At 51.5% G+C, this 53,711-nt stretch overlaps 1 protein-coding gene and 2 long non-coding RNA genes across 3 annotated transcripts; all 3 read right to left on the reverse strand.

The window, feature by feature from the left end:
* Positions 1-9,272: 9,272 nt before the first annotated feature.
* Positions 9,273-35,599, reverse strand: LOC129008875 (uncharacterized). The gene is made up of 3 exons (XR_008492592.1): positions 35,540-35,599; positions 10,246-10,381; positions 9,273-9,417 (listed from the first exon to the last, which is right to left on the reverse strand). It is a non-coding gene; the product is annotated as an uncharacterized LOC129008875 (long non-coding RNA).
* LOC129008874 (large ribosomal subunit protein uL10-like) lies at positions 18,448-19,704 on the reverse strand. Its single transcript, XM_054441330.2, has one exon. It carries the CDS (start codon positions 19,431-19,433, stop codon positions 18,525-18,527), a length of 909 nt encoding a protein of 302 aa, XP_054297305.1. The 5' UTR covers positions 19,434-19,704; the 3' UTR covers positions 18,448-18,524.
* A 7,528-nt stretch (positions 35,600-43,127) lies between the features above and the next one.
* Positions 43,128-48,821, reverse strand: LOC129007804 (uncharacterized). Its single transcript, XR_008492394.1, has 3 exons — positions 48,573-48,821; positions 48,050-48,133; positions 43,128-45,163 (listed from the first exon to the last, which is right to left on the reverse strand). It is a non-coding gene; the product is annotated as an uncharacterized LOC129007804 (long non-coding RNA).
* Between the last annotated feature and the right edge of the window lie 4,890 nt (positions 48,822-53,711).

The following is a 53,711-nucleotide window of genomic DNA, read 5'->3' on the forward strand; positions in this document are numbered from 1 at the left end:
GCACCCTCACCTCCCCGCGCCCCCGCACCCTCACCTCCCCGCACCCCCTGCACCCTCACCTCCCCGCGCCCCCGCACCCTCACCTCCCCGCACCCCCTGCACCCTCATCTCCCCGCGCCCCCTGCACCCTCACCACCCCGCACACCCCGCACCCTCACCACCCCGCACACCCCGCACCCTCACCTCCCCACGCACCCCGCATCCTCACCTCCCCGCGCACCCCGCACCCTCACCTCCCCGCGCACCCCGCACCCTCACCTCCCCGCGCCCCCTGCACCCTCACCACCCCGCACCCCCCTGCATTCTCACCATCCCTCACTCCCTGCACCCTCACCACCCCGCGCCCCTGCACCCTCACCACCCTGCACCCCCTGCACCCTCACCTCCCCGCACCCCCTGCACCCTCACCACCCCGCACCCCCTGCACCCTCACCTCCCTGCACCCCCTGCACCCTTACCACCCCACACCCCCTGCACCTTCACCTCCATTTCTGACTGTCCCCAGTGACTTCCTATTCTTCTCTTCATTAGAAACTCAGTCCTGAAGTTCCTGGGTCTTGAAGATGCCTCTAGAAAATCAGCTTCTAGACCAGGCGCGGTGGCTCACACGTGTAATCCCAGCACTTTGGGAGGCCGGGGGTGGGGGAGCAGATCACCTGAAGTCAGGAGTTCAAGACCAGCCTGGCCAACATGGTGAAACTCCGTCTCTACAAAAATACAAAAATTAGCCAGGCATGGTAGTGTGCACCTGTAATCCCAGCTACTCAGGAGGCTGAGGTGGAAGAATCGCTTGAATCTGGGAGGCGGAGGTTGCAGTGAGCTGACCAAGATCATGCCACTGCACTCCAGCCTGGGCAACAGAGCGAGACTCTGTCTCAAATAAAAAGAAAAGAAAATCAGCTTCCACCTGGGTGTGGAGTTGGGCAGGGGAGAAGGGGCCACTGGGGCAGGGAAGAGACAGATGTTGGATTTTAGAGGATCCAGTAAAGGATGCTACTCTTCTCCATCCAAGTTTGAAAGCGACTGAGAGAGACACACAACAGTCAGACAGAGAGAGACGAAAATATTTTCCTGTGACTTAAGAGCAATGGCCAAGTTGGCTTCCTGCTATCCTACCCTTGAACTTGACATTCACCCACTGAAAATGTCCAGTCCCTGGCTCAGTGGGGATACCAGAGGCTGCTAACTGCCAGGCAGCAACAGACCAATAAAGGCTTCCAAAAGAGATGGCGCACTGGGCTGGGCATGCCCAGGAGCTCCTCCCAAGCTTGGCCATCAGGTAAGTCACTTCTCTGCAGGGGAGAAGGGGGGAGTGAACACATGGCGTTGCTGTAATTCAATGGACACTTCCCCATGGAAGCACCATGATGTCGAGGAGGGAGGGGAGGAAGGAAGGGCAGTGCTCAGAGGGGAGGAAAGCTGTGACCCGAGATGCCATTGCCTGGTTAATGTTCTTGGCAAGTCCTGGATGGGGCAGGAGCTGGAAGAGGAAGCTGAGGCCACAGGAAACCGTCAGAGCCCGGGACTATGCCAAGAACTTCTCTACTTTAAAATAACTTTTGGCTGGGTGTGATAGCTCATGCGTGTAACCCCAACACTTTGGGAGGCTGAGGCAGGCAGACTGCTTAAGGTCAGGAGTTTGAGACCAGCCTGACCGACATGGTGAAACCCCGTCTCTACTAAAAATGCAAAAATTAGCTGGGTGTGGTGGCATGCACCTGTAGTCCCAGCTACTCGGGAGGCTGAGGCGGGAGAATGGCTTGAACCCAGGAGGTGGAGGTTGCAGTGAGCCGAGATTGCGCCATTGAACTCCAGCCTGGGTGACAGAGCGAGACTCCATCTCGAAAAATGGTAAAATAAAATAACTTTTATTATCAGCAAAGCTGTGTAGGGGTGGAAAGGTGTGCTAACTTTCCTCATTCATCATAAAGGTCATGGCTGACACTCCTATAATAAAAGACTGGTTAACAAGAGGAAAGCATAACAAATTTATTTTTATAAGACACAGGAGCCTTCAGAATGAAGACCCAAAGATCCAGGGAAACCTATCTATTTTTATGCTTAGATTCTATGCAAAGCAGACAGCCATGTAGAAAGGTGATCGGACAAAAGGGCATGATTCATGGGAATAGACTGAGCAGGGACACCCAGCAAGGCCTGTCTATTGAGATGCTTCTTGGCCTCTCTGTACGGCACTTCTTCCTGCAGGTATGGGGCAGGACCCTTTCTGGAATAGGGGTCTTTAGGGGAGAAGGGAGAGAGTGACCCATTGTAGGTTTTATGGCTTGCTTTAGGGGAGAGGGGTTCTAGTTTCTATGACTGGGGAAAAAGAATTCTGGTGTCTAAGGATTCCTCTGGGGGCAAAAGAGTGGCAGGAGACAGGAGGATGGGAGAATGTCAGAGAGAGACTTGGCTTTTGAGACCTTCCAGTTTCCTTTAGTTCAAAGTACTCAGCCTGCCATAGCGCCATACTTTGGAGTACCGTTTTCTGAGCCCCAACAGCTGTGCACGTACATTGGAGAAAGTGGGAAGTTGCAGATGAGCAAAAACAAAGAAAACAAAACCACTCTATTCCTACCACCTAGGGAGTATCCTCATTGTCTATCCTCCCATATCTCTTTTTTTTTTTTGAGACAGTCTCACTCTGTCACCCAGGCTGGAGTGCAGTGGTGAGATCTCAGCTCTCTGCAGGCTCCACCTCCCAGGTGCAAGTGAGTCTACTGCCTCAGCCTTTGGAGTCACTGGGATTACAGGCGCCCGCCACCACACCCAGCTAATTTTTGTATTTTTAGTAGAGATGCGGTTTCACCATGTTGGCCAGGCTGGTCTCGAACTCCTGACCTGAGGTGATCTGCCCGCCTCAGCCACCCAAAGTGCAGGGATTACAGGCATGAGCCACCGTGCCCGGCCTCCATATCTCTTTTTAAGATTTTTTGTGTGTGTGCGTGAGACAGAGTCTTCTCTGTCACCCAGGCTGGAGTACAGTGGTGTGATCCTGGCTCACTGAAACCTCCACCTCCCAGGTTCAAGCAATTCTCCTGCCTCAGCCTCCCAAGTAGCTGGGATTACAGGCGCACGCCACCACGCCCAGCTAATTTTTGTATTTTTTTAATAGAGATGGGGTTTCACCATGTTGACCAGGCTGGTCTCCATCTCTTGACCTCAAGTGATCCGCCCGCCTCAGCCTCCCAAAGTGCTGGGATTATAGGCATGAGCCACCACACCCGGCCCCGAATCTCTTTTTATGCCTATGTAATTTTTTATTATTTTTTTTTAGAGGCAGGGTCTCACTATGTTGCCCAGGCTGGTCTCAACTCCTGGGCTCAAGTGATCTGCTTGCCTCAGCTTCCCAAAGTGTTGGGATTACGGGCATGAGCCTCAGCGCCCAGCTCTGCATATGTAATTTTTTTGTGTTTTGTTTGTTTTTCTGAGACAGAGTCTCGCTCTGTTGCCCAGGCTAGAGTGCAGTGGTGCAATCTTGGCTCAGTGAAACCTCCACTTCCCAGGTTCCAGTGATTCTCCTGCCTCAGCCTCCCTAGTAGCTGGGACTACAGGCCCTTGCCACCATGCCCGGCTAATTTTTGTATTTTAGCAGAGACGGGATTTTACCGTGTTACAGGCTGGTCTTGAACTCCTGACCTCAAGAGATCCACTTGCCTCAGCCTCCCAGAGTGCTGGGATTACAGGCAAGAGCCACTGTGCCTAGCCATATGTAATTTTTAAAATCAAAATGAGATCATACTGTCCTTGTCAGTTATCTCAGCCTCTCTCTGTCAATACATCTCCATCTTATCTAATGCTCAGCCAACATTCAAATTCTCTCATTGCTCCTAAAATGTCCTTTATGCTGGCACCTGAAAAAGGGAGTGCAGTCAAGGACCCTGCAAAGCCTGTGGTTGGATGCCCTTAAGTCTCTTTTAGTCTGGTATGTCCTTTTTTGTGACAATGACATGTCATAAAACTGGACTTGTTGTTTGCAAAATGCCCCACCTTCAGGGTTTATTGTGTTGTTTTTCTCGTTTCGTTTCTTCCTTAGTCTCCTGTATTTCTGGTAAACTGGAAATTATTGGACCCAAGTTAGGCATTTTGGGCAAAAAGACATCATGGGTGATGGTGGTATGCCACGCAGCATGACAGCAGAAGCACCTTCACATCATGAGTGATACTGAGCTAGGGGGATGGTTTCCTGAAGGACTGGATTGGAGGCCTTCCTGGCTAGGAGGCCCCTGCAAGCTCCTTGCTTTTATTTTACTGACATGGAAACGGAGGACCCGAGAGCAGCCTCCTGGAGCACAAGCCTTTGCAGTTTATAGAGGGTCTTCTTGAACCTGCAGGGACTTCTCCACAGGCCCAAGATGCAGTTTTGATTTCTTTCTTCCTTTCTTTTCTTTTTTTTGTTTTGAGATGGAGTTTCGCTCTTGTTGCCCAGGCTGGAGTGCAATGGCACCATCTCGGCTCACCGCAACCTCCACCTCCCAGGTTCAAGCGATTCTCCTGCCTCAGCCTCCCGAGTAGCTGGGATTATAAGCATACACCACCACACCCGGCTAATTTTGTATTTTTAGTAGAGACAGGGTTTCTCCATGTTGGTCAGGCTGGTCTCAAACACACAACCTCAGGTGATCCGCCCACCTCAGCCTCCCAAAGTGTTGGGATTATAGGCGTGAGCCACTGCACCTGGCCGAGGAGTTTTGATTTCTATATTAAGGAAACTGACACTCCAAGGGGTGAAGTGACCAGAGCTGGGACATGCTTTCTGTTTCCCCTGTGCCAGGCCCCAGGGCTCTGCCTGACCTTCTGCATCAGGAGAGGCCTAGTGTACCTGGCTCTTGGGTTATCAGGGCGTGCTCTGGCTCCAGGGAAGCCCAGCACCTGTCCTTGCCTTTCAGAGGGACGGGCCTTCGCTCTGGGCTGGGGGGCGGGGAGGGGACACAGCTGTCTGGGCCCCCGAATCTGCTGACTCAGCAGGTCTCAGGTTTCCCTCTGAGAGGGAGGCAGCCTTTTTGCAGGCAGCAGAGGACATAGTGGGAGGCTCTGGGGCTCTGAAGGTGGCCCCAGCTTTGTCTGTCCTGCTGCTCCCTGGTTCTGCTTCCGGACTCGTGAGTAAACTGAGTCTCAGAGAGCCTGGAAAGCAACTGGCCCTGGACACACAGCCAGATATGGCAGAGCTGGTTGTGCCTAAGCCGTATGGCTTGACTTCACATCGCAACCCAGGGCAGCTTCCATTGTGCCCTAGCCCTGCAAACCAACCTAGGGGAGGTCCCCTCTGGCCAACCAGTCCCCAGCCCAGTTAGAAGCCAGATGAAGTAGGGCTGGGCGCAGTGGCTCACGCCTGTAATCCCAGCACTTTGGGAGGCCGAGGCGGGCAGATCACCTGAGGTCGGGAGTTCGAGACCAGTCTGACCAACATGGAGAAACCCCATCTACTAAAAATACAAAAAAAATTTAGCCGGGCAAGGTAGTGCATGCCTGTAATCTCAGCTACTCGGGAGGCTGAGGCAGGAGAATCGCTTGAATCCAGGAGGCGGAGGTTGCGGTGAGCCAAGATCGCACCATTGCACTCCAGCCTGGGCAACAAGAGCGAAACTCAGTCTTAAAAAAAAAAAAGAAAAAAAAGAAACCAGGTGAAGTAAAGAGGGCACCGGGTGAACTCCAATCACAACCTAGCCTGCCTTCCACCTAGCCAGGCCTGTTCACACAGGCACTCACTGACATTCATTGCTGCCCAATGTGGGCCAAGCTCCCACTAAATGTTGGGGATATACAGATAACTAAATACGGGGGATATACAGCCGGGCGCAGTGGCTCATATCTAATCCCAGGACGTTGGGAGGCTGAGGTGGGCGGATCACGAGGTCAGGAATTCGAGACCAACCTGACCAACATGGTGAAACCCCATCTCTACTAAAGATACAAAAAAGTAGGCGGGCATGGTGGCGTGTGCCATAATCCCAGCTACTCGGGAGGCTGAGGCAGGAGAATTGCTTGAACCAGGCAAGCGGGGGTTGCAGTGAGTTGAGATCACGCCACTGCACTCCAGCCTGGGCAACAGAGTGAGACTCTGTCTCAAAAGAATAAAAAATAAAAATAAAAAGATTTAGAATCAGAATTGTTTTCATACTTGGCTCAGTGACTCACATGTTTTGTGACCTTGGACAAGTCATTTGACCTCTCTTAATCTCAGTTCCATTATCCAAAAATAGTGATAAAACTTGCTGGTTGGTTTGTTGAGAGAGGTAAATACATGTAGAGTACCTAATAACAGAAGCTCTTGCTTATATGATGCTTACTATTTGCCAGGCACTGTTCTGTGCATTGCACAAAGATTTATTTAATCTTTACAACAGAGGTAAGTACTATTATTATCATTCTCATTTTACAGATTAGGATCCTGAGGCCTGGAGAAGTTAAGCAACCTGTCCAAGTTCACACAGCACGTAAGTGGTGCAGCTGGGCTTCAAATTCGGCAGGCAGTCTGGTTTCAAAAGAAAGTAATGTTTGTGGGCCCAGGTATGGTGGCTCATGCATCTAATCTCAGTGCTTTGGGAGGCTGAGGCAGGAGGATCACTTGAGGGCTGAAATTTGAGACCAGCCTGGGCAACACAGCAACACCTTGTCTCTACAAAAAATTTAAAAATTAGCTAGGCTCGGTGGCACACACCTGTAATCCCAGCTAATCAGGGGGCTGAGGTGGGAGGATCCCTTGAGCCCAGGAGCCCAAGGCTGCAATGAGCTATGATCACACCCCTGCCCTCCAGCCTGGGAGACAGAGTGATGAGACCCTGTCTCAATTTTCTTTTTTTTTAAAAAAAGAACAATGCTTGTATGTCCAGGCACCGAGGCTCACCCTTGTAATCCCAGCACCTTGGGAGGCCGAGGCAGGTGGATTACTTGAAGTCGGGAGTTCGAGACCACCCTGTCCAACATGGCAAAACTTCATCTCTACTAAAAATATAAAAATTAGCCAGGGCCGTGTGAGGTGGCTCACGCCTGTAATTCTAGCACTTTGGGAGGTCAAGGCAGGTGGATCACCTGAGGTCAGGATTTCAAGACCATCCTGGCCAACCTGGTGAAACTTTGTCTCCACTAAAAATACAAAAATTAGACAGGCGTAGTGGCAGGCGCTGGTAATCCCAGCTACTTGGGAGGCTGAGGCAGGAGAATCGCTTGAACCCGGGAGGCGGAGGTTGCAGTGAGCCAAGATTGTGCCATTACACTCCAGCCTGGGCGAGAGAGTAAGACTGTATCTCAAAAAAAAAAAAAAAAAAAAAAGAAAAAAGAAAAATGCTTGTAATTACTGTGCTTAGACTATGGCCTGGCCATAGCACTTGTATAGGCTAGACGCTAACATCGGGTCCCAAAAGGGAAATGTTCTCTATCTACTCGCTCTCCTCCATTGTGCTAGGCCCCTTAAGTTCTCTGAGGTCAAAGGGCTGATAGGTCTGTGCACAGCACAGTTTGAGAAGGTATATTAGGTAACTAATGCTGTGATAATGCTGTACAGCACCCCAAAGCTCAGTGGCTTAAATCAGCAAGCATCTATTCGCAGGCCCACAGGCCTGCAACTTGGTCGGACTTGGCTGTGTGGCTCTGCTGCAGATGGCAGGTCCAGCTCAGCCCAGCTGCATGTCTCACCCTGGGGCCCAATAATAGTCAAGGATCTCCAGAGAAACAGAACCGATAGTGTGTATGTGTATACAGATGAGGAGATTTATTATGAAAATTGGCTCACGTGATGATAGAGGCCAAGAAGTCCCACGATCTGCTGTCTGCAAGCTGAGAACCAGGAAAGCTAGTCATATATATAATTCAGTCTGAATCTGAAGGCCCAAGAACCAGGAGCACGTGGATGTCCCAGCTCAGGAAGAGAGAGACTTCTCCCCTCCTCTGCCTTTCTGTCGTATTCAGGCACTTAATGGGACTGGGTGCTGCCCACCCCTTTTGGCGAGAACAACCTTCTTTTATTTATTTATTTATTTTTTGAAATGGAGTCTCGCTCTGTCATCCAGGCTGGAATGCAGTGGCGCAATCTTGGCTCACTGCAACCTTTGCCTCCCAGGTTCAAGCGATTCTCCTGCATCAGCCACCCGAGTGGCTGGGATTACAGGCACGCACCACAATGCCCTGCTAATTTTTGTATTTTTAGTAGAGATGGGGTTTCACCATATTGGCCAGCCTAGTCTCCAACTCCTGACCTCAAGTGATCCACCTGCCTCAACCTCCCATAGTGCTGGGATCACAGATGTGAGCCACCATGCCTGGCCTAAGAGCAACCTTCTTTACTCAGTCCATTGATTAAAACGCTATTATTTTCCAGAAACACTCTCACAGATACACCCAGAAATAATACGAGCTATCTGGATACCCTTAGCCCAGTTAAGCTGGTCCATAAAATTAACCATCACAGGCCTGGACTGAAGGGGCAGCAGCAGCCATCTGGGAGGTATTTATTCTTCCAGTGGCTACAGCAAAAGCACAAGGAACCAGGAAACCTAGTTTCAGCTTCTGTTCACGTCTGAACAGCAAGTCCTGGCAAGTCACATGATTCAAGCTCAAAGTCTAGAAGAAGAGAGTACACTCCACCCACCAGGGGCCATGGTTGATGGGTAAAATGCTAAACATTGCTACAAGGTAATGAAGAATTGGGATCAAGAACTCAAACTTTCACAGAAGGGAAGGGCCCAGGGCTGGGCAACCCAGCCTGTGGCCAGATATCACGGTGGGAACTCTCCAGAAGCCAAGAGTGGCCCTGAGCTCCTTCCAGTTTTGGAAACTCCTGGGTTTTTTTTTTTTTTTTTTTTTTTTTGGAATCTCACTCTGTTGCCCAGGTTGGAGTGCGATGGCACAATCTCTGCTCACCGCAACCTCCTCCTCCCAGGTTCAAGGGATTCTCCTGCCTCAGCTTCCCGAGTAGCTGGGACTACAGGCGCGCACCACCACGCCCGGCTAATTTTTGTATTTTTAGTAGAGACGGGGTTTCACTGTGTTAGCCAGGATGGTCTCGATCTCCTGACGTCGTGATCCACCCGCCTCGGCCTCCCAAAGTGCTGGGATTACAAGCGTGAGCCACGGCGCTTGGCCGCCCCTGGTTTTTTAAAAAAATCAAGACATGCTAATACGGCTTATGATGATTGTGGCATATTTTAGATGTTTACATTTAACAAATTAATGCTTTTAGCACACACACAAATTGCCAAGCAATATAATTACGCTATTCACAAGAAAATTATAGGATTTATTAGAATTATTAATTGTCGGTACACTTCGGGCAGTGTGCCGCAGGTGTGAAGCTTCCCAATGAATGTTGTCATCAGTTGTCATCAGTCGGGCCAGGTTCCCTGTCACTGAGCAGGTGACCTCCTTTGGAGACGATGCCCAAGGTCTAACCCTGAGGCACTCACTGCGCATTAGAAATACCTGGGAAGGGCCAGGAGCGGTGGTTTGGCTCATAGTCCCAGCACTTTGGGGGGCCGAGACGGGCAGATCACCTGAGGTCAGGAGTTTGAGACCAGCCCGGCTAACATGGTGAAACCCCGTCTCTACTAAAAATACAAAAATTAGCCAGGCGTGGTGGCAGGCACCTGTAATTCCAGCTACTCAGGAGGTAGAGGCATGATAATCGCTTGAACCAAGGAGGTGGAGGTTGCAGTGGACTGAGATCACGCCACTGCACTCCAGCCTGGGCGATAGAGCAAGACTGTGTCTCAAAAAAAAAAAAAAAAAAGAGAAATACTTGGGAAGTTTTTAAAAATGCTGAGGCCTGGGCTTCACCCACAAAGTTTCTGATTTGATAGGGCCAGGGTGGTGCCTAGGCATCAATATTTTTTCAAAAACTTCCTGTGAATTCTGATGAGCAGTTAGGGTTAAGAATTAATGGAGTCCAGGCATGGTGGCTCACGCCTGTAATCCCAGCACTTTGGGAGGCCCAGGCAGGCAGATCACAAGGTCAGAAGATCGAGACCATCCTGGCTAACACGGTAAAACCTCGTCTCTACTAAAAACACAAAAAATTACCCAGGGGTGGTGGCATGTGCCTGTAGTCCCAGCTACTAGGGAGGCTGAGGCAGGAGAATCGCTTGAACCCGGGAGGCGGAGGTTGCAGTGAGCCGAGATCGCACCACCGCACTCCAGCCTGGGTGACAGAGCGAGACTCCGTCTAAAATAAAAAAAAGAATTATTGGATTATGGGATGGGCAGGTCTAAGCCAATTTGGGCTAATGAGATGAGATGTAAAGGGAGGCTTACTTGGGGCTTTTGGGAAGGCATCTTCTTCATTCTGGAAAGCAAGCCCTGGGAAGCTGAGTCTCTCTCCCGCTGGACGGAAATAGGAAGCATTCTGTCCGGCTGCTCCTGGGGGCCATCTTGCAGCCATGAGGGAAGCCTGTGTGAAAAAGAAAGTCAGAGAAACAGTCAGAGCTTTGATCCCACCATACCTGAGGCTTAACTAACCGGCAGTTGTGTGAGCCAATAGAATCTCCTCTTGCTTAAGCCAGTTTGGGTCTTGTTTCTGTTGCTTGCTCCTGCACGTGTCTAATCACGAAAGCACTTGTGAGGATTGAGTGAGACGTTGTGTATGGAGTGCTCCGCATAGGGCCTGGCACTTGTGAGTGCTCCATAAATGTTAGCTGCCACTTGTCACCCCCACAGAGGGAGTGCACAGAGCAAAGGGAGTGCCCTGGCACAGGTAGTCCGAGGCATGCTGCGTTGCAGAACCTAGACCCATGGCTTAGGTTCTTGGTACATTTATTTTTTTAGCGGGTACTTGATAAATTTCTGCCCAATGGGATGGATGCTTCATGCTTTCATTTCCCTTTGCTCAGTGCACTGATCTCTGCCAGATGCAAAGAGGAAGTAATCTGATGATCTGATTATAATAATATGGTCCCTTGTACCAGCAATGGTGAAGCTTAAACCACAGGGGCAGATTTGTGTAAGAGGCTTACCACCCAAAGGGTGAAACAACCAGGCAGGCGGGGGAGCAGTTAATTAAACGAAGGCTTACTAAGTGCCTACTTTGTGCTGGACATTGTATTAAGGCAGCTGAGGAAGCTCCAGGGTCTTTGCCCCCAGTAGAAAGCTTGAGGAGTCTTTGAGGAGGGGAGAAGCACCCTGTCCCTTACCCTGTCATCTTCTATATACCTCGGCTAATATAATGGAGGTCAATGCCCCCAGAGAAGGTCCGAGGCTTCACCCCTGAGCTGAAGCACTGAACAGACAGACTGACAGACGTAGCCGAGGTGTTGCAGGAACACACAGAGCTCACTGCTGTCCACCAAACCTTCTCCTCTTCCAAGGCCTCCCCATGCCTCTGTGATGTGGGGAACAGGGAAGGAACGCTACTCTTCCACGTGCAGTGCTTTTTAAAAGAATGATGATTTTTGCACCAAGCAATATAGTCCCATGGTCCAAACATCAAAACAGGATAAAAAAGCAGGGACTGGGCCAGGCGTGGTGTCTCATGCCTGTTATCCCAGCACTTTGGGAGGCCAAGGCGGGTGGGTCACGCGGTCAGGAGATCGAGACCATCCTGGCTAACATGGTGAAACCCCGTATCTACTAAAATACAAAAAAAAAAAAAAAAAAAATTAGCAAGGCATTGTGGCACATGCCTGTAGTCCCAGCTACTCTGGAGGCTGAGGCAGGGGAATTGCTTGAACCCAGGAGGCAGAGGTTGCAGTGAGCTGAGGCCGAGATCGCGCCAGTTCACTCCAGCCTGGTGACAGAGTGAGACTCCGTCTCAAAAAAAAAAAAAAAAATGCAGAGACTGAGAAGTCTTGTTTCCATCCCATCCTGTTCGCTTGTCTCCCGTCTCTAAGATGACCCCTTTTTCCGTTCCTTGGATGTCCCTCTCTCAGAGCTGCTGCTGCTGCTGCGGTCTGCTCTGCACTAGTTGTTAAATATTTTGATTATCACCCTGCCTTCCCGCGTCTCTGAGACAAAGAACAAGGAGATGCAAAAATAGATTTTTTCCTTGCCTCCTGCCATGGGCTGGATGTTTGTGTCTCCTCTGTCCCCCACATGCCTATGTTCCTACCCCCCAAATTCCTATGGTGTAATCTCCACCCTCAATGTGATGGTATTGGGAGGAGGGGACTCTGGGAGGTAAGTGGGTCCTGAGAGTGTAGCTCTCATGAATGGGATCAGTGTCCTTATAAAAGGGACCCCAGAGAGCTCTCTGGTCCTCTTCCTGCCATGTGAGGACACAGTGGCAAGTTGGCAGTCTGCAACCCAGAAGGGGCCCTCACCAGACCCAACCATGCTGGCACCTGGTCTTGAACTTCCAGCTTCCAGAACTTTGAGAACTACATTTCTATAGTTTCCAAGCCACCCAGTTGATAGTATTCTGTTATAACATCTAAAACTGATTAAGATAACGCCTTTCTTTCTCACACAGAAGTAGTAACATTATAAACACTCTGTTCTGTATCTGGCCTTTTTAATTAAACTATCCCGGGGTCCTTCCCTCTCAGTATAAGAAGCTCGTTTGTTCTTTTTTGTTATTGTTGTTGAATAGTATTCCTTCCATACTTTGTTTAATCAGACCCTGGTAAAATGCACACTTATATTGTTTCCAATCTTTTTTTTTTTTGAGACAAGTTCTCGCTCTGACACCCACGCAGGCTAGAGCAGTGGCACAATCATGGCTTGCTGCAACCTCGACCTCCCAGGCTCAAGCAATCCTCCTACCTCAGCCTCCCGAGTAGCTGGGACAACAGGCTTGCACCACCATGGCTGGCTAATTTCTTTTTGTTTTTCATAGAGACGGGGTCTCACTGTGTTTCCCAGGTTGGTCTCGAACTCCTGGGCTCAAGCAATCATTCTGCCTCAGCCTCCCAATGAGCCTGCACCCGGCTCCAATCTTTTTTTTTTTTTTTTTTGAGACGGTGTTTCACTCTTGTTGCCCAGGCTGCAGTGCAGTGGCACGATCTCGGCTCACTGCAATCTCCGCCTCCCAGGTTCAAGTGATTCTCCTGCCTCAGCCTCCCGAGTAGCTGGGATTACAGGGGCACACCACCAGGCCCAGCTAATTTTTGTATATTTAGTAGAGACGGGGTTTTACCATGTTGGCCAGGCTGGTCTCGAACTCCTCACTTTAGGTGATCCACCCGACTCAACCTCCCCAAGTGCTGGGATTACAGGTGTGAGCCGCTGTGCCCGGCCTCCAATCTTTTGCTATTAGAAGCCACGCTGCCGTGAATAACCTGGTACATCATCCTTGCCAGGCTCTACCTATAAGAATAAAATGTAGACTCAGGACTGCTGACTCAGAGGGCAAATACATTTACAACTTTGATAAATATTGCAGAATTGCCCTCCGTAGGGAATATAACACATTGAATCCCCACCGGCAACATACGAAGGTTTATTTTTTTTTAAGGGAATCAAATAAAATACTTTTCTTATTGAAAACAAAAACACAGTCCTCATGGAGGACTGGGAAATACAATCACAGAGCAGAAAGTAAAAATTACTCAGAATCAGAATGTGCGGAGACCTCCCGGATTTGCAATCTGGCATATTTCCCTCAAGTCTTGATTCATGCCCTGCATACTGTTCCAGAACCCGATTTATTCACTCCACCAATATTTTGTGAGCAGCGTTGTCTCATGTCAGTAAATATTTTTTATTATACCTTCAGAGGCAGGACAGAACAGAGATATTAATTAAGCAAATGGACCCTGGTTCAAATCTCGGCTCTATTGCTGTCTATCTGTGCAATGTTGGGCAAATTATATAAGTATTCCCAGCTTCGACTTCCTCTTTGTGAAATGAGGATCATAAAAGCACTTACCTGTAGAATTATTGTGAGAGTTGAATGCATCAGAACTCATGAAATGCGCAAACAGGGCTTGGCACAGTAAACACTATAAATAATCCCAGCACTTTTGGAGGCCCAGGCAGGTGGATCACCTGCGGTCAGGAGTTTGAGATCAGCCTGGCCAACGTGGTGAAACCCCATCTGTACTAAAAATACAAAAATTTGCCAGGTGTGGTGGTGGGCGCCTCTAATCTCATCTACTCTGGAGGCTGAGGCAGGAGAATCACTTGAACCCGAGAGGCAGATATTGCAGTGAGCCAAGATCGCGCCATTGCACTCCAGCCTGGGCAACAAGAGCAAAACTCCATATAAACACACACACACACACACACACACACACACACACGATAAATGTTAGTCGATGCTGCATCATTTTTGACTGCCTGGTAGTCCCTTGGATGGACACGCCATAGTTTGTTGGATGAATTCCTTGTTGTTAGACATTTAGGTTATTTCTGTGTTTTCGGCAATACTTCGATGATGCAGCTTGGTGGATATAACTTTATCCAGATCTCTGGTTTACCTTTGCTGAGGGAGGTGAGGGGACAAGTGTGGCCCGTCCCTCATGGCTGCTCAGGGTCTACCTTGATGTGCTCCTTTGGAACTCCCTGGAGTTGGTTTCCACATCCCTTCTCCTCTGGATTTTCCTTCCTGCAGGCTCAAGAGGCAGGGTCTGGGCTTTCTGATGCCTCTCTCAGCCCTACTACCTGTGTTAACTCGGTCGCTTCTCTTGTCTAAGAAAATGCCAGAGTCTTAAAGCCATCTATCTACCAATGAATAGATTTTAAACATGTGGTCCAGCCATACGATGGAATATTATTCGGTAGTAAACAGGAATGAAGTCCTGATGCATACTATGACATGGATGAAGTTTGACAATATCATGCCAAGTGGAAGAATACAAAAGAGCAAAAATGAAACACAAAAAGGCCAGATATTGTATGATTCCATTTATATGAAATGCCCACAATAGGCGAATCCGGAGAGATAGAAAGTAGGTTAGGGTTGCCAAGGGCTAGGGGGAAGGGAAATGGGAAGCTCATCACTACAGGGTTGCTTTTTTATTTCTCTTTTTACTTCTTCTTCTTTTTTTTTTTTTTTTTGTTTGAGATGGAATCTCACTCTGTCACCCAGGCTAGAGTGCAGTGGCGCGATCTCGGCTCACTGCAACCTCCATCTCCCGGGTTCAAGAGATTCTCCTGCCTCAGCCTCCTGAGTAGCTGGGATTACAGGTGCATGCCACCAGGCCTGGCTAATTGTTTTGTATTTTTAGTAGAGATGGGGTTTCTCCATGTTAGCCAGGATGGTCTCAATCTCCTGACCTTGTGATCCACCTGCCTCAGTCTCCCAAAGTGCTGAGATAACAGGCGTGAGCCACCGCGCCCGGCCACTACAGGGTTTCTTTATGGGGGGATGGAATGTTCTGGAATCTGATGGTAATGGTTGTACAACCTTGTGAATATGCTAACCCCCCACTGAATTATTTACTTCCAAGGAGTCAATTTTATCTAATAAAAGGCAACTGAGTAGACCTAGCACTGGGGGGACATGAGGAGCCACCACTGGTTTGTCACCTAGCAGAATAAAGTTTAATCTCTGTACCATGGCCTGCGAGTCCCTTTGCAAACCTTGCTGCTCATTAGAACCACCTGGGAAGCTTAAAAAAATCCCAGTGTCCAGGATGCACCCAGACCAAGTAAACTTAATGAATCCAATGGGCATCCAGGGCTGGGAACTAGCCCCCACATGGTCTTAAAACAACAACAACAAAACAAATAAAACTAAACTAAATATCTGACCTGAATGGGGAGGACCCCACGGCCCAGAGAGATGAGAGCATTTGCTTAGTAAGTCATGGGCTGCCCCACTGTTACTGGAAAGGGATCCTGATCCAGACCCCAAGAGAGGCTTTTTGGGCCTCACGCAAGAAAGGATTCGGGGTGAGTCCATACAGTAAAGTAAAGGCAAGTTTATTAAGAAAGTAAACGAATAAAGAATGGTTACTCCATAGGCAGAGCGGTCCTGAGGGCTGCTGGTTGGCTATTTTTTTGGGTTATTTCTTGCTTATATGCTAAACAAGGGGTGAGTTATTCATGAGTTTTCCCAGAAAGGGGTGGGCAATTCCTGGAACTGAGGGTTCCTCCCACTTTTAGACCATATCGGGTAACTTCCTAATGTTGCCATGGCATTTGTAAACTGTGATGGCGCTGGTGGGAGCATCTTTTAGTATGCTAATGCATTATAATTAGCATATAGTGAGCAGTGAGGATGACCAGAGGTCACTTTCGTCGCCATCTTGGTTTTGGTGGGATTTAGCTGGTTTCTTTACTGCCTCTTGTTTTATCAGCAAGGTCTTTGTGACCTGTACTGTGTGCTGACCTAGCTCATCCTGTGACTAAGAATGCCTCACCTCCTGGGAATGAAGCCCAGTGGGTCTCAGCCTCATTTTACCCAGCCTCTATTCAAGATGGAGTTGCTCTGGTTCAAACACTTCTGACACTGCTAGGCAGACTCATTGCTTTGTGCACCAAAGCTTGGGCTCTGGAGCCATGTGGGCCTGGGTTCAAATTCCGAATCTACCACTTTAGCCTAATCGCCTAAACCTCTCTGGGCATCAGCTTCCTCATCCAGGCTAATAGTACCTGCTCCTCAGGGATCAGATGAGGTACTACATGCAAAGGGCTTCTCCTAGTGTCTGGCACATCCTGAGCCTTGTTTTAAGCATTTTATTAGCAATTTCTACTGCTTGGAGGGGAGCAAGGGAGCATGACTCTGACCCAATTTACCTGCCCCCACCGCCTTTTTGAGAGAGGGCCTCACTCTGTCACCCGGGCTGGAGTTCAGTGAAGGGATCCTAGCTCACTGTAGCCTCAGAACTCCTGAGCTCAGGCAATTCTCCCGCCTCAGCCTCCTACAGGTGGGTGCCACCACACCCAGCTAATTTTTTAATTTTAATTTTTTGTAGAGATGGGGGTCTCACTATGTTGCCCAGGCTGGTCTTGAACTCCTGGGATCAATCTGTCCTCCTACCTTGACCTCCCAAAGTGCTGGGATTGCAGGTATAAGCCACTGCACTTGGCTTCAATTTACCTGTCCTTTTATACGTTTAATAATCATAAGAATTTTTGAGCTCTTGACTATTCCAGGTACTTTACAGGGTACCACTCCCATAAGGCCAATATGGGGAGCAAGGCATGGGAAAATGGGTGTCTTGCTCTAGGTCCCCTGATTGAACCCTGAGTTCTCTTCTATATGGATGTATACAGCAGTGGGAGGTAGGAATAGGGTGGCCCAGCCTCTGTAACTCTCCCGGTGGTAGATTCTCTGGGATGGGAATCACCTCCTTTCTTTGTCCATAACACCGAGCATAAATCCTGGCACCTTAAAAGGAGCTCAAGCAGCTGGGTGTGGTGGCTCACGCCTGTAATCCAGCACTTTGGGAGGCCGAGGCGGGTGGATCACTTGAGGCCAAGAGTTTGAGACCAGCCTGGCCAGCATGGCAAAAACCTGTCTCTACTAAAAATACAAAAATTAGCCGGGCATGGAGGCGCACATCTGTAATCCCAGCTACTCAGGAGGCTGAGGCAGGAGAATCGCTTGAACTCTGGAGGCGGAGGTTGCGGTGAGCTGAGATTGTGCCACTGCACTCCAGCCTGGGTGAGAGTGAGATCCTGTCTCAAAAAATAAAAATAAAATAAAAAGGAGCTCAAGCAATGTTTGCAGAGCTCTCCCAGGGCTGTAGAGCAGCCCCACTGCTGGCGAGAGGTCACACGCTGAGAGCTGCAGTCCTCCGTGTGGCCACGAGGGGTCTCCACGCTCCACCGAATGGCTGGAGGGTCTCTCCTAAGGCTACGCGCCAGGCCATGGCTAACTCGGAGCCCCTGGACACTGGGCACGAGGGTGACAGGGTGGGACGCCAGGCCCTGGCCTCCCAGGGTGCCATCCTTCCTCCCTCCTGTCTTCCCCTGGGGTCAGGTTAGAGATCACCATGAGGTCCTGCCTCAGGCTGTTACGGCCTGTCAGGGGCTGGGGGCCTGCTTTACGCGGGCTGAATGCCTACTGTGTGTTCTTTCTGCCTGCTCTGAGGCTGTCGTGGCCTGTCAGAGGCAGGGGCTTCACGCTGGTTGAACACATACTGTGTACTCCTTCTGCCTGCTCTGAGGCTGTTGTGGCCTCTAAGAGGCTGGGGGTGTGCTTCACGCTGGTTGAACACCTACTATGTGCTCTTTCTGCCTGCTCCTTTTTTTTTGAGAAGGAGTCTGGCTCAGTCACCCAGGCTGGAGTGCAGTGGCACGATCTCGGCTCACTGCAAGCTCTGCCTCCTGGGTTCACACCATTCTTCTGCCTCAGCCTCCCGAGCAGCTGGGACTACAGGTGCCCGCCACCACACCTAGCTAATTTTTGTATTTTTAGTAGAGACAGGGGTTTCACAGTGCTAGCCAGGATGGTCTCGATCTCCTGACCTCGTGATCCGCCCGCCTCGGCCTCCCAAAGTGCTGGGATTACAGGCGTGAGCTACTGCGCCCGGCGCCTGCTCCTTTTCTTTAAACCCCACTGTCACAACCGTGGAAGCAGATGTTGTTTTATTTTCTTTTTCTTTTCTTTCTTTCTTCCTTTCTTTTTTTTTTTTTTTTAAAAGAAGTAAGCCTTTATTTCCTTGTTTTGCAAATAAAACTGGCTAAGTTGGTTGCTTTTTGGTGATTAGTCAAAGAGACCAAATCCCATATCCTCGTCTGACTCCTCGCTCCGACTCCTTCTTGGCTTCAACCTTAGCTAGGGCTGCAGCCACAAAGGCAGATGGATCAGCCAAGAAGGCCTTGACCTTTTCAGCAAGCAGGAAGGTGTCATCAGTCTCCACAGACAAGGCCAGGACTCCTTTGTACCCGTTGATGATAGAATGGGGCACTGATGCAACAGTTGGGTAGTGGATCTGCAGACAGACACTGGCAACACTGTGGACACCTTCCAGGAATCGAGAATACAGAGTTTCCTCTGTGATGTCAAGCACTTCAGGGTTGTAGATGCTGCCATTGTCGAACACCTGCTGGATGACCAGCCCAGAGGAGAAGGGGGAGATGTTGAGCATGGTCAGCAGCGTGGCTTCGCTGGCTCCCACTTTGTCTCCCGTCTTGATCAGCTGCACATCACTCAGGATTTCAATGGCGCCCCTGGAGATTTTAGTGGTGATACCTAAAGCCTGGAAAAAGGAGGTCTTCTCGGGCCCCAGACCAGTATTCTGGGCTGGCACAGTGACTTCACATGCAGTAATGGCACCAGCACAGGTGGCAGCTGGCACCTTATTGGCCAGCAGCATGTCCCTGATCTCAGTGAGGTCCTCCTTGGTGAACACAAAGCCCACGTTCCCCCGGATACGAGGCAGCAGTTTCTCCAGAGCTGGGCTGTTTTCCAGGTGCCCTCGGATGGCGTTGCGCATCATGGTGTTCTTGCCCATCAGCACCACGGCCTTCCCGCAGAGGGACATGTGGATCTGCTGCAACTGCTTGGAGCCCACATTGTCTGCTCCCACAATGAAACATTTCAGATAATCATCCAATAGTTGGATGATCTTAAGGAAGTAGTTGGGTTTCCAGGTCACCCTGTCTTCCCTGGGCATCACGGCGTTGCATCAGGGATTGCCACACAGGTTTAAAGACGATGTCACTTCCACGAGGACGCCTGGCAAGAGGCAGGCATTGTTTTCTACACTGCCTGAAGAGTGAAGAGATGTGAGGTTGGTGGGGTTGGGAATCCAACTCAATTCTGCCTCGTTTCAAAGCCTGTGTTCCTTTGGTGTGTCTCTACCTCTCCTGGCACCCCCAGGGCATCTCAGGCCTGGCTTCTGGGCAAGCCGACTGGGCCTGAACTTCACATACCCAGTTGCTCACACAATCACACCCACACACACTGACACACACATGGGCCCCACACCCCATCCACACCTGGAACCTCAGAGCTCAGCAGGGATTTGATACTCAGTCCTTCAAACCAGCTTCTCATCGAGGGGGTGGGTGGGGAGGAGTTATAAGAGCAATTGCTGTAATCCAATCGTCTCAGCTTTTCTTGTTTTCTTCTCTCTGAATACACTTTGCATTAAGGGTTTGTCTTCTTGGTTCCCATGAGAACGCTGTGCTTTTTCTTAAATGAAGGTTCGTTGATCGTTTTTTCCTGTTATTACAAAAGCAATTTGTGCCACTGCAAAAAAACACAGAGAAGCCAAGAGAACAAAAACTCCTCCCTCCCTCCTCCAGGGACAGCCCAGGCTGACAGGTGTGGCACTGTCCTCCCCACACCCCTCCTCCCCAGCACACCCTCCTCCTGCCATGGAGCCCTGGCGTCCTCATTAGGCCTAAGCTGCTGCTTCTAGATGGGGCTCCCAGGCTGGGAGTCAGAGGCTGGGTCTTTGTCCTGCCCCATCACTGGGTCCCACATGTCCTTGGCAGGTCCTCACCATTTTGGGGTGGGAAGGAGATGATCTCAAAGGGTCTTTTGCCCTCACACTCAAGGATCCTGTTCTCTTATTCCAGACAGATGAATCTGGAGCTGGGCCAAGCAGCAGCTATTAGGAGTTCCTAGGTAACAAGGGGTTCTCCTAGAATAATCTGGAGACCAGGGGAGGCATGGAACCCAAAGCCTCACTCATCGCCAGCAGTGAGCAGACAGGCAACCCTCCCAAGGACAGACAGCTGAGCCCATTATAAAGATTCTGGTGTCCTGTGTCCCAGTCCCAGCCAGCTTCATGGTTGTGCAGCCTTTGCAGCTGCAGAGGGCCCTACACTCCAAAGGGCTAGAGCTTGATTTAATGCTCTGCTGTCGACACCCTGAAATTCTTCATGATGTATGAGCAAGGGCCCCACATGTTCATTTTGCACTGGGCTCTGCAAAGTATGTAGCTGTCCCTGTTCCTAATAATAATAATACCTGTTACTGACATACAGCTTGCTGTATAGCCAGCACTGCATATTTTTCCTATATACTGTATAATTCACCTGTCCCTCACAGGAGCCAGGTGTAAATTGGCTTTCTTAGATTTGGCCAGCCCATGTGATAATGTGAACTGGGTGCTAGGCACTTTAGATATGTGACGCTCTGAAGGCTCTCAGCAGTACAAGAAGCCATTTTAAGCCAGGCGCTGTGGCTCACGCTTGTAATCCCAGCACTTTGGGAGGCTGAGGCAGGTGGATCACCTGAGGTCAGGAATTTGAGACCAGCCCTGGCCAACATGGGGAAACCCTGTCTCTACTAAAAATACAAAAATTAGCTGGGCGTGGTGGCGGGGACCTGTAATCCCAGCTCCTCGGGAGGCTGAGGCAGGAGAATCGCTTGAACCCAGGAGGCGGAGGTTGCAGTGAGCCGAGATTGTGCCACTGCACTATAGCCTGGGCAACAGAGCAAGACTCCGTCTCAAAAAAAAAAATTATAGATGGGGCACATTATAGAAGAGGCATGAAGTCTGGGGAGGTTAAGTAACTCGCCTGTAGTTGCAGAGCTAGTGAGGAGCCCACAGAACCTCCCCTCCCTGCCCGGCTGGCCAAGGGCCACCCCAGGAGCTCTGCAGCCCTCATCCTGCCCTAGCCACCATCCCAGCTGTGGTGGACACCTGGCAGGGCCTAGGGGGGTGAGAAGCTCCACCCACACTGTCAGTTCCCATTTCCACCACCTCCTGATCCACCAGCAGTTTCTGCACTTCACCACCTCCTGTGCCCAGGTGTGCAGTCGGCTTCCTACATGGGGCACGGAGCCGTGGGGCCAAGAGGTGTCAGTCTCCGTTTCCCCGCACTGCGCTGAGCTCCCAAGCATTCTTTTTTTTTGAGATGGAGTCTCGCTCTGTCACCCAGGCCGGAGTGTGGTGGCGCAATCTTCGGCTCACTGCCACCTCTGCCTCCTGGGTTCAAGTGATTCTCCTGCCTCAGCCTCCCAAGTAGCTGGGACTACAGGCACGTGCCACCACGCCTGGCTAATTTTTGTATTTTTAGTAGAGATGGGGTTTCACTATATTGGCCAGGCGGGTCTCGAACCCCTAACCTCGTGATCTGCCTGCCTCAGCCTCCCAAAGTTTTGGGATTACAGGCGAGAGCCACCGTGCCTGGCCTGCTCCTGAGAATTCTATGTTACAGGTGTGGCTCCAGGAACTCTGGTTCATCAAAGCTGGTTTCACTTATTTATTTATTGAGACAGGGTCTCACTCTGTCGCCCAGTGCAGTAGCACCATCACGGTTCACTGCAGCCTCAACCACCCAGACTCAGGCCGTCCTCCCACCTCAGCCTCCCAAGTAGCTGGGACCACAGGTACACATCAGTACGCCTGGCTAATTTTTGCATTTTTTGTAGAGACGAGGTCTTGCTATGTTGCCCATACTGGTCTTGAACTCCTAGACTCAAAGGATCCTCCTGCCTCAGCCTCCCACAGGGCGGGGATTACTCAGCCCCCAATGCTGGTTATTGCTGAGGTAGCCCAGACAAAGAGAGTTGATGCCAGAGTGAGCCCAGGCAGCTGGAATTGGAGTGGACAGAACAGCACTAGGAGACCCTCACACACCCAGGCTGACTTGCTCAGCATCTCTGTCTCAGCTTCCAAATCTGTAACATGGGGTAAAGCAGGGTTCCCCAAACTTTTTGGCACCAGGGACCTGTATAAGGAGTGCATAAAGCCAGGAGCGGTGGCTCACACCTGTAATCCTAGCACTTTGGGAGGCCGAGGTGGGTGGATCACCTAAGGTCAGGAGTTTGAGACCAGCCTGACCAACATAGAGAAATCCCATCTCTACTAAAAAAATAAAATACAAAATTAGCCAGACATGGTAGCGAGTGCCTGTAATCCCAGTTTCTCAGGAGGCTGAGGCAGGAGAATTGCTTGAACCCAGGAAGCAGAGGTTGTGGTGAGCCGAGATCGCGTCATTGCACTCCAGCCTGGGCAACAAGAGTGAAACTCCGTCTCAAAAAAAAAAAAAGTGCATAATCTAGATCCCTCACATGCGCAGTTCACAGTAGGGTTCGTGCCCCTATGAGAATCCAATGCTGCTGCTGATCTAACAGGAGGCGGCACTCAGGCAGTAATGAGAGTGATGGGGAGCGGCTGTAAATACAGATGAAGCTTCTCTCATTTGCCCTCTGCTCACCCCATGCTGTGTGGCCCAGGTCCTAACAGGCCACAGACCAGTACCAGTCCGCAACCTGGGAGCTGGGGACCCCTGGGATAAAGAAACCAGTCCAGCAGTTAAGAATTTGAGGTTTGGGAATGCAACATCCTGAGTTCAAGTCCCAGGCCCAGCACTTAACAGCCGTATGACCTTGGGCAGGTTGCAAAACTGCACTTCAGTGTTCTCCATAAAAACACAGCAAAAATGGAGGCATTCTAGTTAAGAACTCAGGCCCGGCAGACCGACAAGAGTTCAAATCCCACCTTGAGCACTTATTAATTATGGTAGCTTGTAACAAGTTATTTCACTTTTCTGAGCCTTGGTTTCCTTGTCTGCCAAGTGCAGATAATCCCTGCAGCATCCTCATGGGGTTTTGTGAGGACCAAATGGCCTGGTGCCTGCGGAGTCCTGTTCTCAGTCCCTGGCACTTAGTAAGTGCCCAATAAGCCGTTACGACAAGTGCAAACGGATGGGATTGCTGGGACATCACGAGAGCAGGTGCCCTGCCGGAAGGGTCTGTGTCAGGACAAGCCGTCGAATAAGAAAGCCAAGCACAGGGCCATCTTCCCATAGCCAGGTGGCCCTGGGAATTGGTGGCTGAGGCCTGGGAGGGCTGCTTGTTGAGTGAGGTCCAGGGACTAAGCCACCAAGAGGCCGTTGACAGGTCCGTGGGGACATCTTCATTTAATGGGAACTGAGGCAGTAGGATGAGAGAGACAAAACCAGGCTCACATCAGCCTGGGTCGCCTCCCAGCCTCTCAGCTACCTCTCCTGCCCAGCTCTGAAATCAGGCCTCCCTCCCCCAACTCCCGTCAGTTGCCACTCTGTAAACCCTGAAGCTGCGCTCCCACGCTGCACTGCACCACGCACATGAATTCCCCGAGGAACTTCTTAATGCGCTGATTCGGATTCAACCGTGGGGGTGGCCCGAGACCCTGCATTTCTAATCAGCTCCAAGGAATGCAAGGCCACGCTTTGAGTAGCAGCATCTAAAACATGATATAAATATAGGTCATGAAAATTAATAATAATGTGGGGTGTGGAGTTACTACTGGATCTGACTAGCAGACTTTGAGAGAGAGCCTGTCTAGGAGAAAATTCTCCCCAGAGGTCAAAAGGAACCCCCACCCCAGGTTCTGGGGGTGCTAGAATCTGATTTTGCTCCTAATAGCAAAGAGACAGGCAGAGGGTACCTTTCAGCTTGAGCCACTCGGACGGCGGTTCCCAAACTGCAGACCACACACCAACTGCATCAGAAGTACTTGGGGATTCATTTTTTGTTTTTTGTTTGTTTGTTTGTTTTTTGAGATGGAGTCTTGGTCTGTCGCCCAGGCTGGAGTGCAGTGGCACGATCTTGGCTCACTGGAACCTCTGAGCCCTGCTAATTTTTGTATTTTTAGTAGAGACGGGGTTTAACTATGTTGGCCAGGCTGGTCTTGAACTCCTAACCTCAAGTGATCCGCCTGCCTCGGCCTCCCAAAGTGCTGGGATTACAGGCGTGAGCCACTGTGATGACTGAATTTTTTAAAAATACAGATTCTGAGTCACGAAAAGACAGATCCTGTATGACTCCCTTATATGAAGTATCTAAAGCAGTCAAGTCCATAGAAACAGAAGTAGAACGCTGGTTGCCAGGGTCTGGCTGGGAGGGAGAATGGAAAATTGTTGTTTAATGGGTATAGAGTTCCAGATATACAAGATGAAAAACTTCTGGATGTCTGCTTTACAATGGTGTGAATATACTTAACAATACCGAACTATCCACTTAAAGATGGCTGAGATGATAAATTTTATATTATATGTTCTTTTTTTACCATAATGATAGACAGAGTCTTGCTCTGTCGCCCAGGCTGGAGTCCAGTGACCCAGTGGCTCTCAACTCGCTGCAGCTTCCACCTCCCAGGTTCAAGCCTCAGCCTCCTGAGTAGCTGGGATTACAGGCGTGCGCCAGCACACCTGGCTAATTTTTGTATTTTTGGTAGAGACAGGGTTTCACCATTTTGGCCAGGCTGGTCTCAAACTCTGGGCCTCAGGTGATCCACCCACCTCTGTCTCCCAAAGTGCTGGATTATAGGCGTGAGCCACCCCGCCCAGCCTCATAATGATAATTAAAAAAAAAAACAACAGATCCTGGGCCAGGCGCGGTGGCTCATGCCTGTGATCCCAGCACTTTGGGAGTCCGAAGCAGGTGAATCACCAGGTCAGGAGTTCAAGACCAACCTGGCCAACATGGTGAAATCCCATCTCTACAAAAAATACAAAAAATTAGCTGGGCATAGTGGCAGATAACTGTAATCCCAGCTACTCGGGAGGCTGAGGCAGGAGAATCACTTGAACCCAGGAGGCAGAGGTTGCAGTGAGCCAAGATCATGCCACTGCACTCCAGCCTGGGGGACAGAGTGAGACTCCATCTAAAACAAAACAAAACAAAACTAAACAATACAAGAAAACAGATTCTGGCTCTAGCCCCTGAGATCCCATTTAAGTGCATCTTGAGTAGACCCCAGAAACCTATTTTTTAAAAATCTGCTCAGGGAATTTGGGTGCACAGCCAGGTTTGGGGACCACTGGCCAGGGGGAAGCTTTCCCCCAAATATCTCTGGAATCTTTCCACCTCTCCCACCTCCACCTCCGTCTCCACGGCTGAGACTCCATTCTGGACAATGACAGAAGCCTCCTGCGCCCTCTCCCTGCCTCCGTCCTCTCCCTGCCTCCGTCTGCCACGCGGCTGCCCCAGTGATCTTTCAAAGCACAAATTCGATCCTGTTGCGCAGCTCCTTTAAAACTGTTCCATGGCCTCCCGTTGCCCTCGGTACAAAATAGAAAAAAAGCACAACCTTCTCAGCAGAGTCGAGTCAGGGATTCAGCTGTGCGCACAGAGTATTACAGCAGGAAGCCTTTGGAGCCACAGAGGTCTGTGCAAGGGCCCCGGGAGCACCGGAGAACACAGATGAATTCTGCCAGGAGGAGAGAGGTGGTGGGAAGCCTTCCCAGAGAAAGAGGCGTTGAGCTGGGCCTTGCAAGTGAGCTGGTGTTTGTCAAGAGAGTGGGGTGAAGGCAAAAGGCGGTGGCGGCAGGGGGATTCCAGGCAAGGGGGATAGCATCTGCAAAGCCAAGGAGGTGTTGGGGGCTATGTCCCCCTCAGTGCAGGCAGGGGCTAGGTGAGCTGGGAGAAGAGGGAAAGGTGAGGGTGGGAAGAGGCAGTGAGGGAAGAGCAGAGAGACCGTGAAAGTCCAGTTCAGCTGGGAAGTAGGGAGGGGATGAGCTTCTCCATCGCCTCCCAGAGCCATCCCGCCCAGGGGCAGGTTACCAGCTTCAGGCCCTTGTCCTCACTCCCCACCCCCCGCCCCGCCCCCCACTGCTTGGTGGGGGCCTTGGGCAAGGCCATCTGGTCGGGAAGGGGGACATGTTCCTTCTCTGCTCCCCCAGGGGCCCTATGGCTCCCACTAATTGTTCACAGTTCATACCCTTGGCTCTCCGCCCCCCTTCCCCTGGGTCTGCCTGGGCGCTTCTCCTTTCCCCTCACCCGTGTGTGTGTGTGTGTGTGTGTGTGTGTGTGTGTGTGTGTGTGTTGTTGTTGTGTGAGTCCTGGAGGTCGTGTGGTCACTCAGTCTCTGTCTTTGTCTGTCTAAAAGCTGGTATGACACAGCGTGCATGTGTTTATGAACACGTCCCTCCCGCCCGAGGGTTCCTAGCCTCAGGGTCAAGTCCCCCTGGGCCTTTCAAGGCTGTAAGAGGTGATTCTAGGGGCTACAGCAATAGAGACCCACCCAGAGGGAGCAGGAGAGCTCCAGCCCACAATTCCAGGGGCCCCACGGCCAGCCACCTCCAGAGGAACACACGGCCTACGTGAAAACAGAGCCCACAGCACAGCCACAGCACCTGGTGCGGCTGAATTCCTCTCCTGCCCCGCTCAATGCCCAGCACCAGCCTTGCACTGCTGTAGAGGAACTCAGAAGCTGCATGCGTTTCAGAAAGGGCCCCTTCGCCACAGTTAGAGAGCAAATAAATGGGTCCTCTGGGGTTGGGCTGGGGCTGGGATTCCCTTTGTAGCCCCCTTCCCCACTGTGGAGGCCCCTTTCCTCCACACACCCTCACCCCTGCAATTCCTCACCTGGAGCAGAAACAAGGTTTTACCCAGGCCATGGGGCCTGGCCATGCAGGTCAGCCCTGGGTCCTGGTGGAGGACCCAAAGTCTCCCTGCTGAGGACCAACGTCCGGTGGCCCCAGCTGGGGTGACATCACACAAGGGGCTGACACAAGGCTTCTGTCTTCCAGGAAGGAGATGGGAACAGAGATCTCCCTGCAAAGGCTGGAAAAGAAATCTCATCCCAGAATTGTTGGCAGAAGGTTAATTGGATGCATTTGTAAGCTTGTTCCTGGGACAGGCATGTTAATAGCACTAAAACATCTGAAAACTTCCAGAGCCACATGGAGGAGTTAATAGGCCTGGGGAGTCCGCGGTCACATTGAGGCACCTCCCAGGAGTGGAAAGAGCAGTGGACCAGGAGTCTGAGAGCCTGAACCCCTGGCTCCTCACCACAGCTCTCTGTGGTCCCCAGGCAAGCCCTGGCCTCTCTAGACCTAGAAAACATTAGTGTGGAAGGTGGGTCGCCTGGGTCGCCCGGGTCGCCCGAACGAAGCCTCACTGTGGTCTTGTGTGGTGATGTTATCATTATTTCTGTTTTGTGGAAGAGGAAACTGAGATTCCTCAAATGAGGTGGAATTTGCCACTGCTGGTGCTGGGGTCAGTACTGGAGCCTGACTGCAGGCCAAGGGCTGAAATCACAGGGCTGGACCAAGGGCCAGCCAGAGTAGACGTTCACCTGGTGTCCACTGGGAGGCGCCCTAGACTGCTTCTCCTAGTTGGCACCAGCGCCTGAATCCCTCAGCTAGAGTGGCTTCCCCTGGGTGATCTCTGGACAAGGTGGGACTGGGGGCTGCCAGCTCCTGGGGCAAGGTCAGGAGGCTTCCTGGTCCTCCCTCCCCATCCTAGCCACACCTATGAAGGAGCCTCCTGCCTTCATCTTCCAAGGACAAGGCAGGGAAGAGTGAGGTTTCAAACCCATGAGGTTTCAAACCTTCCCTCCTCAGGCCCCTGGGGAGCCCATGTATCAGATTGGAGTCAGCTACAAATGTCAGAGGCTCAGAGAGGGTTAGACACTTGCCCCAGGTCACACAGTCAGGTCCGTCTGATTCTGAACACCTAAACTTGGTCCTGATTCAGGCGAGGCTCACGGCAGATGTGGTGGGATTCCGCCAGTCACATGGCCCACAGCAGGCAAGAAGGTGCTGGTCAGCTGGGCCTGCAAGTCCCACTGGTGGCAAAAGGGCTGAGTCTCGTAAAGGGGGTTCCTACAGTCACTTAAGGGTCCAGGGCTGGGTGCAGGTAGTCAGGGCCGGGCGTGGGAGCTCGTGAAAGTGCAGGAGGAGGCATTCAGCCAGCGGATGTCCTTGGCGTCAGGGTCGGTGTCTGTATCTGAAAGTGGGCGTGTAAGTGGGGGATGGGTGGAGGCAGAGGGCTGCGGCTCAGGCCCAAGACCCCAGGTCATGCTCGCTCAGAATTCAAGTTTGTCAGCTTGTTAGAAGAATGAGGATGGTGACAGCCAGGGATCTGGGGAGGAGAGAGGCCTTTGGAGATGGGAGTTGGGGAGGCTGTGACTGGGGGATGTTGAGCAATGGCTTGAGGAGGTCGAAGGATCCAGCTTCCTGAGTATTCCGAGTTGGTCTGGAGCTGACGGGGAGTGGCTGGGCTGGGTGAGGGGAGGTGACAGTGACATTGAGTATGGGGACACAGGGCTCTTCTCTCCCTGCTGGGCTTTCTGGAGGGTGGAGGACAACAGGAGGGAAGCCGAGTGTCCCAGGACAGAGCTTTGCAAAGTTACAGCCAGTTCCTGCCCTCTATACCCAACTCTTGCAACTGTGACTCTCTCTTAGAGCAAGCCTGACCCTACTGAGACCCCTACCAACATAGAGACCACCTAACCCAACCCGTTACTCAGGTCACCTCACCACAGCAGAGGCAGAAGCAGGCCCAGGGCTGGAGAGAAGCCCATCCCCAGGCCCCAGGGCTCACAGCAATGCCAAGGAGACAAGCAGCCACCAGGTGCACCCGATTAAGGCTGTCCAGGTAGGGGGCTCCATCTCCCCGTAGACAGAGGTAGCCAAGGGGACTATAGGGCTAGAGGAGGCATCCTGGAAAATCCCAGCCCTTCCCCAGCAGGTCACAGAACCGGCTCTCCCAGCTGAAGCCCTTCCCTCCCAGCAACGTGTCCAGGGGCACCTGACTTGAACTATAAATAGAGGATGACGGAAGGCTCCGGAAGCCCAAGGGAGAGCAGGAGAAAGGGATTCTGATTCTCCCCCAGCAAGGCCCTGCAAGGCTGCACTGACAGAGCAACACCTCAGCACTGGGTCTTCGAGGTTGGATAGGAGTGCCCCTGGCATCGGAGGTCCGGGAGGGCCATTCAGGCAGAAGGAACAGTCTGGGGAGGCAAGGAATAGAGCAGGCAGGTGGCTCTGAGAGGCTGGACATAGGCTGCAAGGGGCTGTGGCAGTTCCTGAGACCCAGTGGCCAAGGGCCCTGAATGTCAGGCTAAGGGCTTTGTTCTGGAGACTCGAGTCTTGGTCTTAGGGCAGTTCTGGTTTTGTGGTGAGGAGTTAAGAGTAACACACAAGGCCGGGTGCAGTGGCTCACGCCTGTAATCCCAGCACTTTGGGAGGTTGAGGCAGGTGGTCACTGAGGTCAGGAGTTCAAGACCAGCCTGGCTAACATGGTGAAACCCTGTCTCTACTAAAAATACAAAAATTAGCTGGGTGTGGTGGTGCACGCCTCTAATCCCAGCTACTCAGGAGGCTGAGGCAAAAGAATCGCTTGAACCTGGGAGGCAGAGGTTGCAGTGAGCTGAGATTGTGCCACTGAACTCCAGCCTGGGCAACAGAGCAAGATCCCTTCTCAAAAAAAAAAAAAAAGTGACACACAAGAACATGTAACATACAAGAACAAGGTCACCTGGAGCAGAGTACCAGAAAGTACATGGCCATCTTTCCCCGTGGAATGGAGGAATACCATGGTGTGCCAGAGACTGCTAACTATTCCCCAACATCTGTTCTGTCTTCTTTGCCACTGAACCCCTGATTTTTGCTGGGCAAACAACCCCCTGACATACAAGCTACATTTCCCAGCCTCCCTTACAGCCAGGTATGGCCATGTGTATAAGTTATAAGAAGAAGTGCCACTCAGAGGCAGGAGGTTGCACCCTGTTAACTCTTCTCCCTTTCTGCTGGAAAGGAATATGCATGTAATTGCTCGAGCAGGAGCAGCTATCTTGGATCATGAGGTAGAAGCCCCATGTTAAGGATGACTAAGCCACAAGAAGGAAGTGATCTGGGTTTCTGATGTTTGTGGAGCTGCCACACCAGCCCTGGACCAGAACCTCCAAATATTGTTTACTCGAAAGAAAAATAAACTTCTATATTATAGTTTACCACACAGTTTCTTAAGTTTTCCTTCAGATGCACATAACCTAAGCACATACAGGAAAGGAATTAACCTCGAAAGAAGAACCTCAGAAGAATTTTATACATCTTTTTTTTTTTTTTGAGATGGAGTCTCGCTCTGTCGCCCAGGCTGGAGTACAGTGGCACGATCTCGGCTCTCTCCAACCTCTGCCTCCTGGGTTCAACTGATTCTCCTGCCTCAGCCTCCTGAGCAGCTGGGACTACAGGCACCCATCACCACGCCCAGCTAATTTTTTGTATTTTTAGTAGAGACGGGGTTTCACTGTGTTAGCCAGGCTGGTCTCAATTTCCTGACCTCATGATCCACCCGCCTCAGCCTCCCAAAGTGCTGGGATTACAGGCGTGAGCCACCGCGCCCGGCTCAGGTCAAGCAACTTTGATAATGGTAGTGGCTGAGCTGATAGGTGCTTGCTTGGTGCTGCATGCTTTACATGTATTATCTCATTTAAATGTCAGTCACCTTACTTGAGAGGTCTCCATTTTTCAGATGAGGAAGCATGTCCAGAGAAGTCTGGTGACTTCCCCAAGGTCACACAGTTGGCATGTGTCAGAGAGTGTGGCTGTCAGATTCTCAAGCTCATGCCCCTAACATTCTGGACACTTTGACTGACCCTCCGTCTCAGGCTTCCCCATCATTAAAAAGGGCAGGGGGTGGACAGGTGACATTCTGCTCCATCACAGCTCGCAGCCCAGCTGCCTGCTGCAGCAGGAAGGGTCCCTGCTGGAGCCCAGTGCCTTCACCCGGCCTTTCAGCAACTTCCCTGAGGCCTCCACCCCCAGGATGGTGAGAAGTTGTGCCTGGGGGCTCTTTTCCTGCCTTTGAGAGGGTGAGGCCTTGGGGAGGGAGGAGCTGGGTCCCCAGTGCCCAGGTCTGCTGGCTAAATTTAGGTGCTGGGGCATAGAAGGAACAAGGGTAATTAAGGGGTGTGGTGTCACTTTCCAGCTGCCTCTCACGTCCCCTGAGAAGTCACACACCATTTGGGAAGGAGCAAGGAGGCGTGGGTGATAGAGGGGAGGAGAGGGGAGGAATGATGGACAGTTGGAGCCGGAGGTGGGGGAAACCTACAACTCCTCCACAGACCTGATGGCTGCCTGAATCACAGCGAGACAATTTTCAGCCAAACACCCCAAGGGCTTTCTTCAATTAACACCATTCGTAAATGGAAAGTCTGTCCTGAAAGTAGTGACCCTGTCATTGGAAATGCTCTGCCCAAAAGGAAATCTAGCAAGCATTGATCAGGCACAAGATGCAACAGGATTTACACGTATGTTCTCAGTAAGCCCTTGCAACAACGCTATAAGGAAGGTGTTATCATTCCCATTTTACAGAGGAGGAAACTGAAGAGTTAGCTTCCTAGGTTGCACAGCTGAGACTTGTGGGAGCCAGGATCTGAACCAGGCAGGCTGGCTCCGGAGCCCCTGTGCTTAGCTGCAGGGTACAGCTAACTCTGGCCTACCGCAACATGGTCAGCTATCACCCTGCGATCAGAGAAGGATTATAAAGAAGGTTTAAAGAAGGCTTTGCTGAAGAGATGAGAAGAGAAGTCATTGTAGGTGGCAGACGCTGCTTCTACAAAGACTAAAAGGTAATTCTGCCCGCCCCAAAGTGCACAGTCTGATGTCAAAGCAAGCACAAGGCTACTGTGTTGGAGTCTTCACAATTGTTGCTTTATCCCTCTATCAAAACGAGACCCGAAGCCTGAGCATGGTGGCTTATGCCTGTAATCCCAGCACTTTGGGAGGCTGGGGCGGGTGGATCACTTGAGGTCAGGAGTTTGAGACCAGCCAACATGGTAAAACCCCATCTCTACTAAAAATACAAAAATTAAGGCAAGGCGCGATGGCCCACGCCTGTAATCCCGATACTTTCGGAGGCTGAGGTGGGTGAATCACCGAGGTCAGGAGTTCGAGACCAGCCTGGCCAACATGGTGAAACCTCATCTCTACTAAAAATACAAAAATTAGCTGGGCATGATGGTGTGTACCTGTAGTCCCAGCTACTCGGGAGGCTGAGGCAGGAGAATTGTTTGAATTCCGGATGCGGAGTTTGCAGTGAGTCGAGATGGCGCCACTGCTCTCCAGCCTGGGTGATAGAACAAGACTCCGTCTCCAAAAACCAACAAACAAACAAAAAACAAAAATCATCAGGTCATGGTGGCAGGCATCTCTGATACTAGCTACTCAGGAGGCTGAGGTAGGACAATCACTTGAACCCTGGAGGTGGGGGTTGCAGTGAGCCAAGATTGTGCCACTGCACTCCAGCCTGGCCAACAGATACCCTGTCTCAAAAAAAAAAAAAAAAAGAAAAGAAAGAAAACACCCAGACCTGAATCACCCCATTAAAAATGGGCAAAGGGTTTGAATAGGCATTTCTCCAAAGCAGATATACAAATGGCCCGTAAGCACACAAGAGATGCTCAGCATCGTTAGTCATGGGGGAAATGCAAATCAACATCACAATGAGATACCCCTTCCCACCACTAGGATGGGCTACAATAAAAAAGAAAGACAATAACAAGTGCTGGAAAGGTTGTGAAGAAATTGGAACCCTTGTGCACTGTGCTGGGAATGCACAGCAGTGCAGTAGAAAACAATTTGGCAGTTCCTCAAAAAGTTAAACATGGGCCGGGTGCGGTGGCTCATGCCTGTAATCCCAGCACTTTGGGAGGCCGAGGTGGGCGGATCACGAGGTCAGGAGATCGAGACCATCTGGTTAACACAGTGAAACCCCGTCTGTACTAAAAATACAAAAAATTAGCCAGGCGTGGTGGTGGGCACCTGTAGTCCCAGCTACTCGGGAGGCTGAGGCAGGAGAATGGCATGAACCCGGGAGGCGGAGCTTGCAGTGAGCCTACATTGCGCCACTGCACTCCAGCCTGGGCGAGAGAGCGAGACTCTGTCTCAAAAAAAAAAAAAAAAAAAAAGTTACACATGAATTACCACATGATCCAGCAATTCCACTCTTAGGTATATACCTAAGATATGTGAAAACATAAGCCCACAAAAAACTGTGCTCCTATGAATCTGAATGTTCATAGGCTGGATCTCGGCTCACTGTAACCTCTGCCTCCTGGGTTCAAGAGATTCTCCTGCTTCAGCCTCCTGAGTAGCTGAGACTACAGGCGCACGCCACCACATCTGGCTAAGTTTTGTATTTTTAGTAGACACAGGTTTCACCATGTTGGTCAGGCTGGTCTCCAACTCCTGACCTCAGGTGATCCACCCGCCTCAACCTCCCAAAGTGCTGGGATTACAGGCATGAGCCACTGCCCCCGGCAAAATGGAAACAAGTTAAATGTCCCTCAACTGATGGATATATCCATACAGTGCAATATTATTTGGCAATAAAAAGGAATGAAGTACTAATACATGCTACAAGATGAACGAACCTTAAAAGCCTTATTCTAAGTGAAAGAAGCCAGACACATTTGATATAATTCCATTGATATGAAATGTCCAGAATCAACAAATTCATAGGAACAGAAAGGAAATGAGTAATTTTCAGGGCTTGGGTGTGGGAGGGAATGGGGAGTGACTGCTATTGGGTGCAGGGTTTCTTTTGGGGGTGATGTAAATGTTCTGAAATAGATACTAGTGATGAATGCACGACTTTGTGAATATGTTAAAAACCACTGAAGCGTATACTTCAGAAGGGGGAGCTAAGGCTCCCATAAATTACATGTGAATTATATGTACATATGTATCAATAAAGCTGTTATTAAAAAAACTCCCAGACCTGTCTCTAATATTTGCAAGAGCACAAATGAAGACCCACATACCATATGCCTAAATATTTCAAAATCAAGCGAACAAGCTGTTAAATAAAATATGTTCTCTTCTCTTACCTTGACAAATATACATTCATAGTGCCACAATTGAAAAGCATGTGTAAAGCTCCGGTTTTTATATGCTTGAAAGCTGGTGTGTTTGGGTATTCTGTTGAAGGGCCGGCTGTGTTTAGACAAGTGATCAAATAAAGACATACATAATTCACAAATTCTTATCGTTTTAGTCCATAAAAATGTTCAGGCCTTTATTTCACCAAAATTGCTAATTTGTATTTTAGTGACAGTACCCATCCAAAAAGATTACAGAAATAAAATATAGTTTTTGTCCAAAAGGAAAATTATAGTAAAGGTAAAATTTTAAATGTTCTTTAAAAAGGTATTTTTTTCTAAAATATCCAAAATTATTTATTGAAATTAAAAGGCAAAATACAAATTATAATGAGTGTAACTGTTTTTTGAGAGAGAGTCTTGCTCTGACACCGAGGCTGGAGTGCAATGGTGTGGTCTTCGCTCACTGCAACCTCCACCTCCCAGGCTCAAGCAATTCTCATGCCTCAGCCTCCCAAGTAGCTGGGATTACAGGCGCATGCCACCGTGCCCAGATAATTTTTGTATTTTTTGCAAAGACAGGGTTTCACCATGTTAGCCAGGCTGGTCTTGAACTCCTGGCCTCGAGTTATTTGCCCCCCTCAGCCTCCCAAAGTGCTGGGATTACAGGTGTGAGCCACTGCACCCAGCCTAGTGTAACATTTTAAATCATCATTTTAAATTAAATCTGGGGCTGGGCATGGTGGCTCACACCTATAATCCCAGTGCTTTGGGATGCCAAGGTGGGAGGTTTTCTTGAGGTCAGGCGTTCCAGACTGCTTGGGCCACATAGCAAGACCTTATCTCCACAAAAAGTTTAAAAATTAGGCAGACATGGTGTCGTACACCTGTGATCCCAGCTACTCAGGAGGCTGAGGTGGGAGAATCACTTAAGCCCAAGAATTCAAGGCTGCAGCGACCCATGATCGTGCCACTACACTCTAGCCTGGGCTACAGAGTGAGACCTTGTCCCGAAAAAATAATAATAATAATAATTTTAAAAATATATTAAATCTGAATTTTTATTAGTCTTCTGAAATTGTAATAACATTTTATTAAACATTTTTAGAAAAATGACATATTAGCAATTCCAGTGTTTAACACTATATTAGTTCATTTTCACACTGCTAATAAAGAAATACCCAAGATTGGGCAATTTATGAAAGAAAGAGGTTTATTGGACTTACAGTTCCACGTGGCTGGGGAGGCCTCACAATCATGGCAGAAGGTGAAAGACACATCTCACATGGCGGTAAGACAAGAGAAGAGAGAGAGAATGAGAGCAAGTGAAATGAGTTTCCCCTTATGAAACCATCAGATCTCGTGAGACTTACTCATTACCACGAGAACAGTATGGGAGAAACCATCCACATGATTCAATTCTCTCCCACCAGGTTCCTCCCACAACACGTGGGAATTATGGGAATACAATTCAAGATGAGATTTGGGTAGGAACACAGCCAAACCACATCAAACACCCATCTAGTTGGTACTGTAAATAATCAGTATCACACTTCATGCATGTTATATCTAAATTTATATATACAAATATATGAGTAAATGAACGGTTTAAAGATTGCAAAAGGTTCCTCAGCTGCTGTAGGCATCATTGTGGATATTGCATTAATCCACAAGAACCTCTGGAACCAAGAATTAGTACATGAAGAAAAGCAAGAAAATGGACAGTTGACTCTGCCGAGAAAACGCTTTGGTTTGCAATAATCTACTGCATTCGCGCTCTCTGAGAGTGAAGATTTAACAAGTTCATCTTAGGCTTTTCTCACACATAAGCATTGCTGCCTCTCAAGTCTACCCTGTCCTCAGAAGCAGAATCTGTCTCTCGGGTCAGCAGCTGCACAATCCCTAAACCTTCATACATTCCAGACTTAGATCACCTTTTGTATCCAGGACCTAGAGCAAGAGAAGAGGAGAAGCAGTCCCCCGGGACCTGGATGGTGCCAGTCACAGGAGTGGGTGTTCAGGGCTGTCCTTGCAGGGGGGCCAGTGCTGAGCTGAGGGCAAGGGTGCCTCTTCCCCTGGTCTGCCAGTGGGACTGAAGGAAAGTACAGCCCTTCCATGGGTCACACATCCCAATGGATGAATGCTCATGAGAATTGCCTCTTTGGGCCCCTGACCCTACTGTCTTCTCTCGCTTGTCCACCTGCCTACAGCTGGCCCCAACACCCCGTACCTCACTGGCTGTCCTGCCACCCCCTATCTGCCAAGCGTCAACCTCAGCAGAGGGTAGAGAGGGGCCGCCCCTCTCCCCAGCTGATGGGCAGATAATATAGCTGTCTCTCCTGGAAGAGGGGGTGACAAGGGTAATTACCCACCCACCAGCTAGCCACCCAGAGGAGCAGTCTCTGCCCCGGGAGGTTATGACAACAGGGGAAGGCTTCCTTCACCTCCTGTTATGGCCATTGCCTCCCTGCCTCCTGAAGGCTTCTGGGTGCTGGAGCTTTGAAGATGCCCAGCCCCCTAGTCCTCTAAAGGGGGCTTGTCAACCAAGCAGCCATATCACTTTGTGGGGCTGTAGAAAGAGCTCTGGCTGCAGCCTTAGGAGGCCTGGGTTCCAGTCCTGCCCCTGTGTTGCTGTGTGACCCTGGGCAAGTCATTTCCCCTCTCTATACTCTGGTGCCCTGATATATAAATGGGCCTGGCTGGGGGATGACCTGCTCCAAGCCCCCTCCATTGTGTAACAGTGCAGACCCTTGTTGGCTGCCCACCGAATTCCTTTTCCCTCCCTCCCTGCTTGCTGACCAGATTCCAATTTTGTACAGGGTTGCCACATTCCCCCACCTCACATCTGTATAAACAGAAGTTAACTGTGTGGGGTTTCAGGAGAGTTTTCACTTTTAAAAATAAGGGGCAGACCGGGCTCATAGGGTTTCTTTTGGTCCTAACTTCCATTTTTCTTGCCAGGAATCTGAACGTGAAATCTGGAGGTAGGGTAGCCATTGTGGCACCATACGGTTGAAAGTCAACATCTAAAGCTGTGGGAGCAGGAAGCTGGCATCCTGAAGTCAGCACACTGGCTCTGGGCAGCTCGCCTCCAGGGTCCTCGTAATGTGAGAAGAGAAAGCCCTGAAGTGTTTAAGCCACAGTTTTTGGGTTTCCTTTGTCTTGGGACCAAATGTGTTCCTCACAGACACAGATTAGAACCTGTCTGTGGGGTGGGCTGGGTGCGGTGGCTCACGCCTGTAATCCCAGCACTTTGGGAGGCCGAGGCAGGTGGATCACTTGAGGTCAGGAGTTCAAGACCACCAGCCTGGCATGGGGAAACCTGGTCTCTACTAAAGTACAAAAATTAGCCAGGCTTGGTGATGCACGCCTGTAATCCCAGCTACTGTGAAGGCTGAGGGAGGAGAATCGCTTGAACCCAGGGGGTGGAGGTTACAGTGCTTACAGTGAGCCAAGGTCACGCCATTGCACTCCAGCCTGGGCAACAGAGTGAGACTTGGTCTCAAAAAAAAAAAAAAAAAACAGGAATCTGTCTGTGAGGTGACTCCATTGCTCTAGGCCACTTTAGGATGTTTGGACCTGTGCCTGGATGGTATTATTATTATTATTATTATTATTATTATTATTATTATTTTGAGACAGAGTCTTGCTCTGTCACCCAGGCTGGAGTGCAGTGGCATGATCTCAGCTCACTGCAAACTCAGCCTCCTGAGTAGCTGGGACTATAAGCACATGTCACCTCACCCGGCTAATTTTTGTATTTTTAGTAGAGACAGGGTTTCACCATGTTGGTCAGGCTGGTCTTGAACTCCTGACTTCAGGTGAGCCGCCCATCTTAGCCTCCCAAAGTGCTAGGATTACAGGTGTGAGCCACCGTTCCCAGCCATAAGCATTTGTTAACCCCTTTGCACGTCGGCATCTCCCCCTTGCTCCCTTGTAAGCCCTGCAGGTCTAGAACAGTGTCACTCATGAGCTCAGTGTCCCAGGGCTGCCATCACAACATACCACAAACTGAGTGCCTTGAAACAACAAAGCTTGATTGTTTCCCAGTCCTGGAGGTCACACATCTGAAATCAGGCATCAGCAGGGCCGTGCTTCCACCAAAACCTGCAGGGGAGAACCCTCCTTTGTTTCTCCCTACATTCTAGTAGTTGGCTCGGTGTTCCTCGGCTTGTGGATGCATCACTCTCATCTCGGCCTCTGTCACCACTTGGCATTCTTCTGGTGTGTCTGTGCCTTCACAGGGCTGTCTTCCCTCTTTTCAGAAGGACACCAGTCATATTGGATTAAGGGCCACCCTACTTCAGCAGAACCTTGCCTTAATTTGATTACGTCTGCAATGACCCTATTTCCAAATAAGGTCATGTTCTGCGGTGCTGGGAGTAAGGACTTCAACATTTCCTTTGGGGGTATATAATTCAACCCTTAACTATCCGCAAGGCATCCTCAGCACCCGGCACAAGAGATATCTGCGGGATGAACAACAAATACAAATAAATAGATCCTTCTGACTGTGAGCTCCCACGGGCAGGGCTCAGCACCCCACATCTGTGTCCTGGGGCCTAGGTCAGAGCCTCCTCTCCTGAGGGCAGGTAGATGGATTTTCATTTAGATGTATCACAGGGAATCTGCCCAGCCAGCTGGCTGACCAAGCCACCTCTGAAGAGAGTCCTCTGGCTGGGGGTGGGGGTGGCCCAGGGAGGGGTTTTCACCCCTCAGAGGTGCAGGCCTGACTGCTGAGCCCAGAAAAACTGACAGCCTGCTCAGTACTGCTGCCACTCAGCACAGACGGGGCAATCCCTAGGGAGATGTCACAGGCAGCCGGGGGCGACTGATGTCTTGGTGACACTGCTAATCTGGGGCGCAAGCTGCCCTTGTGTGTGTGCATCAGGCTGACTTGCAGTGGGAGTAGAAGGGGTCCTGTTTGGGAGGGGGCAGTGGATGCTGAATCAGGGAAGAGTGGGCTCCTCCTGCCTGGGGTGGGGGAGGGGAGGGCAAGCTGGGCTCTGCAGGGCCTACCTTCCCGTCCCCCGTGCCAAACAGTCCCTGGACACCACCACCTGTCCCCTCTTCCCCTTCAAGGCTCCAGTATTCGGTGGCCAGCCTGGCTGCACTCAGAAGGCTGGAAGGGGAGGAAGGACCAAGGCAGCAGCCGTAAAGGTCAGCAGCCCTTGGGGCTGGGAACATCCATGATGCAAATGTGGAATTTACACTCCTGGAGTGCCTGTTGGCCAGCCTCCCCCCTGTTTCTATGCCAGCCAGCAGCCTGGGCAGCACGGGCACAGCAGATGTTCTGGGCCTTGACTGGAACGGACAGCTCTGGGACTCCCCACTGCTTTGCGCACCTCCCCAGAAGAGCCCTGATGTGCACGAGGGAGGGCTTCGGTGGGACTGGACAGGTCTGCTCCGGCTGGATGAGCGCAGCCCATCCTACTGGTTGCGGGCTGTCTGCCTGGGATCTCCAACCTCAACTCTCCTGGTTCCACGGCTGAAAGGGCCAGACGTGGGGAGAACAACTAGACACTAACCATTCATCCTGTTCCACCCAGCTTCTTTCCAAGACCAGTTCCAATAAATGAGTTTCCTGACCGTCACAGGGACTTGGGATGAGGGGAAGGAGAGGCAGGACCATGGAGCGCTCCTCCGTGCCAGGGGCTTTCCTTTAAACCTCCTAACAGCCCTGCTCTTATCATCCTGCTATTCCAGGAGAGGAAACTGAGGTTCAGAGAAGAAAGCCTCCCAACAAGATCACACACCCAAAGAATGGCAGAGCTGGGACTCAAATCCGTGTCTCCATCATTTCCTATGGCTCAAAGAGCTGACTCTAATCTTTACTCAGTACCCACCATTCCTGGCCACTGTTCTGCAAACTGCTTAGCCTAGCAGACCTGAAACGATGTCCTCCAAACCTCACACCAGGCACTGAGAGTCACACGCCTTTGCCGTGTGGGTGTGTGTCTGTATGCGCGTGTCCCATGCAGTTGTGCAGTGCCGTGGTACTGTGTGGTGAGTGCGAGGCCAGGAGTCCCAGGCCCAACACCTCGTCAGCCTCACCTAGCCTCTCTGGACTACAGGCTCCTCCCATGTCCTCTGTAAGTCTGGAATCCCCAAGGCAGAGTTGACCTCCCTCTCTCTCTGCTCTTCGAGCTCCCGCCTGCCCACCGGCAACCACAGCAGAGCCTGACATGCCGTAGGTGCTTGATACATCTCGTCCTTGCCTGACTGACAAAGCTGCCATTCTAAGTCCCTGGGGATGCCGTCCATGGCTTCCTCAAAAGGCTTCCCAGGGCAGAACCTTCTCAGTGCTCAATCTTAATTTTCCTCTCATTTACAAACTTGCTTCTCCCCTCCCCCATCCCTCTGCACTGTCACACTCGCACTCGCTGGCATGTGCGCGGGCACTCTCTCTCTCTCTCTCACTCTCTCTCTCTCTCAATCTCTCTCTCTCTCTCTCGCTCTCTATCTCTCTCTCTCTCCTTCAATCTCTCTATCTCTCTGGTTTCTTTTGCTCTATCTCTCTGGTTGTATCTGGGATTCTGTCCTGTCAGTCTTTATTTTTTCTAAATTTTCTCCTTTCTTGGTCTCTCATGCCTTCCTCTCTCTTCTTCTATCATCTGTCTCTGGCTTTTCTCTCTTTCTCTGTCTCTGTCACTTGTCTCTGTCTCTCTCATCTTTGCTACTATGTATTTGCTTCCCTTCCCCCTCTCTCTCTCTCTCACACACACACACACATGCACACACACACACAGGACCCCACCCCCCAGGAGCCCTTCCACGCATCTGTCATGATGTGTCACGTCACATTTTTCTCCTGGACCATCAGAGCCTTTAATCCTATTGACATTCAGTTAACGAGTTTCTCTCACTATTGACAGAACCTCCTGCCCCACCTGTGCTGGGCTGACCGGGATCAGAGTTCAGAGTTGTTGCTGGGCCATTTAGGGCCTGCGGGGAAGGGAGTGGGGAAAATGGCCTCGGTTGTGAGGGGCTCATAGTCTCCTGCCGCGGCCTGAGGGGTGCCATGGGGAACAGCCCCTTGAGTAGTGGGAGTCGCCTCCTCCTTCCTTGGGATGAGGCCGGCGCTGGGGGAGCTGGCACATCGGGGAGGTGCTTTGCGGCGTGCAGGAGGCCGTGGACACAATGAGTCCCTGGGAGGCAGAGGGACCTGCCCAGGGCCATGCAGTGAGGTGCACTCATGGTTCAGGGCCCTTCTTCCCCCATCTCTGGGCTTGCCAGCCAGTTGTTGGTTGTGCCAAAGAGATCTGGGGGCATGGAGCCAGAGAGGAGTGGGGCCAAGCCCATCAGGGATCCAGCGCTAAATGTGCACAGGCTGCTGGGGCTGTGGGTTGCCTGGAGAAGGACAGGGGAGGGCTCAGGAAAGGGACAGAGGCCTGGGGGAACAGCCTTCGGAAGTTGCTGCTGAGAAACGAACCCTTGGGGGTGCCAAGGGAGGTGTCGTCAGCATTGCCTTCTGGGGATGCCAACCTGCCCAGAGCTTAGGACCAGGAGCCCACCTCCCATGGAACCGCACCCTGGGAGAGCAGAGCTGGGCTCTGGAGGTCCTTCTCAGGGAGGGCCTCTACCCCCATGCAGGGCTGTGGGGGTCCAACCCTCTGTTCATCACCCAACTCCAGAGAAGCAATAGCCCTGGGAGAGTTCAGAGCCTCGGTGGGCCAGGTGGGGTGGCTCCTGGCCTAGGGTGTCCTCAGCAGCCTGTCACTGAAAGGCAGCCTGGAATAAGGAAGGACCATTGGCCCGAGTCAGACAAACTGGGTTCTAACCCCCACGCTGCTCTTCAGGGCTATAAGGACTGTAGGAAAGTGCGTAACCTCTCTGGGCCTCAGTTTCCCCCTGTATAAAATGGAGCAACTGCTCTCTGCCTCCAGTGGCTCCCCATGAGAAACGAGCAGTATGTCATATGTAAACGTGCCTGGCATGGCGTACTCCTGCTCGGTAAACAGCCACCAATATAATTGCTGTTTTAAAATGTCGAACCACACTGACATACCATTATTCAAATATCAGATTGGCAAAGCTCACAGAGTTTGATAACACTGTGCTGGCAAAGCTATGGGGACCAGACAGATGCAGACAAGGCCAGTGGAAGCGTAGCCTGGTGTAATCTCCAAGGAGGGCCATCCGACCTCTCCATTCCTTCACAACTGTGCGTAGCCACGTCTAACCCGGCGGTTCCACTCCTGGGAATTTCCCACAGGTCCGCTAGCACACATTTGAAGTGGGATGTGTACAGTTATTTATTGCAACGTCTCATGTAATTACCAAACACTGGAAACAAGCTAAATGTGCATCAATAAGGGATCAGCCGGGCACGGTGGCTCATGCCTGTAATCCCAGCAATATGAGAGGCCAAGGTGGGTGGACCATGAGGTCAGGAGTTCAAGACCAGCCTGGCCAGCATGGTGAAACCCCGTCTCTATGAAAAATACAAAAATTAGCCGGGCGTGGTGGTGCGTGCCTGTAATCCCAGCTACTCAGGAGGCTGAGGCGGGAGAATCACTTGAACCCGGGAGGCGGAGGTTGCAGTGAGCTCAGATTACGCCATTGCACTCCGGCCTGGGTGACAGAGCAAGACTCTATTTCAAAAAACAAAAAACGAAAAACAAAAAATAAGGGATCAGTTAAATAATGCGCAGTCCTTCCATACAATGAAGTCATCTGCAGCCACAAAATAAGAATGAGGAACCTGTTTTGCAAGTGACATAGAACAATAATCAAGATGTGTTTTTAAGGGAAGAAAGCCAGGTACAGAGCAGGATGTGTGTGCATTTTAAAAGGATAACAAATGAGAATCCCTAGGAGGATGACGGTTTATACATAGAAGATCTCTGGAAGAACACACAAGAACTGGCAACAAGGTTCCCTCTGCAGAGGGAAACTGGGTGGTGGGGACCAAAGGAGGAGCGACTTTGCACTGTCGGTTCTTTTGGAATTTTGAATTTTGAATCATGTGAGTGCATTAGCCATTCAAAATATAAATCATGTCTTCAAAAATAAATTCTTATTTCTGTACACTTAAAAAATATCCATTTTATGATTAGCCTCTCCTGGTCCAGACTGAGCTTCAAATGGGCTTTTGGCTCCATGTAAAGTTTCTAGGGGTAGAAATGGCCTCTAGGAATACTCAGAAGCTGGGCCCTGGTGTCTTCAGTGAGTTAGGACCCCCCAGGGGCCCCAAGCCCACCCCAAAAGCAAGGGAAGGGGGACACTGAGGGGCTGCGTTAGCACCTGCCCATCCATAGCCTTGGAACAGCTGTGAAGTCCTTGTGGACAGGTAAGTCCTCATTACATTCTGCTCCACATCCAACTGAGGCTGGCAGAGAAGTGGGAGTGGGTGGGTGTGAATGGGCAGAGGAGGGTCCTGGGGTTGAGGTCACCACTTCCTCTCATGGAGGGGGGAAGGTTGAACATGCTATATCCTCCTGACAGCCGTTGTCAAATGCCTGCCTCCTCCCCTGGGAATTCTGACTGCTGGTACCCAAAGTGTTCAGAATTACACCAAGGGAAGATTCTCCTCATCACTAAGCATCTACTGTATACCTGTGCCAGGTGCTTTCCCTCCCAATGGCACAGGAGCCTGGGGCAGCCAGTAACTCAATCTTACCTGCCACACTCCTTGAGGGGTGCACCATGCTGGCACCTGCCCCTGGGAGAGCAGGCACTCAGGCTGGCCCTGTCTCCAGTGCCCCTGGCTGGAGTCCCCTTCCCACTCCCAAGATCTAGTCAGTCCTGATGCTGGAGCGCCTGCAGCCCCCAGTGGGCACGGCAGCATCACAGACACCCATGGCGGGCAGCAGGAGCTCCGCTGCCAGGAGACTGGATTCTGACTCTCTGAGGTAGCAACAATGTGGAGGAAGGAGGGTGCTGCCCACCCCCTCCCGGAGCTGGGGATGGTTGGTGCTGGGCTACCGGAAGTGGGATAAAGGCCCTCTGCCAGGACTGGTCACTAGGGACCAACTGCTATACAGTGACCCCTTCCTGGGCACTGAAGGTAGAGTTCTCCCTAGGGACAAGGGGCTCAGGGGACAGGTTTTCCTGCACTGCCAACACCAGGGGGTCTTCATTTGACTTCACAAGTGGGGAACTCGTCACAATGGGTAGTTATGGATTCATCGTGTGCCAGAACCTCACAGATTACCATTATAAACCTCAGGAGAAGCTGGGATGGATATCTTCATTTTGCAGAAACTGGGGCTCAGGGAGATGGGGACTTGCCCTGAAGTCACACAACTGACCCTAAAGCCCCAAACCTCTTCACTGACTCCCCACACTGACACACATACAACTGCCTCCTTCTCCCAGGCCTCTGTAGGTGCTTGTATGTCATGGGTCAGCTCAGGCTTAGGGCATTGGAGCTCAGGCATAGGGTATTGGAGTCCAGGCAGACATAGGGGAAAGAGCACTCTGGGAAGTGTGCACAGCTTAAGCAAAAGCACAGAGGTGGGACCGTTCAGAAGGGAAGTGTGAAACTGAAGCGTGAGAGTGAGAGGTGAGCTGAGGCTCCAAAGTGTGGAAGGCCACCTTGGGGAATGGAAGGTTAGTCAGGAAGGATGTGGTTTGAACACCAGGAGGGATGCCTATTCAGGGAGCCCTAGGGCAGCACCGGAGGCTTCTGGCTTGAGGACTGGCAAGATGAGAGGCGTCTTCCCAGAAGACGATGAGCAGGGCGGCAGCGAGGCACCAGCTCAGGCAAAGAAGCCCTGGGGCAGGTGCAGAAGGTGGTAGTTCAAAGAGGCTTCTGGAGTCAGGATTGTTGGATTGAAGCCCAGCTGCTTACCAGCGCTGTGACCTTGGGCCAGTTACTTAACCCATCTGGGACTAAGTAATCTGATCTATAAAATGGATATGACAATGATGACGACAATACAACTTGAATATCTCTTATCAGAAATACTTGGAGCCGGGCATCATGGCTCACACTTGTCATCCCAACACTTTGAGAGGCCGAGGTGGGAACCCACTTCTACAAAAATTTAAAAATTAGCTGGGTGCGCTGGTGCACAACTGTAGTCCCAGCTACTCAGGAGGCTGAGGCAGGAGGATCACTTGAGCCCAGAAGGCTGAGGCTGCAGTGAGTTATGATTGCACCACTGCACTCCAGCCTGGGTGACAGAGCGATACCCTGTCTCTAAAAATAAAAAAAAGAAAAGAAAACAGGCTGGGCGCGGTAGCTCACACCTGTAATCCCAGCACTTTGGGAGGCCAAGGTGGGTGGATCACCTGAGGTCAGGAGTTCGAGACCAGCTTGGCCAACATGGTGAAACCCTGTCTCTACTAAAAATACAAAAATTAGCTAGGCGCGGTTACAGGTGCCTGTAATTCCAGCTCCTTGGGAGGCTGAGGCAGGAGAATCGCTTGAACCCAGGAGGCAGAGTTTGCAGTGAGCCCACTCCAGCCTGGGCAACAAAGCCAGACTCCATCTCAAAAAACAAGCAGGCCGGGCACGGTGGCTCATGCCTATAATCTCAGCACTTTGGGAGGCTGAGGCAGACAGATCACAAGGTCAGGAGATCTAGACCTTCCTAGCTAACACAGTGAAACCCCGTCTCTATTAAAAATACAAAAAATTAGCCAGGCGTGGTGGCAGCCACCTGTACTACCAGCTACTCGGGAGGCTGAGACAGGAATATGGCATGAACCCAGGAGGCGGAGCTTGCAGTGAGCCGAGATCACACCAGCCTGGGCGACAGAGCGAGACTCTGTCTCAAAATAAAGCAAAACAAAACAAAACAAAACAAAACAAAAAAACGGGCCGGGTGCAGTGGCTCATGCCTATAATCCCAACACTTTGGGAGGCCAAGGCAGGTGGATCACCTGAGGTCGGGAGTTCGAGACCAGACTGACCAACATGGAGAAACCCCATCTCTACTAAAAATACAAAATTAGCCAGGCATGGTGGTGCATGCCTGTAATCCCAGCTACTCGGGAGGCTGAGGCAGGAGAATTGCTTGAAGCTTGAATCTGGGAGGCGGAGGTTGCAGTAAGCCGAGATCGCACCATTGCACTCCAGCCTGGGCAATAACAGCAAACTCCATCTCAGAGAAAAAAAAAAAAACCAAAAACAAGTTTTGGGTTTCAGATTTTTTGGGGAATATTTATATTATTCTTATCTGTTGAGCATCCCAAATCTGAAATCCGAAAGGCTCCAATGAGCATTTCCTTTTAGCGTCAGTCATGTGGGTACTCGAAAAGTTTTGAATTTTGGAGCATTTTGGATTTCAGATTTGGGGGTTCGGGATGCTCAATCTGTTCACTCATTGGGCTGTTGTTAAGACAAAGTGGATAGACACATGTCCAGCACTCAGTGCCTGTTAGGACATAGTAAGCGTCCATCTGTCTCTGCGATTTGGTACTCGGTATCATTACTACCCCTGACACTCAGCCCCGCCTCTCAGCCCTGGGCTGCTGGAACAGATCGTTTCTGTTTCCTGCTCTGAGAGGGAGCAGAGGGGACAACATGGGCCCAGTGGGGAAGGAGAAGCCGCCCTCCCTGGAGATTGACGTGTCCCTGGCCCAGACCTAGAGGGACCTCACTGGTTTTAGACCCCTGGTAGGTGACCAGACAGACAAGGACCGGCCCTGGAGGCTGGATCCCTGCCACACCTGTCCTTGCCCCAATTCTAGGTGGGTGGGGAATTATACACCTGTTTCCTTAGTCAGGGATCACTGTGCCCACTTATCGAGGCCCCAGGTTAGACTCCTGTGTCCCCCCTGACACACCTGGGAAGAGGAGTGGGTGGGGTGATGTCTGGGCCAGGGCTGGTGGGCATGCCCCGGCAGCTCTAATGAGGCGTGTGAAGGCTGCAGAGGCTGCCTTGGCAGCGGCACGGTCAATGAGAGGGCAGGGGAGAGGCGGGCCTGGCGTGACGGCCGTGGCAGTCGTGGGCGATCAGCCCTTCGCTGATGGTTGCTCGGGTGAGCAAGTGCGCTCCGAGCCATTCGGCTGTAATAACCCTAATCTGCTCATTACCACTCTCGGAGCTGACGGGTGACTCAGGCATGAGCTGCCAAGGGTTCCTGCCTTTGTAACCCCCATTCCACCCTCCCCCCTCACATCTGTGCAACAGCTGGCCTCCAGGACAGCCGGTTCCCAGCAGACTCTGGCACCATCTGTTTCTCCTGTGGGAGTCAGGCTCCGCAGAGGGTGTGCTCAGGGAGCCTCCTAGAAGAGCAGAGCTAAGGGACACCTGGTCTAGTGTTAGGGAGCTCTGTGTCTCACTCTGCTCCCAAGAGGGGGTGCAGGGGTCCAGGCTGGGGGCTCAGGAGGCTTGGGTCCTGATGGATGTTAAATGACTCATTTTCCCAACGCCTGAGACTCTAGGTCTCTCCATCTGCATGATGGAAGGACTGTCTGGCTCCCTCCCCACTTCTCCAGCCAACCAGACCTAGTGCCAGACAGTGTTTTTCCCGTCTGAGGCCTGGGGCTCCTGCGTGTTGTGTGTTGGGGTATGGGGTGCATTAGAGGACACTTGAACTGCTGACTTCTATGGAGTGTGGATGGGGTGCAGTGGAAGGGGAAAGGGCAGAGGCCCCACCTCACAGTACCTTTTGCCCCACCCAGCCCCAGGCTGCCTATCAATTTGGGGGTTCTCAATCCTCCTGTCCTGCTCCTGCTGGCTTTGGAGACTTGTTCTGCATGGCTGCCCCTTCCTAAAACTGAGAGGACCATCAGGATCCTTGGTAGTCATGATGGCAGCTAAGGCTTACTGAGCACCCACCTTGAAGCCTTAGAAGGCATTGTGCTGGCAGTCACAGCAATCCAGCTAGGTTGGCGCTATCATCCCACTTCCCAGATGAGAGACCTGAGGCACAAAGGGGTTACAGAAGGTCACACCACTAGCAAATGGCAGCTCCGGGGTATGAACCACAGTGCGTGTGACTCTGGGTCTCCTCACAGAACTGCAGAGCCACACGCGGCCCCAGTGTACAGTTGGAGATGGAACACTCCCCTTCTAAAGAAGGAACACACTGAGACTGGAAAACCTGCTGCCGCATATGACTCTGTGCCCACCTGGCATGCAGTAGACACTCAGCAATTGCTCAGGGCTTAAAGGGCTCATCAGGCAAACTGCTTAAATCGGAACTGCTCTGGTGGAAGCAAAGATGGGGTCCCATTGGCAAATTGCTCATAAACCTCTCTCCCAGCCTCTCATTTTCAGGTAATGAGATTGAAGTTGAGAGGGGGAAGGGACTCCCAGGGTCACTCATCAAGTTGGTGGCAGAGTCAAGACTAGAACTCACGTGGTGGGATGTCCCCAGGGGAGCAAGCCCGGACAGGTCAGGAGCAGGTGGGAGTCTCCCTCCCCTCCCAGAGTGGGATGGGTCATGCCCCTGCCGCTTTGCTCAAGCTGAGTCAGAGAGACACGGGAAGAGGCCTGGAGAGAGACGCAGCCTGGGCTGAGCCATCTGAGCACCCAATGGGCAAGTGCACTGGGCTCCACGGGCTCCCACCAGCCAGTGCCCTATATGGCCCTCCTGATGGCCTAGTCCAGGGACAGCCCGTGTGTGTGTAGTGCAGAGCCACCTCATTCCCCACTGTTGACACACCCGACTCCCTTATTCCATCAGCAAACACTGGGCCTGGAGAGACAGTCCAATTGGCTGGCAGTGTTCTCCTCCCAGCTCCCCTCCTTGCCTAAACAGACAGCTCTGTTTGTCCTCCCTGCCCAGCCACCAGGACTTCGCTGTCACCCAGATCCCTGCCCTGTCAGCAACTCGCCTCCTCTCACTCCCACAGAATCCCCGTGTCAGAGCTGGAGAGGCCCATGGGAAAGGGAAACTTTTAGGACGAACTCTAACCCCCTACCCAAGCAACACCACCTCCACCATTTTTTTTTTTTTTTTTTTTTGAGACAGAGTCTTGCTCTGTTGCCCAGGTTAGAGTCCAGTGGAGTGATCTTGGCTCACTACAACCTCCACCTCCTGGGTTCAAGCAATTCTTCTGCCTCAGCCTCCCACGTAGCTGGGATTACAGGGGCAAACCACCACTCCCAGCTAATTTTTGTATTTTTAGTAGAGACGGGCTTTCGCCATGTTGGCCAGGCTGGTCTCGAACTCCTGACCTCAGGTGATCTGCCCGCCTCGGCCTCCCGACCTCAGGTGATCCACCCGCCTCGGCCTCCCAAAGTGCTGGGATTACTGGCATAAACCACCGCGCCTGGCTACCACCTCCACTTTTACAGATAAAAAAAAAAAAAACAGAGGGGTGGCCAGAGCCGTGTAGAACAGGAAGGCAGGCCTTGCATCCAACCACTCACTGCTGGGCGTGGCCTCTGTGTCCTGGCATGCGCTGTTTCTTCTGCTAGGACAGCCCTTCCTCGATGAAGCCTCAGCCCACTGAATGAATGACAACCTTGGCTGCACCTGCACGTCACCCGTGGCTGTCTCTATTGTGACTCATGATGCCCGGCCCCCTTTCCATCACCCTGCAAGCTTCTGAAGCCCAAGACCCAGGTTGGTTCATTGCAGAGCCCCCAGCTCTCAGCCCAAGGTGCCCAGAGTGAGATGCTGACAAAGGCTTGGACATGAATGAATCAGTGGGCTTGAGCCAGAACAAATTCTCTCAATCCTGGCCCAGCTTGGACTCCCAAATCCCAATCCCTGTTCTCCTAGGCCAAAGCTATTCTGAGAGGTGTTTCAGGCCCCTATTTCCAGATCCCAGTGGGCTTTGAAGACTTGGTCTCCCTTGCTTCTCCTGGGCCTGGGCCCCGCCTGGGCAGAGCCTTCTCTCAGTTGTTGTGGGTGAATCACTGGCAGGCTGTAAACAGCTCTATGGAGCACTGGCTGTACCACCAAGGCCCTGGCACTCATCCTAGCCGCGCCAGGGGGATCTAAAAGAAGACATGGCTCCCACGCACCCACGATGGAAAGGAGAAGGTGGAATAGAAACAGGGGGGAGGCTTCCAGATTTGCATACCAACACGTGCATAGGAGTCTGTAATGCAGCCCAGCCTAGGAGGGCACAAAACAGAACCTGGAGAACGAGAAGGGGATGAATCAGAAACCCTTCCAAGAGGAAGGGACCTGCAGCGAGGAGGTGGGGTGGCTTCTGGGAGTTTAAAAACCATCAGTATTTACTGAGCACCTACTGTGCAACAGGCACTGCTCCAGGGCTGCAGGTACTGACATGAACAAAAAAAAGATCCCATGCGGTGCAGGACAGAAAAGCAGAGCAGGGCCAGGGATGGTGTGGGCAGCTGCCTTATGCATCATTTGCAAGATTCTGTAGAAGGACAAGAGCTTGGAGACCTTTCCAGCCACTTAACAGATGGGGAAACTGAGGCCCAGAGAGGGCTGAGGAGTTGCCTGGAGTCGCACAGGAAGACAGGGCAGAGGCAGACCCCCAGGCCCTGTGTATGGGCTCAGAGGTGAGGATGCCTCTTTGGACTTCTTAAAGGAGAGACTTTGACCTTCAGTAAAGCCCTGAGCTCAGTCCCTCCCCATGTGGCCCAGGTGGGGACTCATTTCCATGGTAGGTAGTTGGGGGCTGGCTCAGGGCAGGACCCCTCCCATCCTGCCCCTCAGAGGAGGGATCCCGGGGCACTCAGAGAAACAGCAGAGGCTCGTGAGGAAAGCGAAACAAGTCACCCAGCAGTGGGTTCTCCAGGGCTACGCCTCCTCCCCTCCCCATCTGTAGATGGGCAGCTCTGACTCCGGGCTTTTGGCCTTTCCAAGACCAAATATGTAGCTTCCTTTCCTCCCCCAGGAGCGGCCAGCTGGGGCCGCCAGCATGGTCTGGCGTCTGGAAACTCAGACTTCTTCCAGCCCCACACCCCACCTACACCAGCCCCAGCGCAGAGCTTGATGTCTGCTGAGTGATTTGCTTTCTGTGGCTTCAACAGCCTCGGCCGCAGCAGGGTCAGAGTGCGGGCACTAACTTTGCAGGCTCTCACCCTGCTAAGTGAACATTAGACCCACATTACATAGCCACTGAAATTTGTGGTTGCCTCCTACAAGCCATTTGATAAGCTCTTATTGTCACCTCCCCCTGGTTTGCGTGCATCCCCAGGGACTGGGGCAGCTTGTTCACTCACAGCCAGGGCGCTGCCAGGGGGCAGGAGCGGGGCATGGGTGGCACAGAGCCCTGGCTGGGAGCTGTGGCCCACTTGTGTTGCCTTGAGCGTGACGCTTGCCCTTTCTGGTTTCACCCGGAAATGGCTCTCCAGAACGTGACTCAGCTTCCCTGTTCAGCCGGCCCCCTCACTGGTCCATTCCTAGGCACAGTCCTGGGCTCTGAACAAAGCAGCCTCTTCTAAGGTCACTAAACCAGCCCCCAGCCCTAAACCTGCCCCAAACAATTTGTCATCCCAAGCCTCTTGGACCTCTTCCCAGAGCTTCCCAGTATCCCTACTCCAAAGCTATCTTTCCCTTCTCTGAGCTCACCTCGCCTTGTCCAGGCTCTGTCCAGACAGCGTCCTGGGCCATTGCACAGGTGGGTACTCCCTGGGGGTGGGGGCCTCCTCTACATTGGACCCTCCTGCACAGGACTGACACATAGTTGATTTCTATAGATGCCCATTCAGTCACTCACCAATTCAACAAACAGCTCTTTGGGCCAGCTTTGTACTCAGCTCCACACTGGGTCTGGGGATAGATATTAGAGGCTAATAAGGCACAGCCTTACCCTCAAAGAGCTCCCTGTCTGAGGAGGAGAAATACAACGACAAAGCAGGTGATTTATGCCCTAATGGGGGAAGCCCTGGGAGCAGCAGGAGCACACGGCAGTGCTACCTAATCCTGGGGAAATGAGGGAAGGCTTCCTGGAAGAGGCAACATCTAAACTGAGACTTGAAGAATGAGTAAGAGTTAGCCAGATAGGGGAAGCAATTCCAGAAAGTGGGAGCACCCAGGCAGAATTCTGGAGTCTAGAGACAGCACATAGATTCTGGGAACTCTCAGGAGTCAAGCTGGCCTCTTTGCTTCTTCTATTGACTGGCTATTCCCCACCCCACTAAGAAAGGAGGGGAGATAGTTCTCTCCCACCGGGTGGGCTTCCCAGACCCCTATTCCTGCCGGAAGAGGCCTGATAACTCCCAGGTTGTTGGTCAGTTACCACATGCACCTAATCTGCCCGTCACTTCTCTGCTCTGAGCCTCAGCCTCATCTGTCAAATGGGGTGGGGCACTTATGCTCCTATGTCATTCTTACGAGAGACCTGGAGGAGAGAAGAGAAGGCCCAGCCCTTCCCCTGCCTAGCTAGGGGTGCAGCCCGGATTGGGATCAGGTCTGCAGGGGGAAGTGGGGTGGGGGAGACCCTGAATGCTATTGCCCACCAATCTGAGCCCAGGCCAGCCGCAGACCCCTGGCTTCTCTCCCATCTCAGGAGACTTTCTCCCTCAGCCCCCTCACTCCCAGCCACGTTGGATGATGATAAAAAAAGAAAAGAAAGAAATGGTCCTCCCACTACCTGGCAGGCATGCCCACGATGAGAAATGCCTTTCCAGAGGAGCGTGGTCTCTGCAGAGCCCTTGCCAACCCCCAGCCCTACCTGTCGTGATCCTCTGGCTGCTCCCCTACATTTTCTCCCCCTACTCCCACCTCCATCTCACTGGCTGGAGGGGAGTGGGGAGAGAAAACAGCCTTGATGGTGGGGCTGAGGACTCAGACACTAGGCATGGGGGAATGGGGAGCAGAGGGTGGAAGGGGAACCCCAGGACCAGCTTGAAGCAAGTCATTCTTCCCTTCCTGGTTTATAGGGAGGCGGAGGTGAGGGGTGGGAGTGGAGTACGTGACCATCAGACACTCTAGGCCAGATTCAATGCCTGGAAAGGGCTGGGCCCCAGTGAAGGGCTCAACAAGCTTATGGGATTAGATCAGAGAGCCAGGGGGACATCAGGAATGGTCTCATCCAGCAAAGGTGCAAACTGAGGTCCAGAGAGGGGCCAAGACTTTCCCAGTCACACAACAAGTTAGAGGAGGCTGAGGCAGGACTAGAACATGGGCCTTCTGTATCCAGTCCCAGTGGTGGGAACGGAATGCAGGATAACTTAGAGGACCGTGACAAAGCCAGGCCAGGCTGCCATGGAGGTCGGGGTCCAAGCCTGACCACATCTTTTATTCCTCCTCCACACGCTGGGCTCCTGTCCCACCAACTTGGATGCAATCACAGGGAGAAGAGAAATTCTTGCCTGGATCTTCCAGGGAGCCAGATTTCCAGGTCTTTCAATGTTCCAGAATTGCAGAAATGCTGGAAGGAAACTCCTGGATCACCTACTCATGAGAGAACTCAGGCCAGGGAGAGGAAGGCCATGCCAAAGGCCAAGCCCCAGTGAGTGACCCATGCATTTCTCAGGCTCCCAGACCAGGGCTCTTTCTGGTGTATCACAGTGGTTAGGAGGCCAGGCTATGAATGGGTCTAACACACCTGGGTTCGAATCCCTG

This window comes from Pongo pygmaeus, chromosome 9 (genome assembly GCF_028885625.2).
Source record: "Pongo pygmaeus isolate AG05252 chromosome 9, NHGRI_mPonPyg2-v2.0_pri, whole genome shotgun sequence".
Classification (NCBI taxonomy): Eukaryota; Metazoa; Chordata; class Mammalia; order Primates; family Hominidae; genus Pongo; species Pongo pygmaeus.

Excerpts from the sequence above, each read along its gene's own strand:
- LOC129008874 (XM_054441330.2), bottom strand. The coding sequence starts at position 19,433 with ATGCCCAGGGAAGACAGGGTGACCTGGAAACCCAACTACTTCCTTAAG.